At 42.9% G+C, this 60,948-nt stretch overlaps 3 protein-coding genes across 4 annotated transcripts in view; 1 reads left to right on the top strand and 2 right to left on the bottom strand.

The window, feature by feature from the left end:
• Window positions 1-2,688: 2,688 nt before the first annotated feature.
• Window positions 2,689-53,872, bottom strand: tnpo1 (transportin 1). Of its 2 annotated transcripts, XM_080756179.1 has the most exons (25): window positions 53,785-53,872; window positions 53,454-53,588; window positions 47,629-47,704; window positions 47,098-47,247; window positions 43,705-43,811; window positions 41,314-41,447; window positions 40,432-40,513; window positions 36,870-36,992; window positions 35,453-35,571; window positions 34,384-34,444; window positions 28,368-28,551; window positions 26,104-26,256; window positions 24,354-24,579; window positions 22,395-22,566; window positions 21,444-21,530; window positions 20,640-20,747; window positions 19,745-19,903; window positions 18,448-18,535; window positions 15,719-15,817; window positions 15,500-15,595; window positions 11,605-11,680; window positions 9,673-9,772; window positions 8,210-8,284; window positions 6,148-6,288; window positions 2,689-4,423 (listed from the first exon to the last, which is right to left on the bottom strand). In XM_080756179.1, the coding sequence occupies exons 2-24, from the start codon at window positions 53,556-53,558 to the stop codon at window positions 6,181-6,183; spliced, it is 2,688 nt and encodes an 895-aa protein (XP_080612305.1). In that variant the 5' UTR covers window positions 53,559-53,588; window positions 53,785-53,872; the 3' UTR covers window positions 2,689-4,423; window positions 6,148-6,180. The 2 variants fall into 2 exon arrangements, 1 of the variants encoding a protein (XP_080612305.1); XR_013963456.1 differs by lacking the exons at window positions 2,689-4,423; window positions 6,148-6,288; window positions 8,210-8,284 and having other exon boundaries at window positions 9,759-9,772; window positions 12,412-15,595.
• Window positions 37,360-39,552, top strand: LOC308310421 (uncharacterized protein; the record flags this gene model as incomplete). The annotated part of the gene is made up of 1 exon (XM_080756764.1): window positions 37,360-39,552. One exon carries the CDS (start codon window positions 37,360-37,362, stop codon window positions 39,550-39,552), a length of 2,193 nt encoding a protein of 730 aa, XP_080612890.1.
• A 3,288-nt stretch (window positions 53,873-57,160) lies between the features above and the next one.
• The window catches only part of LOC308309760 (myosin light chain kinase, smooth muscle-like), a gene marked incomplete at both ends in the record, with an annotated part of 6,430 nt that continues 2,642 nt past the window's right edge, over window positions 57,161-60,948 (bottom strand). Inside the window, 4 exons of the mRNA XM_080755676.1 lie at window positions 57,161-57,362; window positions 58,283-58,395; window positions 58,697-58,826; window positions 60,266-60,418. Coding sequence (XP_080611802.1) covers window positions 57,161-57,362; window positions 58,283-58,395; window positions 58,697-58,826; window positions 60,266-60,418 — 598 coding nt within the window. The remainder of the gene's footprint in view (window positions 57,363-58,282; window positions 58,396-58,696; window positions 58,827-60,265; window positions 60,419-60,948) is intronic.

The following is a 60,948-nucleotide window of genomic DNA, read 5'->3' as shown; positions in this document are numbered from 1 at the left end:
CTTCTAACCAAATCAAGATTGACGGCACACAGTCCATGAAGCGTTGCTTCGTAATTTCTTTCTTCCTTTTTTTCTTTTTAGCATGCCAAACCATTTGGAATGTGACACAGACAGACAATCGTTTTCAAACTTCAGGACACAAAAAAAGGTTTTCGCAACACACGAGCACAAATAAAGCATGTTCATAATTATGCTTATGTATTCCATGATGCATTCTGTAGTGGTTTATTTTTACCCTTGTATATCGTTTCTAAAGTTTTATAACCTTAAAGGTGGTTTGCACACCGGCCGCGTTTTTCGGGAAAACCGATGGAGAAACGCCGCCAAAAATCCGAATTCGCATCCGATTGGTGCCCGGTGTGTGGAGACCTTTACTCCACGTTTAGTAGAACAGTACGTTGTTCTCAACCTTCTCATACTGTGACAGTGTTGGGATTATAGGAGCCGAGGCATTACATTTCATTTTAACTCAGTTCCACAGATAAACATTGTGAAAATTCAAGCTCACAACAATGCCTCGCAACGTACAGTAGATCAGTGATTTTCACAATGTTTGCCTTTACTTATATTATTTGACAATTTGGCCGTTTCTTTATATAGTACAGTTTGTTGATTTATTTTGATGCCGTAATGGGTCTTCTTTCATTTCATTTATTTTCCTTTTTTGTATCTTAAAGTCCTTATAAATTGTCACTTGACTGTCATCTGGGCAGGTGCAGGTTTCTCTTAACCTGACGCTGCCAGATCCAAAAAGCTTGCTACACAAATTTGTTTCACAGCTTATTTGGATCTGGGATCTCTGAGGGGGTTGAGCTAACACAGATCCGACCCGTACCGAACCAATCAGCGTGAGCTAAGGGCGGGATATGCGAAACCGGATGTGAAGCTATACAGACACGTCAATATGATTGGTTGTGTTTGCACGCCCACACGGTGATAGACAGACGCTCCCATCCGAATTTGCTTCCGCGATCCCAGATCCCAATAAGCTGTTAAACAAATTTGTGTAGCAAGCTTTTTGGATCTGGCAGCGTCAGGTTAGGTTTCTCTACCCACAAGTTGAGAACCACCGCAGTGGCAGACCATTAACAATTAATCATCTGCCAACACTAGTCCACCCATTTTCAACCTCACATGCACATTTTGGGACATGTCATTATTAGGCAAATTAATTATTCAATTTGACTTTTCTTTTCATGTTAAAAAAAAATGTTCCAAAAAATAATTCCGTGCTAAAATAGCAGATCTATAATCTCACAAGGACTTGTACTACTGTAGGGTTGGCTATTTCTTTTTGCATATAACACGGTGACATCCTACGATGTCATATAAAAATTAATTAACGCGGCATTAAGATTTTCTTTTAGATTGTTCCATTATTGCGTTAAGTCATTAAGAAATTCATAGTAATATAGAGATGGTTAATAAATTCTTATGGCCAGACACAGGTTTTTTTTTTTTTTTTTAAATACTGCAATTATCACTCTGACCTGCAGAGAACAAAAAGTGATTGACCCTCCCCCCCCGTTAACTGCAGCGCCATCATGGAATACATTCAGATTTGCCTTAATTAAAAAAAAAAAAAAAAAATACAAAACAAAGACAAATACGAATAATTTCAAGAACTGTTTCACAGTATCTGAAAAGAATATGTAAAGCTGTGGGGTGAAAACGTTTTAGGGAGAACACTCATGCAGGAGGTATATGAAATTGAAACCCATTCAGGACGGGAACCCCTTTTGATGTTATTACAGTATGTTTACAGTATGTTTTTATGTTATACTTTAGCTATTGAAAAATAGCAGATCTACAACTCATAGCTACGAGTTACAAGCTTGTAGATCTGCTAATGTTTTTAAATCTTGAAAATGTGGGCGCAAATCGCAACGTTTTTTAACTCAAATCTTTGCTTCTGGCGTGGGTCCAACATATTTTCAGATGAGGCGTCCGCGACCAAATACAGATAATTCTGGGGGTCCTTGACATGAAATAGTTTGAGAACCACTGACTGACATAGAAACATAGGGGTTTTTCAGAAAACCTTTAGGATTTAGAAGACATAATTATGTTTAGAATCGGCCTCAGTCCTAAATGGGTTAATTGCCAGCTGTTGTTAAAGTGGCACTATGTAGCGTTTCTTTTTAAACGAATACAATTAAAATTAAAGTATGTAAATACAATATAACGTATGTAATTGGGGGTGGTTGTATTTTGTCTCTTCTATTGAAGACATTTACATGGTGTCAAAGGTCATACATGTCTCACCTAGACACAGGATCGGACACCAATTCCGACCCGATCCGGTCAAGATTACATTTATCCCCTGAGCAAGCGGGCAGGTTCTATTAACTCAATGGATAGATAGAAGAAGAAATAGTTAAATAGTGCAGCTTTAACTAAATGATTAACCATATGAACCCCCGTATTCTTCTGGGGGGGGGGGGGCGAACATTCTGCGCCAAAATAGCGGAACCGGCTATTTAGTGTATAGCGCATAAACAGGATGGGGAGGGGCTCTTAGTACAGAGCCTGGCTCTAGAGGACGACTCTGGTCAACTAACTTAAACAGGGTTTAAGGGGATATTAAGATAACCATCATTTATCATTTAATTTCATTTTATTGCAGCTCCCCCTCCCTTCCCCTCCCACCCACCCAACACCCGCCCACCTTTCCCAATCTATGTCGGGACGTACGTAGTACAGTACTACAGTACTACAGTACAGGCCAGGGCGACCATCATGCAAGGGATCAGGCATCAATGTACTGTTACTGTATACCCCCATAAGAAGAACAGCCATTCAGCACTAACACAATCATCCTACAAATCATGCGTTTTAGGACCCAGAAAAAGGAGAACCACTAATAACAAAAACTTCCAGTACGCAGAAACAGAACAAAAATAAACTTATGTTTTAAACATTATTTAGATTGTTTTTTTTTTCGTTAGGGAATCGACAGCCAATATCACAAACACGTCAGTAGGAGTCACGGGACTTCATCGTCCCGTTTGTTGCAACAGTCGAGGAGAGAATTATGACCATTGTTTCTACCTTTTTATGCTATTTCCTCCGGTCCTTATAACCGTCCTTCCGTAAGCTCTGACCACAGAAAGCCTTGTAAGCATCTTACACTTTGATATGCTTGCCGAGTGATAAATGTATTTGCACACACACACACACACACACACACACACACACACACACCGCGCGCAAATTTCACAGCACAAAACCGGGTGGAGGGGATTTGCTCGGTTACAAACTGAATTGTGCACACACGTTGTCTGGCTAGCATTATGGCTAAAGTCTGTTTGTGGATCCGGTCTGGCTACACTATACAGTCGAACACTGTATTTCTCTGCGTGATGACAAGGACACATTTTCTTATTTGTTTCATACTTATCGGCTGAAGTGGCTAGCTAGAGCCTTATCACAGAGGCAATGGTGACAATCACAACACAACGGAACAAACGTCACTCTACCGCTGTATAGCTTAGCTTCTCATTTTAGATTAAAGCATGCTACCTTAATTGTCCAATTTTAAGTCCCCACAAAGGGGACAAAGAAAACGTTATGGACTCTAGTAACAATAAAATCAACAGCCTTTGCCCTGATTAAGAATATTGAGTCTTCGTTGAGACACATTACACACGTGTGACACAATTTGGCTGATAGCTACAGAGAGTGTTGCCCGATGGTCACACTCTGAACCAGTGTGACCGTTATCAGCTTTAGATACAGTCTACTTTCAGTTCAGTTTAACACATGTATTTATTTATGTTGGACCTTAAGCCTAGTTCTATCCCATCAGCGATTTCCTGATTGTTAACCATCTCTTAACTTCTATTATATAATTCAGTGTAATTCAACGCTATATCATTTATCATCAGCATAATTAAGTGCCGGCTAACAGGATTTTATATATAAAAAGTTAATCCTTCTTCAATGAAGAATGATTCCAGCAACAACCCCCATGTAACTGTATGTGTTTACCTGTCTTCCCCCCCACCCACAAAAAAGGCAAATGCTTTGCAGAGGCTTGCAAAACCATTGCCAGTTTACGGTTTGTTTGTTTTGTTGTTGTTTTGTCTAGTTTTTTTTTTCTCCATACGGTGTTAATGTTTTAGCCCAAGGCCAATGTTTCTGAACTAAAGTGAAAAGAGAAACGAGTGGCCTCGGTCGCTGAATACAATATGGCTCCTGATTGAGATGTGAATTACTTGTTCTGCCAGTTCCATGCCCCGCCCCCTTCCCTGTGCATTGGAGGAGGAGGCGTTGTCCCCGGGAGCTCCGCCCCCCATCCAGCAGGCGGTCCCCCTTTACCCAGCAGTCCCCTCCCCCATCCCCAGGCCAGTATAGGGTTAACTGGTGACATGTCCCCTGGTGAAAAGAGGTTCACTACTGTCGTCCCATAGTGAGTCTGACCCTGTGGAGAGGAAGAGAAGAAAGCATCCGTTAGACCAGTGACACCCAGGGGTGACAATGTAAGGACTTCTAAATACTTAAAGATGGAGTGCCACCATTTTTTCCCACCCTAAAACATGATCATCAGGTATTATTACAATATAAGGGGGAAGAACTTTTTCCAAAAAGTGTACAGTATTTGTTAAAATCATGCTTTTATGTGGACACGCCCACCAGTTCATTAAGTATGCCTGGATTGCCTGGTGGGTGGTGATGGGTGGTGATCCACCTGAACTGAAGCCGCACCCACAGCTGTAGTTGTATGATAAAGGGGGAGGGGTTAGGGGAGGGGCTGATAGTGTGGTGTCACTATATTACTGTTTACATCATTGGCCCGTTTGACTGTCAAGGGTTCAGCCTCCAGGAAGAAACCCTAAATACAAAGTCAATACACAATTGCACATAAAACAACTCCAGTCTGTCTAATTAAGTACTGTCACCTCATAGACACATGAAAAACTGGAAAAATACAAAAATTGTGGCACTCAACAAAAAGTAATAAGAAATTATCAACAAACTATACTATAAAAACTCTCTCCCCCTCAAATTGAAAAATAAGAAACACACACTTTTTTTTTTAGAAAATAAAAATCTACAAGCTCACAACAACTCCTTGCGCTGTGAGGTGTTATTTTGGGGGGTCCCCAGATGATTATTTTGGGGGGGTCACAGCCTGAAATAGTGATAAGCAGCCAGTCAATGTTTTCTCTCCTGTTTTCCTTAGAGAACTAATTGACAATCAACCTGCGTGATTAATGTACTTGCAAAGTGTCTCTGACTTGTTGCCCCCACGGGCCAGGTTTTATAGTGATTTTATAACAGGGCTTAAAACTCCATTAACTGTAATAAAATCACTGTAAACCATAAACCATGGCCTCGTCGTGGAGCTTGTACAGTAGCTCTTATAGAACGGTTACCAAATATATTGCCAACCGGCAACGCCGTTGCTGCAGTCATACTGACGCATGCGCTCGCCTTTTAGCTGTGTGCACTAAAGCAGTAGTTCCCAAAGTGGGGTCCGGGGACCCCTAGGGGTCCTTGTTCCAGGGTGTCCCCAGCTAAATGATAATTAGGAACCAAATAGACCTTTATGGGTCTGTAACTGTAAGAGTGTACAAATGGACTAGGGAACATTGATTTTTCCAATATAAATGGGGGTCCCACTCCCAGAGATGGAAATGCCATTAAATGGGGGTCCGTTCCGTAGCCTAATGCATGTCAAACTGGGGGAAATGAAAATCACTGTTAGAGCCGTAAAAATCTTCTCTTTTGGGCGTCCTTGGCGTATATTTTCTAATGGGGGTTCGCGGGCTAATGTTGATTTGGGGGTCCTTGACATGAAATAGTTTGGGAACCACTGCACTAAAGCAATAAGCCACAAGAGGTCTCAGGTTACCGGGAATTGTATAACGGGTGAGAGGCGTGGTGAGACATGAGCACAGCGAGTGTCTCAGCGAGTGTCTCCAATTCCTTGATGTCTTTATACGAGGCCGCCCGGAGCTACATATTCACAGTCATATTATTATTTATAATGAGTGTTGCCTTATAAGTGCATTATAATAATGCATCGACCCGAACCGCAATATACAGTCTTACCCAAATTCTGTTTGAAAACACAATAACATACTAATAATAATAATAATCTTTTCCCTAGATTGGGCAAACACAAGATTAGTAATAACTGACCCCAAAGAACAGGGCCATTGACCATGGAACCAGTTAGACCCCGTAGAAGGTTGCCAGGCGTTCCTTCAGGGGCTGGGGGAACTGGTCGGAGAAGCGGCCCCAGTTCTCCTCACCCACCTGGTTCTTAAAGCCATGAAGGATCTGAAAAGGAGCAAAAACAAAACAAAGGCACCACCAAGCAGCACTTCAGACCGATTTCAATTCAATTATTCACTCTCTAAATAGCATCTATTCTACGTTGTATCTTGGAAGGTCATAGTAAACCAAAACATTTAAAAAGGTTGAAATGGAAGAAAGGCTAAGCCCTGATTTATGCATCATCGTACGATGATATGTCACACGTTTCCATTATAACCAGAATCACTCCTGAAGGGAGAGCTATCTATGTAATAAAAAATAAACGTCGAAAAGCCACAATCTACACAATGCTCACAATGCATTGTGACGCGTTGTGAGCTTGTAGATTTGCTATTTTCACAATTCTTGAAAAAAGTATATAGTCTAGGTTCAACCCAGCGTCAAATTAGGTTCAAACCTGAGCTGGGTCCAAATTAAGTTCTGATAAACCAGCCGTAGCGTATGGAAACAACTCCAAAACCTCAAACACAGCCGCACAACACAGTTCAGTTAAGAGTATAGTTAATGTAAAAAAGAGTCATTAGTTATTGTTAACCATAATGCTTTGGGTGTGAGACCTCGCAGTGAGGAAACGTGTTTAGGAGTAGTTAATGTAAAAGAGTAGTTACGGTAACCATAATGCTTTGGGTGTGTGGCCTCGCAGTGAGGAAACGTGTTTACGAGTAGTTAATGTAAAAGAGTAGTTACGGTAACCATAATGCCTTGGGTGTGTGGCCTCGCAGTGAGGAAACGTGTTTACGAGTAGTTAATGTAAAAGAGTAGTTACGGTAACCATAATGCCTTGGGTGTGTGGCCTCGCAGTGAGGAAACGTGTTTACGAGTAGTTAATGTAAAAGAGTAGTTACGGTAACCATAATGCTTTGGGTGTGTGGCCTCGCAGTGAGGAAACGTGTTTACGAGTAGTTAATGTAAAAGAGTAGTTACGGTAACCATAATGCCTTGGGTGTGTGGCCTCGCAGTGAGGAAACGTGTTTAGGAGTAGTTAATGTAAAAGAGTAGTTACGGTAACCATAATGCCTTGGGTGTGTGGCCTCGCAGTGAGGAAACGTGTTTAGGAGTAGTTAATATAAAAGAGTAGTTACGGTAACCATAATGCCTTGGGTGTGTGGCCTCGCAGTGAGGAGACGTGTGTACGAGTAGTTAATGTAAAAGAGTAGTTACGGTAACCATAATGCTTTGGGTGTGTGGACTCGCAGTGAGGAAACGTGTTTACGAGTAGTTAATGTAAAAGAGTAGTTACGGTAACCATAATGCTTTGGGTGTGTGGCCTCGCAGTGAGGAAACGTGTTTAGGAGTAGTTAATGTAAAAGAGTAGTTACGGTAACCATAATGCCATGGGTGTGTGGCCTCGCAGTGAGGAAACGTGTTTAGGAGTAGTTAATGTAAAAGAGTAGTTACGGTAACCATAATGCCTTGGGTGTGTGGCCTCGCAATGAGGAGACGTGTTTACGAGTAGTTAATGTAAAAGAGTAGTTACGGTAACCATAATGCCTTGGGTGTGTGGCCTCGCAGTGAGGAGACGTGTTTACGAGTAGTTAATGTAAAAGAGTAGTTACGGTAACCATAATGCCTTGGGTGTGTGGCCTCGCAGTGAGGAGACGTGTTTAGGAGTAGTTAATGTAAAAGAGTAGTTACGGTAACCATAATGCCTTGGGTGTGTGGCCTCGCAGTGAGGAGACGTGTTTAGGAGTAGTTAATGTAAAAGAGTAGTTACGGTAACCATAATGCCTTGGGTGTGTGGCCTCGCAGTGAGGAGACGTGTTTACGAGTAGTTAATGTAAAAGAGTAGTTACGGTAACCATAATGCCTTGGGTGTGTGGCCTCACAGTGAGGAGACGTGTTTACGAGTAGTTAATGTAAAAGAGTAGTTACGGTAACCATAATGCTTTGGGTGTGTGGCCTCGCAGTGAGGAGACGTGTTTACCTTGCCGAACATGTCCCTTAGATCATCCTTGGGACTGACCCAGGAGGCCACGGCGTCACAGAAGAATATGAAATCCTAAAAGAGTGAAGCAGGAAGCTGAGGCAACACAGGCTTTACTGTACATCAAGGGATTAATAAGGTGCAATAAGTGATGTTTGTTTTATTTATTTATTATAAGTGCTAGCTCTACATTCTGATAGTAATCGTTGCTATAGTCAGACTCAGACTAGAGTGTTTGTTCAGTGTCTCAAGCTCTAGCAAACGGATAATGTATTTTCCTGTCGGGATACCAATTCTATCCAATCGGGAGACAGAAGTCGTACAGGATAATCAAATTAAATTGGAAGTGATGACACAAAGAAATGAGCAGACACAGAAACTGGAACACTCAAATTGAAGCTGATGAATGCCAATTTGATCCTCTCCTGATTGGATGAAACTGGCAAGTGGCAACCCATGTGAAAATCTATTTTCTGTTTATCAAACTTGGATAAAGACTGGAGAGACGGTTGCTTTAAAAAGTTTTAACCATAAACAATATCACTCACCCTACCTTTAAACACATTTGTTTTCTTTCGTTCTACCAAGGGGAGTCTCTGGGATACAAGAACGGTCGGTACAACAATCTATTTGGACCCGGTCAAATCCGGTGACATTCGTTGGAACGGTCACCACCAGATATTCCTAAACGTAACCTCAGTAAAACCATATCTAAAACCTAACCTTATTACTAAACGTAACCTCAGTAAAACTATGTCTAAACCTAACCTTATTCCTAAACGTAACCTCAGTAAAACTATGTCTAAACCTAACCTTATTCCTAAACGTAACCTCAGTAAAACTGTGTCTAAACCTAACCTTATTCCTAAACGTAACCTCAGTAAAACTATGTCTAAACCTAACCTTATTCCTAAAGTTAACCTCAGTAAAACTATGTCTAAAACCTAACCTTATTCCTAACGTTAACCTCAGTAAAACTATGTCTAAACCTAACCTTATTCCTAAACGTAACCTCAGTAAAACTATGTCTAAACCTAACCTTATTCCTAAACGTAACCTCAGTAAAACTATGTCTAAACCTAACCTTATTCCTAAACGTAACCTCAGTAAAACTATGTCTAAACCTAACCTTATTCCTAAAGTTAACCTCAGTAAAACTATGTCTAAAACCTAACCTTATTCCTAACGTTAACCTCAGTAAAACTATGTCTAAACCCAACCTTATTCCTAAACGTAACCTCAGTAAAACTATATCTAAAACCTAACCTTATTCCTAACGTTAACCTCAGTAAAACTATGTCTAAACCCAACCTTATTCCTAAACGTAACCTCAGTAAAACGATGTCTAAACCTAATCTTATTACCTCAGTTAAAAACAATACAAGAACCTAAAGTAAAAAAGGTCTGACTAGGTTGTTGTAGCAAGCGTTCCAGGTACCACCAGTCTCTGTGGCGTGGCTCACCTGCACTACACCTCCAGGGTTCACACTGATCATGGTACAGATGCCGCGGAACGCCGAGTCTTTCTCCTCATTGTCTCTTATGTTTCGTAGAGAAGTGCACCTGGTAAAGCACGACCACATTAAGCACCAACGACAATCCACAGGCCATTAGTGCAAAATTAGTGCAAACAAAATCAGGGATTGTCAGGTTGGAAAACTGGACATATCTTATCATTCTTATTGCAGGAAAAAGGCTGAAGGAAAGGTATAAATGAAATCTAATGCTAACATAAGTAGGTTGTATTAATTTACCGGTAAGTAGTGTATAATTGAGCAACGTCCCTTTTCTACTCCAGCATGTAAACACACTGCAAATATCAAACTTTCTTGTGAGGAGAAAAAATACTTCTTTCAAATAGCCTAAGAAAGTAGCAAATTTAAGCATGCACATCAAACAGATTTAAAAACAATAGAAACCTTCCTATTATTATTATTAGTATTATCATTATTAATATTAATATTATTTATTTTTCATTCATCAAACGATTAGCGCACTTCCTGCGCTTTGACAATAACTACGCTATAGCGGTGACGAGGAGCAAGGCATTCAGCAAAAAATCTACTGTATTGGCACCTCGGGAGTTAACCACTTAAACCCTATTATACTTAGTTGACCGGAGTCCCCCAGGGCCCTATACTAGGCCCCCCTCCTGTCTTCATCCACTAGGGTTGATGTGGTTAAATTAAGCTTAGCCTTCGACTAGAGAAGGTTGGGGGTATTCTAGGATAGGCACATGCAGCTGGACAACCACTAAATAAGAAGGGGATGCTCTCGTTGAACCAGCATGCATGTGACAGTCTGATCCCATGCATCGTGTTGGTTGTTAGCGACAGTTAACAACGACAGAAAAGTGGAACTTAAAACACAAATCAAAACGCAATAATACATGACATTGCTACAGAGGCAAAACAAATCACAAATAGGACCTTGGAAGTAGGACAGGATTAGTAACATGGTTTGGCAATGATTACAAAATCGATTCATTAAAGTAAAACAATATGTGGTAAAGCAAACCAACGGGAAAACAAGAGAAGATTTTCTCTAATAAAGAAAGCGAGAAGGAGGTAGAAGAGGTAGAAGAGGAAGACAGCGACAGGAAAGAGATTATAGGTCCATGTCCACGGAAAGAGATTTTGAGAGGAGGAATGTTCTGGATATCATTTCATTTCCAGAGCACTTCTTACTAAGCGCATGGAACCATGTATTGATCCCCATTGGAACCATGTATTGATCCCTGCAGCGTTCAAAGTCAGTTCAAATCAGTTGTTGCTGTGCTCAAACGATCATAACGTCTGCATTATTAGCACAAACAGCCTCGCTGAAATAACAGTAAACATTGGACTTCTCATGGCTGCGGTCTTAATGAATTGAATACACAGGACCAAAATGGAAACATTATATGTTATCCGTTTATCAATCATTGTAAACCGTACCTCTGTACAAATTGCAAACTGTTAATAATGTATTCAGTGGTGGATAGTAACTAAGTGCAAAAAAATAGTTCAAATAGCCAATCTACATCGACCCTGTAGAGCTTGTAGATCGGCTATTTGAACTATTTTTCAAATGTTTCTCAACAACTGCCCCGAAAAGTGAAGGCATAAGGGTCAAGGTGGCGTGCAAGATCAGATTAGAGTGTCAGCTAAAAAAATAATAAAAGACAGACTGAACGGCAAGAGCTCTGAAATGTGGACGCTCGGTGCTGGGAAGATGAGTGCTCCTCCAGAGCATCTTTATGGCGGAAAAGGCACTGGCATCAAATAAAAAATATATAAAGCTTTCTGTGGACATGGCCCCCTGAGAGACAGACAGATCGGAAGAGAGAGAGAGAGAGAGAGAGAGAGAGAGAGAGGAGAGGAGATGAATTAAATAAAATATTGAATAATACACACCAGGGTCTTATAAACTGCTGTAGCATGGGTGCCACCTCTTGAGGACAAACGTAACCAAGACGACCAATTGTTATTGCTAAATGGTAACGCAATCAACGGTTATACACCACCAAACGCCAACCAAGACATGAGCAATGAAGAGGAGGGGGGGTGGGGTGGTGGAGGGGGGGGGGAGAAAAATAAAGAACAAAACAAACAACTCAGAAACAACATAAATCAACAGAATCTGTGTGTGATAGAACAAACAGAAGACTTCACTAGTGTTGATTATTAATACTAGCCCACATAGCTAATGGGATAATTAACATAAATAATGGGCTAATTAACATAAATAATATGACACTCTAGTGACTCATTTGTATGCCGTCGTATGGCGGTGTCCCACGGCTGCAAAATAAAAAGAGACAATCTACAAGCTCAGAAAAGCACTGAGATGCGACGCTTTGCGTGCTTGTAGATCGGCTGTCATTTTGGCCCCGGGGACATTGTCGTGCGACAAAGTACAAATCAGACTAATAAAAACAAACACGTTTAAGGGAGAACACTGATGACGATATCATATGAGGCAAATAATGGGCGTGCCAATTAAATCATCTCAATCAAAACAATAACTCTTATGTTTATATTATAAGCCCGTGAAATGTTCAATTAACGTAGCTTCAGAGATTTCTCCCTTAAAACTCACAAAATGTTAATTTTTCCCTATTAAACAAACATAAATATGTGGTTGTTGTTTGTCTGCGGGTTTTGAAAGAAATGAAAGATTCCTCCAAGCCAACTACATGGAAGGAGAATAGTGTCCCGTACTGTACAGCCGGTTCTTATGAGGCACAGAGGAAGGAGGAGGAACCTACGTTTAAAAGACACAGAACTATGCAACATTCTCATTAACAAACAGGCATTTATGAACAATCCAATGACACATGCAGAAAGCAGATGATAGGCTAAATTAGAAACAGTTCAGTGCAGGATCAACAGATTGTCGGAGACAGATGTAATTAACCTGTGACCTTATACTTGTCTTACGCGGGTCTCAACATGTCTTTTTGACGCCACTTCCACCGTTTGCTGTGGTATCAAAGTGACTCACTCCATAGACTTATGGCCAATACATGTTCCTTCCGATGTTTCAAAACTGTCTAAACTACTTTTTCCAAAGTGCGCGACACCCACAGCCACGACATCAGAGGGATGATCTGGTGGTAGCACCCAAATTTAGAACAACCTTTTGTACATTATGGTGTTTGTATTGTAATAATAGATCATTTTGTATGTATGCTATGTTGATGATTTGAATACATGTTTTTTTCTTCGTGTTATACTTTTAGCTTCAATGTCTTACGGTGCCATGCACCGTTTACATTTCGGATCAAACAATTCGTTCAAGTTCTAGTTACAATATGTTGCCTGATATGCACATCCCCACAGTTTGTACGATGCTGGACCCAAAAATGATCAAATGAAGAAAAAAGGGAATGTCCCACACACATATGTTTTCTCCCCGTCCTGTCTATATTTGAACCAAACACTTCTCCCATCCGGGCTTGAGAAAGCCCTTTTTTCAACAACATATTGCCTCCCTCTCCGGACAAAGGTTTGGACATGGAAAGCAGCATGTATTGGCCATCAGCATACATTTTAGACCCAGTGGTGGACTAGTCTTGCATAGCCAGACAATCGGAGATCTCTAGCTGTCAGGATCATAACATCTAGTTTGACGATTCATTCTCATACAATGAATTCAGTTTTTGACATGGAAAGGTATAAATAAAAAATACTTTTCTGTTTGCATTTTAGGCTTTCTAATCAATACAATTGCACATGGCAGGACAAATAACTACCGGTAAGTATCCAAAGCCTATTACTCAAATATACAAAAATGACTGACAATGACCGGTACCAATAATCAAAATAAATAATGTACTGTGGCCAAAACAGGCCATACTGTATACTTAATAATTAAATGTTATGCTTTCATACATTTTCAAAGATAATAGCTGACCTAAAGCTCATGTCACACCATCGCAATGTACGACGGTATATGCTTTTCTCCCAAAATGTTGGCACAGCATACTAAGCTTGTAGATCTGCGATTTTTGAAGAATCGTGAAAATGCTGGCACAAATCTTTGATTATATATTATTTCAGAGCGATACATTTTAACATATTTTCAGATGGGCGTCAGCTAATTACTAATTATCATTTTTTGTGTCCTTGACATGAAATTGTTTGAAAAAACACTGACAGAAACATAGGTTTTTCAGAAAACTGTCATGATTTATACGGACGAATGTAAACTATTCTAACGTTTAGGCAAAAATAATTGCTATTGGCTCAGATAATCACGATCAGGAGATTATGTAATAATTGTGACAACTGGTGACATTCAAGTTCAATGTAGGGGATAAAACTAGGTGGAAACAATTAGGAGATTCAAAAACTAATTGTATTGGTTTCCAAAGCAGTAGGCATACAGTATACTGTATATGCTTGATAGTATAATACTGCTGGTTTTCTCTGTCGTTCTAACCCATACATTGAATGCAGATTTCCCTAAACTCAGTGGTTCTCAAAGTTAATAATAATAATAATAAAAGGTTTGCGAACCACTTCCCTAAACATATCTATAGGTGCTTATCTCTGATCGTCTGGCTATGCAAGGCTAGCGGAGGAACTTAGTTCTCTCGTCTAGAGCTATAGATTTACACAGTCAATCGTTCCTGTTCATGAGCTAATCTACTTCTATAATCTAGACATTCTATGAATGATTTGCTAAATTGGTGGCTGTGTATGTATCCTGCATTAAACATTTGCCATTCTTGACAACATTCAACATCTATTGGCAGATATGCATTCACATTTAAAGAACAGTAACTCAAAACAACAAATAAATAAACTGACAACAAACAAACAGGAACACAATCTACTACAGACTAGTCCCTAATGTTCTCGTAATCGAGCAGGTTACACTTCGCCCTTCAGTTAGCTTATTTGTTAATTTAAATTGTAATTTAGCACAACTTTCAATTGAATGTGCAGGGCAGAAGTGTAACGGTGATTTATAAAGTCATAGGCGACGTGCCTATATGTCTTTTTTCTCAACACCACAAGAATCAGTTTAGGTATTTCCTTTTTGTATTACTTAAGTTAAGAGCAACTATAATTTGCAAATTTACAAACATTATTTTAAGTGTTTACGGTATAATAATGACTGTAAATGGGGTCGTGGAACACACTCCTCTGTCCTTCTACCTATCTGTGCTCTCTTTCATTCATACAAGCTATACTTAACCTGATGCTGACTCCAGATCAGTTCATTCCAAGCCTAGGGCACTTAACATGGCTCGCTTGATTCAAGAACCCAAAAAGTATTGAACCCAAGCCCACCTTCAATCTAGCCCTCAGAACCTGTGAGGGCCAGGGCTTGGGGCAGGTTTTCAGATCAAGACTAAAGGGTCCAGAGTAGGGTTGCAACAATCAATTATCGCCTTAGCTATTATTCTATCGATTGCATTTTTGAAAGAAATCTTTTATGTATAATATCAACGAACCGATTAACCACTCCAGAAAGGTTTTTTATGCTTCGCCTAGGCTAGTAACCAAATGCACCCTTATTAAATCTTTAACTCTTGAGAGCGTAAAATGAAACCATTTTACGCTCTTAAGAGTTCAATTTTTGTTAAACATCAGCATTACTTAAGTTAATTTAATTAAATGTCTTATTTAATTAAATGACAATTTATCAATTATTTTCTATGTTGCACCCCTACTCCGGTACAGGGATTGTACTGTTGTGCGTGCGTGTATGCGTGCGCTCGCGTGCGTGCGTGGTCACCTCCCTCCTTGTGTGTGTGTGTGGCGGCCTGGCTAGCTCAACAGCGCCACCGTGTGGTACCTGTATTCTCCAGCAGAGTCTTTGGGGTGTTTGGCCTGTTAATGATCTCCACCAGCTGTTGCAGCACTACGGCCACATAGGGCTGCATTTCAGCTCCTGCGAAGGTGCCGAGATATAGATTATGAAAAAGAGTAATTTTTTTTTTTAAAGGCAGGTGACTGATCATTCACGAGACAACTCCTAACGGCATGGATACGGTCTGGAAGCGAGGCGACTCACCCATTTGTATAGAGATCTCTCCGATGGCCCATGTGGCGTTGTTGCACACGGATATCAACTCCGGGTTTAAGTTAGTGCCGAGTATGGGCATGAAATCAGCTGGAGGAGGAAGACGTGAATATGATTTAGGAACCGACGTACTGTACAGGGCCATAAGCCATATTAACCCATTCTGACCTGAGATCAGATTCATACGAGGTTTCCACTGGACACACACTGGTCTGATTAACCCATTCTGACCTGAGATCAGATTCTAAAAATGTCAGTCGTTCTTCGATTTTTCAAAAAAATAGCAGATCTACAAGCTCATAGCGCGCCACTCGGTGGCGCGCTATGAGCTTGTAGAATTTTTTGAGCTTGAATTTTTTGAGCTTGTAGATCTGCTATTTTTCAATAGCTAAAGCATAACATAATGCTAACACCAAAACGGGTTCCCGGTCAGAATGGGTTAAGCAGTGTTGGTTTTGTCGATTAAAAAACGATGGTGAAAAACTTTCACTGATGAAAACCAAATGAAAAGTCAAAACGAAATAAAAAACAAGCTACGATGACCAAATATATTGTCAATTTAGTCAACAAATAATAACTAGACTAAATGTTAGGGAGAGACTATAGTGGAAATGAGATGCAGTAGAACTAAAAGACAAGTCATTTAATGCTTTTAGATCGGCTAGTCTAAAATCAGGCATTATGAATATGATGCCATCAAGGCCTGCCAAAATACAGTTTAGTCAATCTTATGATAACATTTCAGTAGACTAAAATGTGACTAAAACCAAATTAAAATCTATTCAAAAGACTTTGACTAAAACTAAAAGTTGCTATAAAAATCGACACTATAGCTATAAGGGGAAAGCTATTACTAGGGACAATACACACACGTTACACAGCCAATACCATCTTTTACCATCGGGGCGACGGTACATGGTACCTTCTCTGCAGGCTAGAGGGCCTCAAGATCGTTTGTTCCCATAAGTATAGGACTTATGAACAAGCAGGCCCCGTCTCAGTTCCGTGCATAAAGTGTGATGTGATGCCTCTTGGAACTATGCCTGGTGGCCTTCTGTTGGCACTGTTTCCTTATTGTCTATGTGCTGTGTGATCTGTGTGTTTGCATGTTTTATGTATATCCTGATGTGCACAAAACAAATTTCCGAAAGGACAAATAAAGTATCTACCGGTATCTATCTAAGTCAGTGACGGTCTGTCACACAGCGCAGAGCAGATCAGCTTGGCTGTATGGTACAGTACCATACAGCCAAGCTGATCTGCTCTGCGCTGTGTGACAGACATTAGCGTTTTCTGAACTTTTTTCTCAGTCAGTTGATTATTTATATCCATATGAGTGAAACCGCCAGGATCATTTATTTGATTTATTTATTTAGTGCCTGTTTGACACGATATGAAAATACTCCATTCAGAATGGAGGGGGGAACGTGTGTGTGTGTGTGTGTCTGTAGCTTGCAAAAAAAACAACAACAAAAGCCTGCATGCAAGCCGCCTTTGTTTCAATGGTTGTTAGCACGTCCCCCCCCCCCATTAGCGATGCTAATTTGCACAGACAATCGTGTGTGTGTGTGTGTGTGTGTGTGTGTGTGTGTGTGTGTGTGTGTGTGTGTGTGTGTGTCGTTTGATACTAGACGTTTACAGTAGCCTACTGTTATGTAATGTTGATCAATCTCTGTTTTCAGGGAGATGACCATGGTCCTCAATGCCAACTACACACAGAGCAGAGTGAGGAAGAGGAGAATCGGCCACCTCCCTGCAAGAGGGCTGCAATGTCTCCACTGGAGGAGCTTTTTGCACATGAAGACGACTTGAACATGAAAGTCCTATCGATCAGAACCACATCCATCAAGCACCAAATTGAGACTGAGCTTAAGATGTATCAAGAGACCCCACCAATGCTGATGTCTGATGACCCTGCTGCCTGGTGGTGGAACAACAGAACCACGTACCATTCACTGTCAGAGGTGGCCTTTTGGTATTTGAGCGTCCAGGCCTCCTCAACCCCTAGTGAGAGGGTGTTTTCTACAGCTGGAGACACTATTTGTGCAGAGAGATCGCGTATATTACCTGAAAAGGCTGATATGCTTATTTTTCTCAACAAGAATTGTTGAATTTAATACTTTAGTATACAGTATACACTCTGCTCTGACATGCCATGCAGACTGTGCACCACATGAGACTATCTTTTTATTTTTTTTCTAGATTTCTGACTTTGTGTTGCAGTGATGTGTTGCAGTGATGTTTATGTTGTGTAGTCTCTCAGGCATATTTGTTGTCATTGTCAGTAGTAGTAAGAGGTAACTGTAGTATCCACAAATGGCTCAACTGTTAAAGGAAAGGATGTTGGTCTATACTCTATTCATCTGTCTTAAATCAAAGTCTTAAAAATAAAAGCTTTGTGAAAAACAATTGACCTTAAGTTTATACCATTTATTTTTTTACTATATTATCCACAAATGGCTCAACTGAATGAGGAGGAAGAGGATGTTACACTATTTATTCATTACATGTCTTAAATTGACATTGAGCTTTTTTGTTAAACATTTGACCTCTTTTATATCATTTTGGAACCGAAATAGGGAACCGTTAAGAACCGGAATCGATAAGCGGAACCGGAATTGGTACCGGACTCGAAAAAATCCTAACGATACCCACCCCTAATGGTACTGTACATATGGAGATATGGTACTGTACATATGGAGATATGGTACTGTACATACCGATGCATGGTTTGACGTGCTGGAAACAAGCTTTGGTCAGATCCCCCAGCAACGCAAACGAACTCTGACGGACCTCTGGCATCTTGTCCTGAATATTGTGAACAGAGAAGAGAACAATAAACCGCTATGTTTTGGATTCCCCGCCGAGTGAATGACGTAAAGTAAAGCAGAGAAACGTTAAGAGTCCTGGGTTACGTTACGTAGTTTACTGATGTTAACTCCAAATACTGGCCAGATATATTCTCACCTGCATGCATGCCCGACACTGAAACATATCCTAAATACGTCACCATCAACATCAGTATATATACCTCCAAGCATACGCACATAAAAAGCCAGCCGACCACAGTATAGTACTTTCAACTTACATACATGTATGTACATACAGTACATACGTTACCTGTTACCCAACCAATATTGAAACATATCGTAGTTACGTCACCATTGACAGCCAGTTATAATAACCCGACTTTAGTATTCAATTTCAATGTTTTACAGAGAGGCTGAGATTTGAAAGTTCGTAGCGGTCGACAGTACTTGCACGCTCTGCATGCACACTAGTAGGCCATTTATGGGCCTACTAGTGTTTGTAGTGTTGTAGTGTTTGTAGTGTTTGTAGTTCTTACCTGCATGCATTGGTACATTAGGGTGTGTTTGTAGTTCTTAATTACCTGCATGCATTGGTACATTAGGGTGTGTTTGTAGTTCTTAAATACCTGCATGCATTGGTACATTAGGGTGTGTTTGTAGTTCTTAATTACCTGCATGCATTGGTACATTAGGGTGTGTTTGTAGTTCTTAATTACCTGCATGCATTGGTACATTAGGGTGTGTTTGTAGTTCTTAATTACCTGCATGCATTGGTACATTAGGGTGTGTTTGTAGTTCTTAATTACCTGCATGCATTGGTACATTAGGGTGTGTTTGTAGTTCTTAATTACCTGCATGCATTGGTACATTAGGGTGTGTTTGTAGTTCTTAATTACCTGCATGCATTGGTACATTAGGGTGTGTTTGTAGTTCTTAATTACCTGCATGCATTGGTACATTAGGGTGTGTTTGTAGTTCTTAATTACCTGCATGCATTGGTACATTAGGGTGTGTTTGTAGTTCTTAATTACCTGCATGCATTGGTACATTAGGGTGTGTTTGTAGTTCTTAATTACCTGCATGCATTGGTACATTAGGGTGTGTTTGTAGTTCTTAATTACCTGCATGCATTGGTACATTAGGGTGTGTTTGTAGTTCTTACCTGCATGCATTGGTGCATTAGGGTGTGTTTGTAGTTCTTAATTACCTGCATGCATTGGTACATGAGCGTGAGGATGTTACTCCGGGCGACCAGCTGTTCGATGTTGCCTCCCAGTCCCTCAGCCAGGCCACTGAGCAGGTCCAGAGCTACGATCATGAAGTCCTTGTCAGGCGCCTCGTACTGGTCTGGCTGAGACTGGTGGAGCTGGAACCAGGGAGAGGACATGAGGGAGGAACATGCTCATGGAAATATATGTTGGAATCATGTTGTAGAAAGAGGAGAAATATGATTTTTTTCATATGGCATGGCATAATAGTTGCTCTATACTAGGGCTGACCTGACGGAGGCTCTCCGTTCTAACCGAATGCTAAAAGGTAAATTGACGGTCGCTGTTTTCATATATGGAGTATACGGTTGTCTAGGAACATATGCGTAGATAGCACCAGTAGGTACCGTTAGCCTAGCTACGTTTATAAACGTAGATAGCAGCGGAAAAGTTAAAATGTGTGCCTTTGGTGAGATCTTTGAGTCACAATGTTAGAGAGTTGAGTGTTTTAAAGGTAAACTGCCACGATATATGCCCATATACAGGCATGTCATAACGGCTTATGTGACCGCTGACACACGCACACACGCACGCACACGCACGCACGCGCGCACACGCACGCACGCACGCACGCACGCACGCACGCACGCACGCACGCACACACACACACACACACACACACACACACACACACACACACACACACACACACACACACACACACACACACACACACACACACACACACACACACACACACACACACACACACACACACACACACACACACACACACACACACACACACACACACACACACACACACACACACACACACACACACACACACACACACACACACACACACACACACACACACACACACAGACTCACCACAGCCTGGGCCAGGGTCTTCTGCACCAGGTTGACACAGCGCTGGTACACGGGCTCACAGTAGGGCAGGAAGCCGCTCTGCAGGGCAGTGGCCACGGAGGACAGGCACTGTAGTGAGGAACCACAAGCTGACAGTCAGTGTATGTGTGTGTGTGTGTGTGTGTGTAACTTTTTGTCCTAATTGAGCATACTACCGCGTCACCAGGGCCAAATTAGGCCATTGGGGCCGTGGCCCAGGGGCCCTTGGCTCTCAGGGGCCTTTTGGGGGAATTGGACCATGCATGCGGTGCTGGGTTTGAGGCCCTGAAGAGTGCTCCTGGGGCCCTTTCATTGGCCGCTGATTTTGGTAAAGTGGGGTTAAAAAAGATGACAAAAACGCGGAAAACATGAACATTTCGCACGCAAACTTAGCGGCCCATGGGGGGCCCTCGTTGGGGTTAATCCGTCCCTAAGCATCACACAAATGCATCACAAGTAGCAGATCTGTAAGCTGGAAATGTGGTGCGAATCGAAGTGTTTTGAGCTTGTAGATCTGCTACTTTTGCTGTTTTTGAACATCATGACATCATGGCTCTGATGAAGACGAAATGTTAGTCGTTTTTTGTATACTAGCACCTAATAAGTCTAAGTATTTGTATACTCTGTACAGTGACAATAAATTGAATCTAATCTAATCTAATAAAAGGCTTAAAATGTCCGTGCTCTCCTCCTTCTGCATTAAGTGTCCTTGTTCCTGTGAAGCAGCGGACCAGCCGCTCCAGGCGTTGGTTGGTAGACTGCCTTTTGTCTGTTTCAGACACTCACCTCTAGCAACGGGAAGAGATCTTTGTCTTCATCCTTCAGCTGGTTCCACTTGGCGATGAGTGGAGGCATCAGCATCTCAATGTATTCCTGCCCACGCAACAAGGAGGGATCAGATTATAGTCACACTAACCTACATGCTGTAGTGTACACAATGACACAATGACAAGTGTAATATTGCCTGACTGTATATATACAATATATACAAATGTACAACACGTGAGTGGAAGATCACATGTATCCTGCAACAATCAACGTCTGTGTTGTACATCGGCTATTTTGGGCAACGGAGGCGTTTCATGAAGCTTAAAACGGCTTGTTGAGGTTAGGAACCAAATAGCCCCTTATGGGTCTGTACCTCAGAGAGTTTACAAATAGAACCTGATTTATTTGTCTATTTGTTTATTTCACAGCATATTTTCACATTTCCACTGGGATTTATAGAGCGAATGAATGAGTGTGGCAACAGAGTATTTGGCTTGGAACAGACCCATCTTGTCTCTTTCTGTAATAGTGACATTGTCCTGCATCAGATCATGTGTCCCTATCCAAATCAGGTTCTCCAATAGCCTCTTCTGTTGTTGTTTTTTAAACTAAATTAACATTGATATAATATAAATGGGGGTTCCAGAGTTAGAAATGCCATTAAATGGGGGGTCCGTAGCCTAATAATGCATGTCAAACTGGGGGGGGGGGGCGGTTCTTGAAATTAAATTGGTTGAGAATCACTGCTAGAGCCGTGAAAATCTTCTCTTACGGGGGGTCCCTGGCATATCTTTTCAAATGGGGGTCAAACGCGGTCTAATAAGTGTCAATTCGGGGGTCTTTGACGTGAAAAGGTTTGAGTCTGAAGTTGGCCTCTGAACCAGCGTTCTTACGGGCTTGTTGAGGTGGTGTCCCACGCTGTCTGTGTGGTGTGTGTGTGTGTGTGTGTGTGTGTGTGTGTGTTCTTACGGGCTTGTTGAGGTGGTGTCCCACGCTGTCCGCCAGCGTCCCGATGGCGTCGTAGAGGATCAGCAGGTTCTTGTGCTGGTACTTGTTGAAGGCGAACACCAGCGTGTCCAGGATGTAGGCCAGGTAGGGCACCAGCTCTGTGCACGCCTCCTCCTCCAGAGTGGCAAAGGCACTGTGTGCGTGTGCGTGTGCGTGCGTGTGTGTGTGTGTGTGTGTGTGTGTGTGTGTGTGTGGCAAAGAGAGGACAAGACCCTGGCATTAGGAGCTCATCTGAACCTGAATGGTGCAGCAGGTGTGTGTGTGTGTGTGTGTGTGTGTGTGTGTGTGTGTGTGTGTGTGTGTGTGTGTGTGTGTGTGTGTATGTTAGGGGTGCAACGGTTTTCAACCGAAAACCGAACCGTTCGGTTCCACATACACGGTTCAATGCGCTCTAATGAACCGCGCTATTTCGGTTTGCATTAATTAATTTATTACAGCTGCGAAGAATGTATTTCTCGGTCACACACTGGCCTACTTAGAAGTCTAGCACTCTATCGGTCACACACCGTCCTACTAAGAAGTCTAGCACTCTTTCGGTCACAGAAGTGTAGCACTCTGTCGGCCCACCCCCTACACACACACACACACACACACACACACACAGAGAGAGAGACGGCATGATGAGGAGAATCCAGCACTCGTCTTTAAACGTCGTTCTTGGAATAATTATTGATCGTCATACACAGAGACACACACAGCGGAGTAACCTCGCGCCAACAGGCTTCTAAGCACGGTCGTTGTAAGTTTGTTCAGATCTGATTCTGCATCTGCACTCGCTGTTTGAGTGCTAATTAAGAGGGAGAGTGAGAGCAAAAACAACCCGCAGCAGGACATTCATTCCGTCAGAAAAGTACCAACAAAATACTCCCATGTCCAATCCATGACTGTAGATAGAAGCCCTTCTTCTAATAATATAAGCATAATATCCTTAAATCCTCATGTAGACTTATTGTAAACTTTTGTAGGCTATTTTTCTGAGACACGACGCATTCACTGTGAATGACTCCCCTCCCAGGAGACACTCTCCTCTCCTCTTTCCTGCATGTGCTTAATGCCCCGTGTGAGCGCATAGGTGCATTTATTTCCCCTTAAAAATAATGATGAGGCACATTAAAATAGCAATATAAGGTTTTTTTCCCCCTTTAAAATAATGAAAAGGCAGAAATGCCTAATAAAATAATATATGCTAAAAAAAGAGAAGAAAATAAAATGCTATAAATAAACTTTTTTGAGTGGTGCAAGCCACTGCCTGGCTGGCTGGCTGGGTATGAGCATGAAAACAGCGTGGTTGTTTTTCACCACCTGTGCACAACCTAACACACACGCACATTATTAACTGTATATATGATGATTTCGTGTGTGCCAGTACAGTGACACTAGTACAGTACAGTACAGTAGAGGGTAGAGTAGGGCGCGTTCCTGGGGATCACTTCACAAGGGGGTATTTTTTTTTACTGTACCGAAACCGAACCGAAACCGTGGCCCCCATACCGAGGTTCGAACCGAACCGTGGTCTAACTGAACCGTTGCACCCCTAGTGTATGTGTGTGTGTGTGTGTGTGTGTGTGTGTGTGTGTGTGTGTGTGTGTGTGTGTGTGTGTGTGTGTGTGTGTGCGTGTGTGTGTGTGTGTGTGTGTGTGTGTTGCAGTGGTCAATGGGTGAATTGTGTGAATAAACAGTGTGTGACCCGACGAGTCCAATAATCTGCAGGGGGTCAATAGGTCGTATACTCTAAGTCTAAACAGACAGACAGCGGTGCCGCGGGTCATGGCGACAAGAGTGTTAAGTGTGTGACAGCACACATACTGACCTGCAGTCAGCCTCATGGACCTGTTTGTTAAGTGTGTGACAGCACACATACTGACCTGCAGTCAGCCTCATGGACCTGTTTGTTAGGTGTGTGACAGCACACATACTGACCTGCAGGCAGCCTCCTGGACACGTTTGTTGCCGTCCAGGATGCGTTTGAGCAGCTCGGTCATGAGGGGCTTCAGGTAGGTGTCTGGAGGCTGGCTGACCACCCAATGGGCGTAGCGGCTCAGGGTCCAGCAGGTGATGGAGCGCACCAGGGCCTTCCTGTCCGACAGACACTGCACCAGATGGGGGATGAGCTCGGGCAGGTACTGGGTCATTCCCTGCATGCACCCTGGAACACAGAGATGTGAACGACACTTATAGGCAGGCACGTTGAACAATGAACAATGAACACACCAAAAATCAAGAGTAAACAGTTGAAGCAACAGATACAATGTTGGAGAGGTTGTGGGGATGCAAATGTAGATCACTCACATGTTTTTTGGAAATGTCCCAAAATGGATGAGTTTTGGAAAATGATACATGAGCAGATACAAAAGATATTGGGATATGAGGTGTCTATGAAGTGTGATTTTTTGTATTTAGGTAACTTGATGGGGGGTAAGATACGAGGAGAGGATAGATATTTGGTAAACATTTTATTGGCGGCAGCAAAGAAAGCTATCACAAGAAAATGGGGACAGATGGAACCTCCAACGGACTTGATTCAGGAGATTCATTTTATGGAGAAACTAACACACAGTCTGAGGCTACAAGAAGAAAAAATGGAGGACAAATGGTATAAATGGACAATATTTAAGGGTATAGGGGAGTGAGAGACAATTGTGAATGCCTAGAAAGATGTATGTAACTTTTTTAAACGCAATGTCGATGCCTGTTGTATTTTTTATTTTTTCAGTTTTTTTTATTTTTTGTACGTCTGTGATGTAATATGTATTGTAAGTTTTTTTTTTCTGTCTTGTCTTGTAAAACAATAAAATTTTAAGTTATAAAAAAAAAAAGGGGAGTTTTTCCTTGCCACAAACGCAAATAAATGCTTGCTCTCAGATCTGGCCCTAGAATATCACTTAATTTCAACCAACATAAATTCTACCCACTAAGACCTGGATGAATCAGAGAGAGTCCGGTCGAGGCCAGATCAACTTTATCATCATAACTAGTCAGATCTGGCCCAGAATAAGCTATATTATTTCAACTGGTGAAGACGTCCTGGAAATGACGTAAAGATCATCCCCCTTATGGGCTGTGAACTGGCCTAGTCCTGAACGTCACCGGAGGACGTCATCATAACGTCATCATGATGTCATTTGGCTTGCTGGGAATGCAAGGTTCTAAAAACGAACAATGTCAGTGAGTGGCGCCGTGGATGATACAGTTATTTATTACAGAGGTGACGTGAGCCAAAAACGTTTGAGAACCACCACTGCTCTACTGTCAGCGCAGGCACAACTGAGCCACTGCCAAAAGCCGCTGTCTGCCTGTCTCTTCCTGGTTTTTAGACAGCTGGTGGATGGAAATGAAGCTCCACCCACGCGGCAAAATGCCGCGTCGGCCAGATTCCCGGAAAAGCAGCTTGCCCCAGCGGCATTCTGCCTAAAAACCCGGAAGAGACGCCGGTAGACAGCGGCTTTTGGAATCCTAGGTGTGCTTACAACCTGTTTGTCTCTCTCACCCTCTGCGATGGCTCCCAGCACCAGGATGCCAGACTCCTTCACCAATCACCAGCCACTCACCCTCTGCGATGGCTCCCAGCACCAGGATGCCAGACTCCTTCACCAATCACCAGCCACTCACCCTCTGCGATGGCTCCCAGCACCAGGATGCCAGACTCCTTCACCAATCACCAGCCACTCACCCTCTGCGATGGCTCCCAGCACCAGGATGCCAGACTCCTTCACCAGCCACTCAGGATGGAACAGCAGCTCTTTGAGCAGAGGCAGGATGTGCAACAGGAGGTCGTCTCTGAACACGTTGGCCAGCACGTCCAGCGCCGCGGCCGAACACTTCCCTATAGTGACCACACACACACAGATAACAGAATAAAGGACCTTTCAAACGCGAAGCGATATAACGTGCCTATAGTACATTTTCAATGAGACCTGCATTTTTGCGCAGAGCAGTCGGAGCAGTCGGTGCGACAACGCAAGCGTATTTACGTGAGCGCGGTCCGTTTCGTCACCAGACCTGGATTCAGTTTAGCTTTTTTTTTGTTCTACTGGTCCTGGATCTCTTCTCCCCTCGTCCCTCCCTAACATTTTAGTTTTTTATTTGTTGGCAAAATTGCAAATACATTTAGTCTTAGTTTTAGTCATCTTAGCTTATTCTTTGTTTAGTTTTTATTTAGTTTTCGTCTGTGAAAACAGGTATTCTATTCTAGCACTGTTTTCTGAAAAACCTATGTTTCTATTAGGGCTGTCAGTTCACCTCTATAATTCAATTCGAATTTCATTGCTTAATTATTTGTAACTTTCGAAAATATTCGAATATTTACATTGTTTATTTTAGCTCATATTTAGCCTATAATAATACACGTGGCTGGCATGTCTTGTGAGTTTTGGGAAGTGCATAGTTTGACAGGTCTGCCTGCTGTGGACAGTGAAATTAATCCTGAATTTAACACGGGCAGACGCAACGATAAAGTCTATCATTCATTGTGAAGCCAGTAACATGTTGATGCAAACAGACGTGTACAGTAGCTGCTCGGCCTGCTCCAAATTATATTAGCATTCGTCTGTGTCTGCCCGTGTAAACGCAGCATCGAGTGTGTTATTAAGGAGGACTCCTTGGCTTCTAACGATATATGGACCAGAGTTAAACTAATGTTAGCTCCCATGCTAACTGTTGCTACCCTCGTCAGAAACAACACCACAGATCGGGTGGAAGATGCTGATATCACTTTGCTTGTGCCCGTGGATGGGAAATGAGATTTAAAAGGCTATAGAAGCGTGGATGAAAGGCAAGCACAGATGTGCAATAAAGTTGCGTCGTGAGACTGTATTATGATTTTCGTTCTACCGGCGATTTCTGTCTGTATGTGTTACAAGGGTTTGTGTGTCTGTGAATAAATGTGCTACTGCCAGTAAGCCCGCCCACCCTGTAGACTGTCTCTGATTGGCTTACCCTGAAATCTGGCCCTACGTTAGCCAATCAATGACCTCTTCTGCGACGTGACCGGACGTGCACCTTTTCACATGCAGTGGAAGCGGCCGGGGAGATTTCACAGCGGTAGAGTCGTTACTCAATACATTTAGTGAGCGGATAAAATAACATAAAACAAAATAAAAATATTAAATAGAATGAATAAATGATAAAAGCTCCATTCGAATGGCAATTTTAGCTTTCGAATATATATATATTTTTTAATATTCGAATTTCTTTCATATTATGAAATTCGTTCTGACAGCCCTAGTTTCTATATGAGCGGTTCTCAAACTATTTAATGTCGAGGACCCCAGGAATTATATGTAATTAATTGCCCGCCGACCCCAGAGTTCAAAACATTTGCAATTCTTTGCTCCAAGAATTGCACACATTTTCCACGACAGATGTATGTATGTACATTGTATATATACAAGCGCAGAGTGCGGCATTTGGTTGCCACACTATGAGCTTGTAAATCTGCCATTTTTCCAACAGCGTTTAAAATAATGGTTAAAGTGGTTAAAGCTAAGGCAACAGACTAAATAAAACGCTCTACTCCAGTCAGAGATGGTGTCAATACAACCCTCTACTCACGGAGGTTCCAGTCAGAGATGGTGTCATTGGTTAAGGACCTGTCCTATAGAGAGCCTCTACTCACGGAGGTTCCAGTCAGAGATGGTGTCATGGGTTAAGGACCTGTCCTATAGAGAGCCTCTACTCACGGAGGTTCCAGTCAGAGATGGTGTCATGGGTTAAGGACCTGTCCTATAGAGAGCCTCTACTCACGGAGGTTCCAGTCAGAGATGGTGTCATGGGTTAAGGACCTGTCCTATAGAGAGCCTCTACTCACGGAGGTTCCAGTCAGAGATGGTGTCATGGGTTAAGGACCTGTCCTATAGAGAGCCTCTACTCACGGAGGTTCCAGTCAGAGATGGTGTCATGGGTTAAGGACCTGTCCTATAGAGAGCCTCTACTCACGGAGGTTCCAGTCAGAGATGGTGTCATCGTCGTCCAGGTCGTCGTCGTCCTCGTCGTCGTCCTCGTCCTCGATGCCGTCTCCCTCGTGCTGCTGCATGGCCACGGTGCGCGAGCGGTGGAAGCGCGGCCGGATGTCCTGCTCGTTGTCGGGGACGGCGTCGTCGTCGTCGTCCTCAATGTCACCCTGTTAAGATAAGATGAGATCTTTATTGTCACGGTATGAGACATACAACGACATTCTGTTTAGGACGCAAAGACAACGAAAAGAACACTGAAGGGGCTAAACTTCATGGCATAAAACTGTTAGTCCGTCATAGTCCAGTCCAGTCAAGTCATCTCAATCCATTAATAAATATGAAATATTCTAATGCACTGTTAAAATGATAAGGGGACCACACAATCATAAAATTAAAATCCATGTATAAATTCATCAACAGTAGGAGGGGACCATGGGGGAATATATTATATACTATATGCTATTGCACTTGCCCATACAGTATGCTATTGCATATATACTATATGACTGTTGTCACACAGTCACACAGTTATACATCCTCAATGTCACCCTGTTGTCACACAGTCACACAGTTATACATCCTCAATGTCACCCTGTTGTCACACAGTCACACAGTTATACATCCTCAATGTCACCCTGTTGTCACACAGTCACACAGTTATACATCCTCAATGTCACCCTGTTGTCACACAGTCACACAGTTATACATCCTCAATGTCACCCTGTTGTCACACAGTCACACAGTTATATACGTCCTCAATGTCACCCTGTTGTCACACAGTCACACAGTTATATACGTCCTCAATGTCACCCTGTTGTCACACAGTCACACAGTTATATACGTCCTCAATGTCACCCTGTTGTCACACAGTCACACAGTTATACATCCTCAATGTCACCCTGTTGTCACACAGTCACACAGTTATATACGTCCTCAATGTCACCCTGTTGTCACACAGTCACACAGTCATATACGTCCTCAATGTCACCCTGTTGTCACACAGTCACACAGTTATACATCCTCAATGTCACCCTGTTGTCACACAGTCACACAGTTATACATCCTCAATGTCACCCTGTTGTCACACAGTCACACAGTTATACATCCTCAATGTCACCCTGTTGTCACACAGTCACACAGTTATACATCCTCAATGTCACCCTGTTGTCACACAGTCACACAGTTATACATCCTCAATGTCACCCTGTTGTCACACAGTCACACAGTTATATACGTCCTCAATGTCACCCTGTTGTCACACAGTCACACAGTTATATACGTCCTCAATGTCACCCTGTTGTCACACAGTCACACAGTTATACATCCTCAATGTCACCCTGTTGTCACACAGTCACACAGTTATACATCCTCAATGTCACCCTGTTGTCACACAGTCACACAGTTATACATCCTCAATGTCACCCTGTTGTCACACAGTCACACAGTTATACATCCTCAATGTCACCCTGTTGTCACACAGTCACACAGTTATATACGTCCTCAATGTCACCCTGTTGTCACACAGTCACACAGTTATATACGTCCTCAATGTCACCCTGTTGTCACACAGTCACACCGTTATATACGTCCTCAATGTCACCCTGTTGTCACACAGTCACACCGTTATATACGTCCTCAATGTCACCCTGTTGTCACACAGTCACACCGTTATATACGTCCTCAATGTCACCCTGTTGTCACACAGTCACACCGTTATATACGTCCTCAATGTCACCCTGTTGTCACACAGTCACACAGTTATATACGTCCTCAATGTCACCCTGTTGTCACACAGTCACACAGTTATACATCCTCAATGTCACCCTGTTGTCACACAGTCACACCGTTATATACGTCCTCAATGTCACCCTGTTGTCACACAGTCACACCGTTATATACGTCCTCAATGTCACCCTGTTGTCACACAGTCACACAGTTATATACGTCCTCAATGTCACCCTGTTGTCACACAGTCACACAGTTATATACGTCCTCAATGTCACCCTGTTGTCACACAGTCACACAGTTATATACGTCCTCAATGTCACCCTGTTGTCACACAGTCACACAGTTATACATCCTCAATGTCACCCTGTTGTCACACAGTCACACCGTTATATACGTCCTCAATGTCACCCTGTTGTCACACAGTCACACCGTTATATACGTCCTCAATGTCACCCTGTTGTCACACAGTCACACAGTTATACATCCTCAATGTCACCCTGTTGTCACACAGTCACACCGTTATATACGTCCTCAATGTCACCCTGTTGTCACAGTCACACCGTTATATACGTCCTCAATGTCACCCTGTTGTCACAGTCACACAGTTATATACGTCCTCAATGTCACCCTGTTGTCACACAGTCACACCGTTATATACGTCCTCAATGTCACCCTGTTGTCACACAGTCACACCGTTATATACGTCCTCAATGTCACCCTGTTGTCACACAGTCACACAGTTATATACGTCCTCAATGTCACCCTGTTGTCACACAGTCACACCGTTATATACGTCCTCAATGTCACCCTGTTGTCACACAGTCACACCGTTATATACGTCCTCAATGTCACCCTGTTGTCACACAGTCACACAGTTATATACGACCTCAATGTCACCCTGTTGTCACACAGTCAAACAGTTATACATCCTCAATGTCACCCTGTTGTCACACAGTCACACAGTTATATACGTCCTCAATGTCACCCTGTTGTCACACAGTCACACAGTTATACATCCTCAATGTCACCCTGTTGTCACACAGTCACACAGTTATACATCCTCAATGTCACCCTGTTGTCACACAGTCACACAGTTATATACGTCCTCAATGTCACCCTGTTGTCACACAGTCACACAGTTATACATCCTCAATGTCACCCTGTTGTCACACAGTCACACAGTTATACATCCTCAATGTCACCCTGTTGTCACACAGTCACACAGTTATATACGTCCTCAATGTCACCCTGTTGTCACACAGTCACACAGTTATATACGTCCTCAATGTCACCCTGTTGTCACACAGTCACACCGTTATATACGTCCTCAATGTCACCCTGTTGTCACACAGTCACACAGTTATATACGTCCTCAATGTCACCCTGTTGTCACACAGTCACACCGTTATATACGTCCTCAATGTCACCCTGTTGTCACACAGTCACACCGTTATATACGTCCTCAATGTCACCCTGTTGTCACACAGTCACACAGTTATATACGTCCTCAATGTCACCCTGTTGTCACACAGTCACAGTTATATACGTCCTCAATGTCACCCTGTTGTCACACAGTCACACAGTTATATACGTCCTCAATGTCACCCTGTTGTCACACAGTCACACAGTTATACATCCTCAATGTCACCCTGTTGTCACACACAGTTATACATCCTCAATGTCACCCTGTTGTCACACAGTCACACAGTTGTACATCCTCAATGTCACCCTGTTGTCACACAGTCACACAGTTATACATCCTCAATGTCACCCTGTTGTCACACAGTCACACAGTTATACATCCTCAATGTCACCCTGTTGTCACTAGGGTTGGGATTCGTTAGGATTTTAACGGTTCCGGTTCCTAACGGTTCCCTTAACGGATCCTAATATTATTTATTTCCCCTTTTTTCTGACATAGATTATGCTTATATTATAACTAACCTAACCAAGTACATAATAAACACAAATTCATTCATTCAAATTATTGAAAATGCACTTTTATGAGGTGGCAATTATGAGGTGGCACTGTTATTTAAACTTCACCAGCAGCAGCAGCTAGCCACCACAACAATATCATTGTTGCAATTTGTACTGTATATTGCAATTTGTACTGTATATTAAATAAACAGTACACATTAATGATATTGTTGTAGTGAAAAATGTTGTCTTTAATGTTCAAATTAATTTAATATGAAGGACCCCTTACCCTAATGGAAACAAGCCATAGTGCTTTATTGGATTATAAAATCCTCAAGCAGACCTTGTATTGAACTGTATGCTACGTTCCTGTGCTTTTTTCTGCAAATTGTTTATAAAGTAATCAATCTATGGAGGTATATGCACCTCCTAAACGCTGGGCTCTCAACAGCCACGCGATTAATTTAGAGCCAAATCAAAAGCAATTGATCGAGTCGCATATAAGTTGTAAAAGTAAGTGCAGACAAATTGATTTGGCTCTATAGTTAACGTGATTCATAAAATACAGTTGTACAATACGCCTAATGAAAAGCTCTGTAGACGTTAGTAGTTTTTATTTTCCATTACGTTACTAGCATGGGGAAAGTAAACCAGCCTTGCATCAGATCGTCCCCCGCCGGATGTTTCCTCAATGTGGACGTGGTACAAGTTGCAACAACCTTTGCTGGCAACTATCGCATTTATTGCACTTTGCGTGCTCAGCCTCAGTCGTTTCCCTCTCTGTTAACCACACTTTGGAGATCTCTTCGACATACTGTCCCACTCGCTCCGCGGCGGTCGCTGAATGCACAGAACAGTGGGCGTATCCTCCCCGACCCCACTCTCTCATGTAGGTGGGGTGACGTCACCACAGGCTCTGCTTGCATGCATGCACAGACACAGCGGAGCTAAATGACAACTGATGAGATCCGTTTGGGGAACCGTTAATAAAAAAACGATGGAACCGGCTCCGGATCCGCAATGTCGGAACCGGGTCTGAAATGGACCCGGTTACGAATCCCAACCCTAGTTGTCACACACAGTTATACACGACGCAGACAGGACCTCGTTTATCATCAGGCAACAACGGTGGTGTTTTTGGCAGCAAAACTTGATTTTAGTTTTAGTCGTAGTCTCTTAAATCTCTTGAAACTCTATATTATTCTTATTATCTTTCTTAATATTATCAGAATTTAGTTTTAGTTACATTTTAGTCCACCTTGAATGTTTTGATGTTAGTCTAGTTTTTATAGGCGACTAAATGTCATGAGATTTTAGTCGACTAAATATATGGTTGACAAAATCAACACTGCTGCCCTGCATCATGTGAAGATGCATCAAGCTGTCAAAATGCTCGCTAGGTCCTTAAAACAATGGGATTGAGCTGGGGGAAGGGGAGCTGTTTTCACGTAATTAATGCATCCATAAATGTATGTAAATCAACTGTAGATTCAGTCGACTAAAACTAGACTAACACTAAAGCATTCCCAGGTGACTGAAATGTGACTAAAACTGAATGAGAACCATTCAAAAGACTATGACTAAAACTAAAAACCTAAAACACCACTGGAGGGCTTCTCGGCCATGACTCAGTGTTTGCTGCCTGTCTGTATCCTGATCTGTTAAGACGGCGACTAATTCAATTCAGGCCACGTCCAGGACGGCTCTCTCTCTCTCACTGCAGACATCAAAGACCCAAAGCCTTTGTTGAGGATAATGCTACTGTAGCCGCTAACGGTTCTCTGGTAGCCTAATGTTCTGGGTTCCTGCTCGCTCGGAACCCAGAACTATATCGCATATCAACTCAGTACTACATAATTGTTTATAGGCCTGTCACAAGTATTACTTTGTTGTATTTAATTATTGTTTGAGATAATCGTAATTATTTTTTGTATAATCATCAATCGTTTCCATGTTGAAAAATGTCCATGGATTCATTTCACAATTTCCGCAAGAAATAGCAGATCTACAAGCTTCATGACACGTCACTTTGTGACATGTTGTAAGCTTGTAGATCCACTATTTCCACTATTTTGTACATTAAAAAAATTACAATAAATAAATAAATGTATATCAAATTATTAAATGTCTCAGTGATTTATTTGTATATGTAAGTTATTTGTCATATTATCTGTCCTGTGCAATTTGTGATTACGAAGCCACAAATACAAATTACAATACAAATACAAATTTTAACATTCCAGTGTTCAATTATTTCTGGGTTCAGGGGGGGTTCAGAATCACTGCTTGTGAGCCACTTGGTCCTGGCCTGAATCGTGGAGCATATCCGACCTTGGAGAGGAGAGACTGACCTTGAGCAAGATGATGTCTATCTCCGAGTACTTCATTCCGTTGACGAGCACTGGAGTGAGCCTGGAGCACGAGACAGACATTGGGGTGTAAGAAGAACCACACTTAATAAGCGTCAAGAAACACCTATAGACCATGCCTAGACCACGCATCTCTCCCGGGTTTTTATTAAACAGCTGGTGGATGGAAATGACGCGTTGCAGCGGGCAGCTGCAACTTGACGTGTCGGCAAAAAAGTGCTTTGCTGACGCGTCAAGTTGCAGCCGCTCGCTGCAACGCGTCAATTCCATCTCACCTGCTGTTTGAGAACCAGGAAGAGACGCGTGGTGGTCTATAGGCTATATGTGCCCAGACTTCCCACCATACGTAGACAGATGACTACACACATGAGGTTCAGGGGCCCGGGGTCAGGGTCCACGCACGGTGCAGCCAGACAGACAGCCACTCACTCCTTGTGTCATGTGCTAGTGTGGCGGTGTGACAGCTGATCTGGCCCAGGTTCAAGGCCATGTGCTAATGTGGCGATGTGACAGCTGATCTGGCTCAAGTTCAAGGCCAAGAGGCCGTCTCAGCCACTTGAACCCTATAGCGTCTCTATTCTAGGCATGACATAATGGGAAAAGCTTCGGCCAAAAGTGTGTAGATCGGCAATTATCGGCAGAGAGTGTTTCCCAATTAAATGGGTGAATAATGAATTGCACAGCATTGTAAAGCACTTTAGATGAAGGCGCTATATAAATACAAGGTTTCTGACCGTCATCATCAGCAACGATATTATATGAGCAATCTCAGCCGAGCCTGGAGGGCTGTCATTCATTTGATGTGCACTGCAAGGTCTCTCTGTGTGTGTTGTGTGTGTGTGCGTGCGTGCGTGACTGCGTGCGTAGAGCTGAAGTGGTTTATTGTAATGTATGTAAACTGTTGAAACTACGTGCGTGCGTGCGTGGTGTCTTACTGGGAGAGGTGTCCACACAGTGCTGTGTGTGTGTGTGTGTGTGTGTGTGTGTGTGTGTGTGTGTGTGTGTGTGTGTGTGTGTGTGTGTGTGTGCATGTGCGTGCGTGGTGTCTTACTGGGAGAGGTGTCCACACAGAGCGTCCTTGCAGACCGGCTGCTCGGCCAGCGTCAGCCAGAACTCACAGGCCTCCAGAGCTACGTTCTCATCCTGGTCCTGAGTTCTGAGTAGCATGTACTGACACAAGCACACGCACACACACACACACACACACACACACACACACACACACACAGGTTCTCAGCAGCATGTACTTACTGACGCACAAACAACAAACACACGTACAGTACACTTTGATTTGCCTGAAATAATCAGTCGTAATGTAGTCACACCCTGGCATGTGAAATGTTGCATACTCAAAAGGACCACTTTTCCAACATATGTCTTCATATATTATTTGCTTCCCCAGCCAGGCCAGATGTCGAGAAGTACAGTGACGTGTATTATAGTGCATGTGTTTACCTCTATGATGTACAGTACTTAATTCTTTCTCTGCTAAGCACGAGATATCTCGTGCTTTCCCTCTATACACCCCGTTTTCTGCTAAGTACGGGATATCTCGTACATGAAGCTTTACACCAAATCTACTTTTATCTTTGGCCCAGGTTGCTAGGCAACGCCTTCGTCACCCCCAGCACCAGGATTTTTGCGCATCGCTCCCCCCCCCCCATAGATCTCCAGTCAAAGTAGGATCTTCTGTATATCTATTATCTCTGAAACTTAGTACGAATGCTGTCCGTGGTTTTGATCATCCATCAGAGGTTCGGATGTGATTTGTGATTTTGTGATCCCGGCATGTTAACGTTTCTGGCGAAAGATAAACAGTGTGAGCTACTGCTAACATTAGCCGATCCTTACAATGGCGGTCTCCATGCCGCGGGAAATTGGAAATTAAACCGCCCCAGATATGGGGAAACTGCCGTGGCAAGGCTTAACTACCTTCTGGGGCCACCAGGTGGCAGACAGAGCTAAGTAGTGCATGTGTCAGTGGTTACCTCTATGATGTTGTGCATGTGTCAGTGGTTACCTCTATGATGTTGTGCATGTGTCAGCGGTTACCTCTATGATGTTGTGCATGTGTCAGTGGTTACCTCTATGATGTTGTGCATGTGTCAGTGGTTACCTCTATGATGTTGTGCATGTGTCAGCGGTTACCTCTATGATGTTGTGCATGTGTCAGTGGTTACCTCTATGATGTTGTGCATGTGTCAGCGGTTACCTCTATGATGTTGTGCATGTGTCAGTGGTTACCTCTATGATGTTGTGCATGTGTCAGCGGTTACCTCTATGATGTTGTGCATGTGTCAGCGGTTACCTCTATGATGTTGTGCATGTGTCAGTGGTTACCTCTATGATGTTGTGCATGTGTCAGTGGTTACCTCTATGATGTTGTGCATGTGTCAGCGGTTACCTCTATGATGTTGTGCATGTGTCAGTGGTTACCTCTATGATGTTGTGCATGTGTCAGCGGTTACCTCTATGATGTTGTGCATGTGCGGCAGCAGTCGGTCCATTCGGACCTCCAGCAGCATCACCAGGGCTCGACACACGTTCTTCCTCACCTCGGCCTCCTCGTCCCCGGCCAGAGCAAACAGGTTCTGGGAAGAGGAGAGAGGAGAGAGACACTATGGCGTTAAATGCGAAAACAAATGAACGCGTGGTGCAAAGACAGAGCAAGTTGTCGGAGAATTCGGTGCTACTGGCGCGCCCATTGGTGCTAGCGTGGCACAGTGGAGAGGATTTCTAGAGCATGCCTGGACTGCGGTTGCTGTGGCAATGGATATTTCATGCTAGGGAGATTGACTGGCAATCGGCTCTCCTGATTGGTCAGTCCAACCCGTTGGCTTTGCGGATTGGCCAAGCCTCACATGACGTCACTGCCGCTGTGTGATATAGGTGGCAGCACACGTTAACACGACAGCATTTGTTGACAGAGCAAGACCCCAAAAGACTTTGGTGCCTGGAATGTTGAGCTGGACAGTTTATGTGAAAGGAGTGGGACCAAAAGGGGTCCATGCTGCTGTGACTGTCGGGCACAAGGTCTACGCCTTCGGTGAGTATTGTGACGGGGCGAACTACCATTATGACCAGATCGATGTGCACGTCTTCAACACAGTGTCTCAGCGCTGGACCAAGTTGGCCCCGGCGACAAACGGAAGAGGAGAACGAGCGCCCGAGGTTCCCTCCATGCGTGACGGCCACACAGCTGTGCTGATAGACGACATCGTCTACATCTGGGGCGGGAGCACGTACACGGATGAGAAGTGCAACGTGCTTTACGGATTCGCAGTCGACACCCACAGATGGTTCAAGCCCAATGTCTCTGGGACTCTTCCCGAGGAGACAAGCGGCCACTCGGCCTGTGTGTCGGGGGAGGTCATGTATATCTACAGCGGATACAACCGGCTGACCAAATACTACACTAACGACATCTACAAGCTGGACACCACCACGATGGTCTGGTCCTTGATTACACCCAGAGGCACTCTGGCACCTGCTTCAACATATCACTCCGCCACCATGATCGGGGCAAGGATGTTTGTATTTGGGGGCCTAGGGGACCATCAGATCCACTACAACATTGTCAGGGTGTTCGACACAGAGACCAACTGCTGGTCGAGAACTCCTTCTAAACAGTTGCTTCCAGAACGACGCACGTTTCACTCTGCCTTCGCCTACAACGGAGAGCTGTACATATTTGGTGGGCACAACTACCAGCTGGTCCGGATCTTCAGCGATCTGTGGAAGTTCAACCCAGACACCTTCTCCTGGAGGAAGGTCGAGCCCAAGGGGCAAGGCCCGTGTTGGGTGACTAAGATGTGCTGTTGCATGGTGGGAGATCATATCATCCTCTTGGGAGGACACAGATACAGGTCCGTTGCATTGGACAGAGGCTACAATAGGTACACGCCTGCCAACGACCTGTACATCTTAGAGTTAACTCCTAGTCTGGAGGCGATATGCGAGCGGGCGGTTATTAGGTATCGCCTGAAGCAGGTGGGACTCCCACACGACTGGACGGTTTCACTGCAAGGAGGACCAAAAGGAGTCCATGCTGCTGTGGCAGTCGGGCACAAGGTGTATTCCTTTGGAGAGCACTGTGACGGAGAGGACTACAATTACAGTCAGATTCATGTGCACGTCTTCAACACAGTGTCTTTGCGCTGGACGAAGCTGCCCCCGGTGATAGCTATAAGTGGAGAAAGTGTCCTCGAGGTCCCTTCCATGCGCGACGGCCACACGGCCGTGCTGATAGAAGACTGTATCTACATCTGGGGAGGGTGTACATACACAGAGGAGTCGTACACAGAGGAGTACTGTAACGTGCTTTATGCGTTTGCCGTCGACACCCACAGATGGTCCAAGCCCAGGGTTTCCGGGCCTGTCCCAGAGGCGACAGGCGGCCACTCGGCCTGTGCGTTGGGAAAGGTCATGTATATATACGGCGGATACAACCGGCTGACCAAATACTACACCAATGACATCTACAAGCTGGACACCACCACAATGGTCTGGTCTTTAATAACTCCCAGAGGCACTCTGGCGCCTGCCTCAATATATCACTCGACCACCATCATCGGGACAAAGATGTTTGTATTTGGGGGCCGAGGGGACAATCAGATCGACTACAACAACATCAGTGTGTTCGACACAGAGGCCGACTGCTGGCTGAGAACTCCTTCTACACAGCTGCTTCCAGAACGACGCACGTGCCATTCAGCGTTCGCCTACGACGGAGAGCTGTACATATTCGGCGGGCACAACTATCAGCTGGTGCGGACTTTCAACGACCTGTGGAAATTCAACCCAGAGACCTTTTCCTGGAAGAAGGTCGAGCCCAAGGGGCAAGGCCCGTGTTGGATAACTAAGATGTGCTGTTGCATGGTGGGAGATCGCATCATCCTGTTTGGGGGATACAGATACAGGTCCGTCACGGTGAATAGAGGCTACAACAGAAACAAGCCTGCTGACAACCTGTACATTTTAGACTTATGTCCTAGTCTGAAGACATTATGCAAGATAGCGGTTATTCAACACGTTCTGGAGCACTCGGAACTCCCGCTCGACATCAGGTGGGAGCTGGAGGCCATGACCGCCAGCCACAATAGACACAAGATAGGGGCTAATAATGGCATGGCTTCCTTTCTGAATCACTGACATTACGTCGATGACATCAGTCTTGGCCAAATAGGGAGGGACGGTGGATACTTCCGTTCGACCCACATAATAAACAGCAAGCCCTAACGTACCAAAGGAGAAACAAAAAGATGGCAACGGCTGTGAACGAGTTCCAGGTAACGGAACAGAAGAACGGGAAAGACAAGGAGATTGCCTCCTTTTGAAAAGGATCCCTTCATTCAGATGGGAAGGAGCAGAGCACAACGATACCCTCCAGGAACTAAGCAGCACCGTAAAGGAGAACAGAGAACTAACTGAACTGCTGACATGACTAGAATCTTGTAGTTGGTCTCTTATCAGGAAGGAATGTAACAAGGGTTGCTTTGGCCAAATGAACAGACAGTGATGGAAGAGGAAAGAGATATTTTTCTCTTTTTTTCAATTTTCTGTTATTTTTTTCTCCTCTGTTGATCAGCTCTGTCTGACTAAAGTACAATTCATATTGTGTCCGACGCCAGCGTTCGGACAGTCTTGCGGAACCGTAGTTCGGGAGGTGCACAGGCTCCAAGGAAAGGTTCCAAGGTTTGGAAGGATGTGGATTTGTAGTTATATCGCCTGCCTTTTCCAAAGACGTCTAGACCGTGCTTTAAGTGTCCGTCTGACACTTTCACCAAAGATAATAATAATAATAATATGTTTCTATAAACGTCTTTCTCGGGTGGAAACCTCATGTCTAAAAGTGTTACTTTTCAGGATTACTGTAAAACACAAAAGTAGCAGATCTACAAGCTCAAGCTCTTGCGGATCTATTACTTTTGATACTTACTGTGTGATAGCTGTAGTATGATCAAGTAGCATGTTAATTTACAGTAGGTAAAAAACAATACAAGTTCAAATAATATTCCAACAACAACGTACCTCAATGAAGGCATCGATGTGCAACATCAGAGCCTGAGTCCTGCTGATGATGAACTGGTTAACACAGGCGATGGCATGAGACCTGTGACGCACACGCACACACACACACACACACACACACACACACACACACACACACACACACACACACACACACACACACACACACACGCACACAGTACGGGTGTAACGTTAATAAAACAAAAGCCCTGTTTTAAAGGGCTTAATATGTTGCATGATGTACTGTACGATGAGCGGCTTTGGCTATTCAAAAATAGACAATCTACAAGTAAAGCTCACAAAGTGTTTCATCGCGACTCGTGATCTGCTATAATATTTGAAAAGGTTTGACTATTAGCAGAGAACAGAAAAGACAATAACTAGTCCCTGAGTGTCAACCATTGTGAGGTTCGTTTGAGTGGTTAAATAGGCTTATGCAAAGGTTTAAAATAAATGTAATGTGGATAGCATCATAGCATGTTATGTAGAAAGATGGCAGCTTCATTTGTTGACCTGACATCGTATAGTTTGTATAGTTTCAATGTACACGTTATTAATGTTTGGATGTTATACTGTCGCCCTAGTGTAGTGGTTAGAGCATATGTCTTTCATGCAGAATAGGTTGTGGGTTCGAACCCTGCCTGGGGTCGACGTCAGCAACATGGGCATGTGGTCAGTGGAAAGCATGAGTGTCTATTTCAAACAAAGTGTTTTTTGACTAGGGGGGGTCATATTTTGACAGCAGGAATTGCCTGTCATAATTTTTATTAGGATGCATTAGGATGTTGATATTCATTCATCAGCCAACACTCCCCAAATTGCTCTGCTAAAAGCCTAAATTGTAATTACTAAGCTGTAGAGTAGAAATCCAAGCCCATGCACCTGATTTTGGGGCTGCTGTGCTTGAAGAACTGCAGGAACTTTGGGATCATGATGTTGAGAGGACGGTCAAGGATGTCACTGTCCAGGATCTCTGCAGAGTCCTCACATATCTTCTGGAGGGCCCCGAACGCTCCCTGGAGGACAACGCAAGGAACATCGAACAGGTCTATTAGACTATTCATAGTCCAGATTTCGGGTGAAGAGGTGACTACCCTTTGGTTAGACATAGCATTGGTTAGACATAGCATGGTGAGGTAATGACGTCACGCTGCGGTGGCCTCCGCTCGCACAACACATCTCTCTGTTTTTACTAGCCACCTCTTCACCGAAAACAAAACTATGATTAGGCAGGTTAGCAAACATTTTTACACGTTCTTCCAGATACAGTATCATCACTTTAAAACAGTTAAAATAGCTCTTGTTTGCGCCGCCCTCGTTGAAAACAATGTATTTCCAACTCCAGCTGGTCTCAGTTCAGGCTGCATGAACCGCGCTCGAGCGCTCGGTTTCTGCCCCCCCTCGACATCGTTTCGTAACTCTTCTAATAGATGGCTCTGGCCCTATACCTGAATGATCAAATAAGACCGGCGACCTGAGAGACACGACAACAAGGCGACGATGGAGAGCACATGTTGCCTTCTCTGTCTTCCTCAGTGACAACAAACCTGGCCCTGACTGGCGCCACTACTAGCGCACCTGCCGTCCAGCTGTCATTAATCACAACAGCGGAGCTGCTCTTGGGTATCGTCCATCGGTCAGCGCTCTGAGCACTTGGCATTCCACACATTTGCTTCCAGTCTTTTAATAGAACTACGATACAGCGTACCGTACAGTACAGTGTGGCACCTACAACTCGTTGCAGCGAGCCCATTAAGCCATTTAGACCTGGGAACAAATCCTGACAGTTTTCTGAAAAACCCCATGTTTCCATGTCAGTCGTTCTCAAACATTTGCATGTCAAGGACCCCCAAGATTATCTGTATTTGGCCGCGGACCCCCATCTGAAAATATGTTGTTCCAGGGACCCCCCCAGAAGCAAAGATCATCACACTGTACGCCTGTCATGAAGAAAAAGCGTAAACTAGAGCACTGCCTTACGATCTGACCCGAGGCCCTTCGCTGCATGACCTTCTCCCCCTCTCTCTCTCCTCTCCTCTGCTTTCTCTGACCGTCCACTCTCCACTGACCATGACCTTCTCCCCCTCTCTCTCTCCCCCCTCTCTCCTCTCCTCTGCTTTCTCTGATCCAATTATGCTGCTGCTCTGACAAAACCCTGTCTAATCAGCACAGCTGCTGATATTTCTAATGTGATTCATCCGTTCTTCAAACATTCTATTCATGGCTAGGTGTGCTGTCATGGTCATTTCAGCACGGCTGAATAGCCAGTACCACCAGTGGTACTATAGTACCAGTGGTTGGGAACCTCTGGAATAAAGGCTCGAAATTGCCGTCAGTTTGTCCTCGCTTTGGAGATCATTCTTTGAAACTTCTTTCACATGTGTGATAATAAAGCAGCCCTGACACCAAGTGAGGTGGAGAAAATGAGTGTGTGTGTGTGTGTGTGGGGGGGGGGGGAATGATTGCAAACACATGACAGCACGGGCAGCAGCAGCAATAACTGCCCCACACAGGAGGGTCATATCACAGTTTATAAATTAACAAAAGCAATCAGTGTTCGCATGAGCCGCAACACTGTTAGTCAGCTCCTGTTAACACAACGAGTGTACATTATGGATTCATATCACAGCCTGAAGCCACCGCCAGCCAGCATTATGGTATAACCATTTTAGAATGCTATTTTAGGAGCTGTTGCATCTGAGCATGTACTAGTCTACAACACCATGGAGCAGTGTGATATGAACTTGACATTGTCAGCGCTTCAGATATTAAAATAGGGTGCATGTTGCATCCCAAAACGCAGTTTATAGTTAAGGGATGCAATAAAACAACGACCTCTGCATCCACGGGATGCACTACTGTACTACTGGACTGTTTTTTATTCTAGTTTATTTTGCTATAGCTTTAGTTATAATAATCATTTCTTCTTCTGTTTTCTACATGAATATAACCACATTGTAACCATATAAAATCAAATGGGAGGTAAATGCTGCAATTTGTAAAAAAAATATGACTCCTTGTGGGACACATCAAATGTCCCTGGGACTCATTTCTAAAAGACCATCCCTGCATCCCGGGACTCATTACATTGAAAACCTATTTACATCACTGGTGCTTGCACGGAGGCGCACACATACACACCGCACGCACCCACGCACGCACGCACGCACGCACGCACGCACGCACGCACACACACACAGAACGACAAGGATTAAGATTCCTAGGTCATATAACTTTGGAAAAGCGTCCAATGAAGCGTGAACCAGGCTTCACCTCGCATGTGTTGTAGTCCTCAGAGTCCAGCAGCTGGCAGAGTTTGGGCAGAAGGTCTGGCCAGTTCTGGAGCTCTCCCTTGGAGGCCACAGTGGTGATGAGGATACCTATAATATGAATGAGAGGATAGAATGCACTGCGGTCAACTACGGTACACTAGTTAGCAGGGACGTATCCCATTCCCATAGCCTGGAGGGACCTTCATCCCATGGTCTGGTGGAGGGCCATGGGATGAAGGATGAAGGTATAAAAAGTGAACTACTGTCTCTGGGATGCAAATGGGAACGCCGTGGCTCCAATGTGGATCTGGGACTACAGTAGCTTCCTGATGCCAGTATGCGGTCATGTAAAGGTATAGCTCTCCACCAAACAGAATACTAACGCTGCAACGATTAATCCATGAATCATAATAGAATGGTTAATCGAGTTACTGTTACCTTTTACACAAATGTGTAGGTATTCTTTAATCAAATCTATCCGAATATTAGGAAAGGTAGTACCTTTACTGCCTTTAATCTATTTTGATTTAATTTGTCTTCATATTTGAATAGCAGCCTAATCAGCAGCTGAGCAAAATGTAATAAATGTATTTTTTAATGAATTACTCACCTTTAATGTCTTTTCTGTTAGTTAGAACCCAAAATCTAATATATAAGGTGACAGCTAAATAACAAATAAGTGGCATAAAGAAATCGTACTACAGGTTACTACACACTCACACACACACACACACACACACACACACACACACACGTACACACACACACACACACACACACACACACACACACACACACACACACACACACACACACACACACACTGGCAGTGGAATGAAGTGGGGAGATGGGTGGCTTGGAAGGTGTGAAGAGAGGTTGCTGAATGAGCACCTGAGAACCGACGCTGACAGACGGCTGCCCGGGAGCTAAAATTAGCATACTGTATGACCTGATGTCTTTCTCAACATTAGTTGCGACAGTGTACCCCACCACCCATTCAACAGGCATTTCTATCTATCTCTGGGACCCCAATTTATATTGTAACATCAATGTTGATTTAACTTATTTTTTTTTAATTCTTTATTTACCCAGGGAAGTAGCTGAGCAGTGAGCACAGGTGCTCATTTTCAGCAACGCCCTGCAAAAGTTACAGGCCCATAATGGTCCATTATGTCAGGCTCTGACATGGAACCCTCAGGGGAAGAGGAACAGAGGCCGGCCCAAAAACACCTGGCGGAGGGATCTCCAGGCAGACAACAAGAGGCTGGGAGGCACCTGGTCGCAGATAGAAAAGAATGCCAGTGACCGAGAACCTTGTCGACGGCCTATACCCTGGAAAGGGTGTCAGGCATAAGTCAATCTGAGAATCCCATCGTCAAATATTCGGGAAAACAGCGCCTCCGCTGTTGTTCCTCGAAATTAGACTCTGGGGGCAACGTCTGTTTAGAATTTCTATCAACCGGAAAAGGCCCTTGCTTTTCCGCCGAGTTCCACTACTACCGCTGTGTCGCACTGTTTTCATTCCTACTTTCAACCATTCCTTTGCGGAACAAAACATGGATGTAACGGAGGAGGAAATTTTTGCTAGTGTGCTAAGGAGAGTTGCTGTTCTACACAATGTTGAACATATCAAACCGCTTCAGCACATTTGTTTGAAATATTTAATCGATCGACGAGATGTTTTATTATGTTTACCTAATGGTTTTGGAAAAAGCCTCGTATATCAAGCTTGGCCAACGGTGTGTTCCCTACTTTCCGAAGCAAGTGAAAATGTTGACGGAGCGAGGCATTTCTGCAGCATATGCTGGGCAGAATGCATCTACAGACTCTGAAAACATGCCGTTTATTAACATTTAATCATAATAATGCTAGAAAATACAATTTAACCATGTGTACTACTACTTATGCATGTTGCATCATGGCATGCAGAAAAACAGCCAGCTTTAAACTCACGAGTCACAATGCATCTCAGTGCTAGTATTGTGACCTTATAGATCACCCATTTTGATCAAGTGCTGAGTATTTAAGGGATTAGTGTCTAAAATAAAATACACTGAATGTACTTTTAGTACTGTCAAACGATCATATGGACCCAACCATCCATTAAATCAAGTTTATTATAAATATGCAACACAATTTGAAATTTAGACAATAAATGTAGCTAATGTAAGAGGATTTATATTCATTGATTACACTAGATAATGGGTCCTTGTTGACCTGTAAAACGTAATGGACCCCTTCTCAAAGTTTAAAGCAAAAATATAGATAATACCACGTCTGAAAGGCTTTGTATCCTAATGTGATTTGTGAAACAGTGTGAAAAGGAGCCCCCGCGGTTTCCAAATCAATTCACTTTCAGATTGAACACTAAACCAAAGCTTTTATAACTTTAATTTGTACTGCAAAATACATTTGTTTTACGTCCGTTATATTTGTACGTCACGGACTGTTCTGAAGTTGCTTAAATAAAGGGGTCATTTGTTGGGAAACGTAAATATTAGCACACAACACAATTAACGCATTTGATTGAAGTTACACTTAATCATAACCAACGCTTTTATTCATACTTTGTACTGTACACAGTTTACATTACATTTAGTTTGACGGAGTTTACACTTATTTGTTCAACATAGGACAACATTAGATAGCACTTCCCCGTTTTTTTGAGGTGAGATGGAGATGCAGTTGCACAACGCTTATGTCTAGCATTGTTTCGGTCATACAGTTCTTTGACCGAATCGCCAACCTTTTCCAAATATTGCGCGAATATTTCATCAACAATTGTTTGCAGCTTAAGCAAATCGATTTCAGTGGATCGTCTGCAACAACAGGTTATTCGGTTATAGCTTCCAAACTAGTCTCCAATCCCTGATTTGTGAATAAATTAAATACTTGTCCTTTTACTCCATACTTTAAATAATCTCCACAAACTCTACATACATTCGTAATAGGTTTCTTTGGTGTTTGTTGACCAGAGGAAGCCATGTTCAATAATAATGGAAGCGTGTAGGTTTGCTTCTAGTGGGACGAAATTTCCTCGCTGCACACACATGTAAATCCCGCCCACTAAATGTGATTGGGTGATTGCGCGGCTGACTTCCTGAACTACAGCGTCCATACTTGTAGGCCAGTGATACGTTTCTTTCTACTGCTTGCCGACAGACTAGTTGACGCGAGGCAACAGTCTGTCTTGAGAGACTAGGCATAAGTAAGTAAGTAATGGTCCATTTGGTTCCTAACAACTATCATGACGCCCCTGGAACTCCCTCAAAGACCCCTGGGTGTTCCCCGACCCCACTTTGCGAACCACTGATACATACACATAGGAGCGGGCAGGTGACGAGGGCATGGTGCCATAATCAAAAGGAACTAGATACTGTATGTTGTGACTCACCTACAGTTGCCCGGATGAGGGGAGAGGAGTCACCAATGTTATGAAGGCATTCGCACTTGATGAACTCAGACACGCCATTGGGGAAGTTCTGATAGTGGGCTTTCACATTGTTTTTCAGGATCAATCCACTCAAGGATCTCGTCGGTTCATCTAATGGGCAAGAGGAAGGAAAGAGATCAGGGAACTGAAAAAAATAATTCAATACAATAAACTTCTTTTTTGAGGGGGACTAGCCCCTCCTATATTCACCTTTTAGTTAAACTCCCATTGACCATGAATGGAGACATTTACGTCATAGTGTCTGAGCAAATCGGCTTTAGTGTATTTTATTTTCCTGTCCCACACAAACATTAAATTCCCATTTACAATGAACGGAGAAATAATATTTCTCCATTCATTGCTCAGACACTATGACGTATATTATACGTCATAGTGTCTGAGCAAATAGGTACAGTGTCTACAACTGTACACTGTCCCAATAAGAGCGCCTGTGATTAGGGGCGAGAGATAATGTAGATATTAAAAACATACCTTCTGATTTCAACTTGGTGAGAACAAATATTAAATAGTTGTTGAAGTCTGGATATTGGTTCAGCTGCTCGAGTCTCTGTAACAATGGTTGAGGAAGACAGTGCACCTACACAGGGAGAGCATGTACGGTCGCAATACAAACGGAGCATGCACCCGTTTTTGAGGGGCGCTGCCAATAGCCCCGTCCCCCCCAGGCTCCTATGCCCAGCTTTGATTGTTTGTGTAAACACTAACATTGAAGACAGAAGTGTGTAAACACAAAGATTGAAGACAAAAGTCAAGAGTCTCAGGACGCAAATTGTGATTGGCTGGAAATGAGATGATCTATGATGATGTATGTAGCACAGAGATTAAAACGCAGTTTATAGTTAAGGGACGCAATACAACAACAACCTCTGCATCCGCGGGATGCACTACTGTACTACTGTACTACTGTACAGTAGTTTTTTATGTTTTTTATTCTAGTTTATTTTTGCTAACTTTAGTTATAATAATCATTTCTTCTTCTGTTTTCTACATGAATATAACCACATTATAACCATATAGAATTAAATGGGAGTTAAATGCCGCAATTTGTAAGAATGGCAAAATACTGTATGACTCATCTAAAAGACCATCCCGGGACTCATTACATTGAGAACCTATTTACATCACTGCAGCATCCCAGAAGGAATACAAAAACATTAGGGTGGTCCTTCATACGGATACAGTATCAGATTCAGGACAGTTTGTGTAGGTTTGTTTAGCTGAATTTATACTGTATGTCCCCAAATGTACTGTATCAGTAATTATAGGCAGAGATCTCTGATCGTCTGGCTATGCTAGACTATAATCATTGTCACGATACTTCTGTGTCGCCAGGCTAGAATCTCTCTCTGTGCGTTCATTATTGTCCTATACCGTAACTTCATATTGAGGCGAGCAAGTGGTGATACTAATGCTATGGTTGGAGTGAGGAAGAATTGGGAAAAGATGTCTGAATTCATATCATGAAATCGATATCATCAAGAGACTTGGTCTTGTGATGTGGTCTCAAATAATCTTTGGTTTAACCCATTTAGACCTGAGGACGATTCTACAAATGTCTTATAAATCCTGAAAGTTTTCTGAAAATATTTCTATGCTAGTGGTTCTCAAACTATTTCATGTCAAGGACCCCAGAATGGACCCGCCAATCTCAAAATATATTGTTCCAGGGACCCCCAGAAGCAAAGATATGAGTTAAAAATGTTCGCTCTGAAAGATATATATTCAAAGATTAGCGCCACATTTTCACGATTTTTCAAAAATAGCAGACCTACATGCTCGTATGAGCTTGTAGATCTGCTATTTTTCAATAGCTAAATTATAACGAAATGCTTAAAACACCAAAAGGGGTTATGATGCCCTTGATGATCACGGGGAATTTTGGGTGATAGTGATTCCGGTTTGGTTGTTCCGGCCTGATGATGACTACAAACTACAACATGACGCAGGTTACCATCCACTCTACAAAGTACAAACTACAACATGACGCAGGTTACCATCCACTCTACAAACTACAACATGACGCAGGTTACCATCCACTCTACAAACTACAACATGACGCAGGTTACCATCCACTCTACAAACTACAACATGACGCAGGTTACCATCCACTCTACAAACTACAACATGACGCAGGTTACCATCCACTCTACAAACTACAACATGACGCAGGTTACCATCCACTCTACAAACTACAACATGACGCAGGTTACCATCCACTCTACAAACTACAACATGACGCAGGTTACCATCCACTCTACAAACTACAACATGACGCAGGTTACCATCCACTCTACAAACTACAACATGACGCAGGTTACCATCCACTCTACAAAGTACAAACTACAACATGACGCAGGTTACCATCCACTCTACAAAGTACAAACTACAACATGACGCAGGTTACCATCCACTCTACAAACTACAACATGACGCAGGTTACCATCCACTCTACAAACTACAACATGACGCAGGTTACCATCCACTCTACAAACTACAACATGACGCAGGTTACCATCCACTCTACAAACTACAACATGACGCAGGTTACCATCCACTCTACAAACTACAACATGACGCAGGTTACCATCCACTCTACAAACTACAACATGACGCAGGTTACCATGCACTCTACAAACTACAACATGACGCAGGTTACCATCCACTCTACAAACTACAACATGACGCAGGTTACCATCCACTCTACAAACTACAACATGACGCAGGTTACCATCCACTCTACAAACTACAACATGACGCAGGTTACCATCCACTCTACAAACTACAACATGACGCAGGTTACCATCCACTCTGCAAACTACAACATGACGCAGGTTACCATCCACTCTACAAACTACAACATGACGCAGGTTACCATCCACTCTACAAACTACAACATGACGCAGGTTACCATCCACTCTACAAACTACAACATGACGCAGGTTACCATCCACTCTACAAACTACAACATGACGCAGGTTACCATCCACTCTACAAACTACAACATGACGCAGGTTACCATCCACTCCCGACCAGATCATAAACCCGAAAACGGTATGCCTCCCAGGCTGGGCGGCACAGAGACTTAATAGTGCACTGACTGACCAGCTGTGTTCAAGTCTGGCTCCTGTCAAATGTGGCATGTCTCTTCCTATTTCTCATCCCTTTCCTGTCTAACTACACGGTCCTGTCTAATACAAATGCCAAAAAGCCCTAAATTATATCTTAGCCACTTAAACCCTACATACTTTGTTGTCCGAGGACCCAGGGCTTTATACTTGGTCAACTCCTTTTTTTCCCCTGTATACACTTCACTGAACATAGCCGATCTACAAGCTCACAAAGTGCCGCGTTGCGATGTGTTGTGAGCTTTTATGACATGCCCAGAATAGGGACACTAGGGTTGGCTAAAGGGGGTGCCTGACTGGTAGCTTAGTAGCCTGGGTTCCAGCCTGAATCCATGCTTTCCGTGAATCTGTTTTGTCACTCGCTATACTCAGTCTGGAAACCGTCCTATCTCCAAGGTAGGCGGGACATGTAAATGGGTGAAATCGATCTGTGGTTTCTGTTTGGTCTGTGTGGAAGAAAAAAAAAACAGTTTGACGTCATATGACTTGTATCAATGCGCACTGCGCAGCCACTGCACTGCTGTTGCCCTGCAACTTACGTATCATTCTCTAAAACTCAACCCACACAGCCGTCAGGTATTTTGTAGGCTGCTACTACTGAATCTGACATAGTGGACTACTGAATAAATGTAGTGTTTACTTAGTTTTTACCATCGTTTTTGAGAAAAGCATGGTTTGAGAAAAGTTTGATTCTTCCGCACCCGAGTACACTTCAATGTTTTTCACATTGCAGTGATCCGTATCCGAGTACACTTCAATCGGTCCCGACCTGAGACTACCTCCATGCGGTCCCGGAGACGGTTGGGTGACCCGCTCCGGGGAACGGCACGCAGCATTCACACTACCACAATGTCTGCCAAGTGGTCCCGAGTTCACACCCGGGACCATAGTGTGAATCTGCCCTTAGTGGACTGACCAAGGGCAGGACCATAGTGTGAATCTGCCCTTAGTGGACTGACCAAGGGCAGGACCATAGTGTGAATCTGCCCTTAGTGGACTGACCAAGGGCAGGACCATAGTGTGAATCTGCCCTTAGTGGACTGACCAAGGGCAGGACCATAGTGTGAATCTGCCCTTAGTGGACTGACCAAGGGCGGGACCATAGTGTGAATCTGCCCTTAGTGGACTGACCAAGGGCAGGACCATAGTGTGAATCTGCCCTTAGTGGACTGACCAAGGGCAGGACCATAGTGTGAATCTGCCCTTAGTGGACTGACCAAGGGCAGGACCATAGTGTGAATCTGCCCTTAGTGGACTGACCAAGGGCAGGACCATAGTGTGAATCTGCCCTTAGTGGACTGACCAAGGGAAGGACCCGCATTTTAATCCACCTCCGGCCTTGTCATGTGTCTCCACTCTCTCTGCCCATAGCTTTCCTGTCTCTCAAAAATAGCTAAATTATAACATGTTTAAAACACCAAAAGGGGTTCCCTCCCAAAATGGGTTAAATTAAATGAGAAAACTAAAATATCTTACTTAAATATGACTAAATAAACAGACTACCGGTATATGTCACTGACATTACTCACATTGACAACTGACAGTCACGGTCTAATTAGGATCCATAAATGACAGCTAAGACCCAAATCTAGGTATAAAGTAGGTCTGTACTGTAGGTCTGAATTTAATTTCAACTCACTATGATTTGTGAAATTGTTTTTTGATTTAATTTAAATCCCTCACACTATGTATATGGCATTATGATACTGGTGGTGATTTGGTGGATGTGACAAAGCTCGACAAATGACACATGATGTCCTTTTAATTATTGTAATATTGAGGAAGTCTATTGTTGAAACGTTGGATTCCTGTTCCTTTAAGTATGTCTTTGCATCATGGAAAGAGTTGCGCGGTCTCATCCTTCTCAAAACTATTGTAATATTGACATACGTACATTTTTAAATACAGTATGTATTCTGGCCTTTTTAATACGTATAAATAATATGAAATATTTTAAATCACAGCGATCAAAGTTACAGTAAACTGAATGACTTCTAATCGGGCTCAATGGGAATATTATCCGAAAAACAAAATCTGCCTGCACTTTGTTTTGAACGTTTGAAATTGCTTTTGTGGTGAAGTTGTCATTTGATAGAAAACCACATTATGTTAACTCGTGATCGAGAATTTCCTGTCTCATGTTTTCATTTGTGTGATGTCGAGTCGAGACAGTCTAGTTTTTGTTGCCAGCAAGTGAGAGATGAATGATAATGATGGATAAGGGGTTCTTATTACAATGTAACGCTTTGCAGGCGATCACAACGTAAACAGTCTTGAAAGTTACACTACTTTTAGCACGTTCTCATTGCTAGGTATACGGTATATCAGCTCAATCTCTAGCTATGTTTACAATTTAGACTGTACACTTAAGTACTGTAGGCCTAGCAGAGGTGTTATCCAGAGCGACTTACAATAAGCTAAGTAAACACACACATCAAATAGGCTATAGAGAGACCGTGTATAGTCTCGGTACACTATAGGATCACATGCTCAGGGGTACACCGTACACCAAGGAACCAAGCATTCTAGCACTCTATAGCAGTCTAAACAATATAGGCTAAAATAGTATATAGGATATCAGGTAAACAATGAATATATCTAAATAACATGCTGTCTGTCTTGCCATCTACATTGTATTGTATTGTAATTTGCATATGCACAGTGGTCAAAATATTATATCTCCCCATATGTGTGACAGCTCTATAGCTAATAGACAAATGCAGTTAATAAATTCTGTGTGTACCTACTATGGTACCTACACAATAATAAGCACAGTATATATTATTTTTTTTGGGTGCACTGGGTGGGTGCAACAGCCAGGCTGACCAAGCATGTCAACAAGCACCTATATAGACGGGGCTCCGCATGCCCTTCTAGTAACCTAAAACCATTGCCGTGAGTCACTCGACCAAAAACAAATGATTTGATCATCAATTTGGGCTCAACACCATCTAGCCTCGTCCAATAACGAGCGATAGGACCTAATCATCATAGCCGTTAGCTTGTTAGTTACTACTAGGCCAGAATGATGCAGCCATCAGTGTCACACACACACACACTCTTAAGCACATAATACCCACAACACAAGATCCATGACCATGACGCCCGTGCTGTGTGTACTGTGCTGTGGGCCACTATATAACACTATAGCTATCCCGGGGAAAAGGATACTTGCTGGACCGATCTCTGCGTGGAGGTGTCCGGGGACTGGGACTCTCGGAGCAGCTGAAGGATCTGCTGGAGCCCCTGCTCGTCTGGCTTCCACTCACACTCCATCTTGGCTCGCTGCTGCTGCTGCAGCCTTCACTAAAGAAAAAAAAACAGAACCGAAAACACAGTAATATTAACAGAAATGTGTGTCAACATGTCTGTGTCAGGAGGACATCGACACTAACAGCGCGATTGAAGAGGAAAGGACCGCGTACTTATAAGCTTGACTTGATTTATTAATTAGTTCAACTGTCCGACATGTTTTTGAGTGGAGTATATATTTTGTACTTACACGACATACACGACAATAGTAGAGTTTTTCCTCTGGAATAATAACACAGTCTGTCTGCTGGGTGGACGCTATAACATGGGCCTGTGTGTATATACTGTATGTGTGTGTGCGTGCGTGCGTATACGTGCGTGTCGTCTGCTGTCAACGCACCAGAGTGGTCACCAGATCTTGCGAGAGAAATAAGCAACCGCGGATCTATGAAAACAAACAGGCCCAAAATAAGCAGTGCTATCTGTATTGTCTAGTCTCTAATAATCTGTTGTTTAATTTTAGAGCAATATGGTTCTCAAACATTTTGATGTCAAGGATCCCCCAAATCAATTTGTATTTGGCCACCCCATCTGTAAATACCCCCAAGATTTATTTGGGGAAATAGCAGATATACAAGCTCACGTAGGTGTGTGTGGTGTGGTGTGGTGTGGTATTTATTCTATTGTTTTATTTTTTATTTTTGTATTTAATTTTTGTATTTTGTATTTATGTAGTAGAGTATGTAAATAATATAAGTTATACCATTGGGCAGTTCTATATTTTGTCTCCCTTCTCTTCTATTTTGATCGTGTCAAAGGTCATGTCTCATCTATAGACACAGGATCTGACACAAATTTTGACCTGAAGACTGAATTTATCCCCTGAGCAAGCAGCTCATTGGTATGATTAGCTCTCTCTCTCTCTCTCTCAATGGTAAATATTTTAGCACTTGTGAAGGAAAGCGGTTTCAATCAAATCCGGGGTAGAAGAGGAAAGTTATAGTGCAGCTTTAAACCAAAGCAAGCCCAATTATCCTATTTAGACCTGAGGACGATTCTACAAATGCCTTCTAAATCCTGACAGTTTTCTGAAAAACCCATGTTTCTATGTCAGTCGTTAAGAATTAAAGGAGAGGATAGGATTTTCTTTCCGCTCTGTTGTCAATACATTATTGGGAGCTTTTAAAATGAGTGTCAATTTGGGGGTCCTTGACATGAAAAAGTTTGGGAACCACTGCGCTACACCACCAATATACCCATGTACCTGTCCAAATACTTCCTTAATGTCAACAAAGTCCACACAAGGAGTTCAACAAACCATGTGTAACCCATATTCGGCTGTAACAAGGGACTCAATTGATTTTGCTCCTATATGCCACCAAAATGTGGAACGCCCTACCAACAGTCATTAAGACATGTGAATGCCTTGACTCCTTCAAAACCGCTCTCAAAGGGCATCCCGAACGGCATGCAATTTGAAACTGGCCCCCGTAAATAAAGTCTGAGTCCCCACCCCTTTCTCCCCATTACATGTTTTCCCCTTTTTTCCCAGATTGTGATTGGCCGGAATGGGATGATGTATGATGATAAGAGCGCCCCTCACTTCACATGGGTGTGATTTATTTAAATGATTATTAATGTGTATTTATAAATGTGTATTTGTACGTCTATAACGTCTCTAAATGAATTGAAAATGGTGGACCCTGTTGTAAAGAAGTCTCAGTGCTTTATCATGGTTTGTCCACAAGTAACAGTTTTTGTATTGACTTGTGCTTTCATGTGAAATATACCCACTTACTTACTGTGAAATAAAAAAGATCAATCAATTAATCAATCACTTTAGAAACAATACGGCCAAAAAAAGCCAAGCCCAAAGTAGCTTATAATAAGCAGACATGGCAACACTGACGCACACGTTCAACTGCTGCACTCCTCTGGGTCCTAGTGTTAGAACCTCTGTAGATCCATATCATGCAAAAGGACTAGGCTTGCCGTACAGAATACAGAATGCCGAATTCTTAGATATTAAATTAAAAACAAGTCCTTAAATTGTCAGTTCACTGTCCTCTTGACAGTGGACCCCCCTGGGTGTCCTGGCCCACATGTTGAGAGATCCACTGGTAATGGTTTTCAAACTTCTTCATATCAAGGCCCAATATTTATTTGGCATTTAAGCCACAGACCAAACTTCGAATATTTTGTTGTCGTTGGATAAGATTTTGTCCACAATTCCATGCTGTATTGAAGTTGGTGGAGTGATACCAGCCAGGCACACGTTGATCATAATAACAATTATTATACGTGTGAGAGCGTAAAATGGACAAAAAAAAACAATTGAAACTTTCATTTTAAACTCTCATGAGTTAAATATCTAATTAGGGGCCCATTTGGTTTACCTACTCTCCATCATTTAGCTGCAGGGGACCACCTGGAACCCCCTCCTCAAGGGTGGTCCCCGGACCACTGGTTGAAAACCACTGGATACTGTAAGTGTATAGTACTTCCAGTGGGGGGCAGCAAACCTGCCCACCATGCGTGTGCAGCCAGGATTCCAGGCACGCAACGTTGTCTTACTGCCACCTGGTGGAGGAGGAGGTGTGTAACTACTGAATAAAGATTTACGGTAGATAGGAATCGGATAGGATAGAATAGGCCAATAGGGCATAGCAGTGGACAGTGGTCGTGGTTTTCTGGCACTATTGAAAAATCTGCCATTAATATTTGAGGGCCCCTCCTATAGCCTATACAGGTTTAATGTTTGTGTTTATAGTTCAATGTTTGTTTTTAAAACACCATTGACAATGAAGGGAAAATTTAGGTCATCTTGTCCCTATCAAACATTAAATGCCATTAACAATAAAGATAATTTAATGTTTGTTTTGACACCGTTTGTTTTACATCATCATTACATCACCTAATCAAATTTAATCATTGAATTCCCTCCTCAATGTTGTAAGATGATAAGAGCGCCCCTCACTTCACGCGGGCGGTGGGTGTGATTTTTCCCAGAGATTTACAAAAATAATGTAGCAATTATGTTAAGCCTATGTCCTAGAATCAAGCCATTCAGGATCCTGGAGATTCATGACCATAAAACCTTTGATTCTGTGAAAACACATTTTTGAATATTTAATTATGATATACATTTAATAAATATACAACAACAACACAATATAATAACATAGAATAGCTGTTGTCAGGTGTAACAGCGGATCCTACAACTCTAACTCATTTGGACAATAGAATAAAATAAATAAATCAATATACAAAGACAACTTAATTTCATTTCAAATAATTTTATTTGACTGACCAAGTGAAACATAAGAGTTTCCTCCTGACTCGTTTTCTCTCTTCCTTCAGGTGAACGTTAAAGGGACACTGCAACCACGATCTTATTTTAATGATGTTTGGGAGACACAATTAGGGCAATATGTGTTTTTAGATATTTTTGTATTTCAAAGTGTCCATGATGTCATGGACACTGGGCTCACTTCCGTCCTTGACTACATGTCTCAGTAAAACAGCCCTCCCCTATCTACAAGTTAGGAGGAGCAGTGCACCAAAGCATTATGGGAATTGTCGTCCAGGTCGTTGAATTGTCGTCCATACACACTCATGATACATTGTTACTCTTTCACAATGAGTTTGACAGAGTAGACTGCCTCCCCCTGGTCATTGGTGGCTTTGCAGGTGTAAATATTGGCATCACCAGGGTCCACCTGGGCCAGGACCAAGGTACAGTGGCCATCATCCTCATACTCAATCTGCACTCTAGATGATTCAACCACAGGCTGCTCACCACACAGCCAGATCACATCTGGGTATAGCCTGTCAAGACAGAGAGGGGTGGCAGAGTTAGAATTGACGAAACAATTGAAATGGAGAACAAAGGTGACCCACTCAGTGCTGAAACTATGACAATTTCATCCGAAAATATGCCTGTACTTCAAGGGTGGTCTGTGGTCAGTCAATGTGTACACCAAGTAGGCCTACGACTCGTGGCATAATTACCAACCATTTTCCAAAGCATACTGTGTAAATTAAAAAAAATATTAACCAAGGCAAAACATAATAATACAAAACGTGTAACTTATATACCTTGTAGGTGACAGGAGAGACAAGCTCTAGCGTCTAGAGCCCTGTGTCACTGTCTGGTCCTGTAGTCTCTGGGAGAACTTGCTCTGTCTGTGCTTGCTCTGTCTCTGGTGTCAAGGGGCAATCTGGGACAGAAGGAGTATTATGAGAGTTTAAACCTTTAAAGATGTTGAATAAAAGATGTTACACAGAAAGTGTGTGTGTGTGTGTGTGTGTCCTTGTTTTGAGCCACTGAGGAGATCTGTCGGTGCTTGCCCGTTTTTCCTCCCGGAATTCTCCCCAGTGAGGGGGATAACTTGTAATATACTATTGTTCTGTTTGTATTCTTTTTGGAAAAATATAAAAAGATATTCCAATGGAAAGGCTTTATCATTTTACTGACCCTACACAATTTAGTATAATGTAAGGTTTTGCCCACTCAAATGGTACCTCGTCAGATAATCTCCACATAGCATACAACAACTTTTGTGAACCAACTTCACTGTAGCCTTTTCATAAATTATATTTGTACTTAAACTGTCTGCTGCCGTGAAAGTTTATAGATAGAGATATTCAAAGTCCAGCTGTCTGCCGTCCAGCCTCTCCCAACCCTCACTGGGGAAAATACAGAGAGGAAAACCGAAAAGCGGTGAGTTGTCCTGTTAGGCTGTTACCCAGAGGAAGTATTGAGTTTCTCACCTTCCCGGGAGCTTATAGGTGATCCATGGATGTTTACTTTAGAGAGCAGAGCCAATCTCGTGATGGCCCGCATGGCATTGCCTGCTTTCTGTATGAGGCACAAAAAGAAGAGATTGTCATTTAAACTAGAATATCACAAGTCAACAGTGAAGAGTGGCAAATACCTATACCATATAGCATTTGAAGAAGTAAGCTTGTGGTGAGATGGTGAGATTATAGCTGAAAAGTTATGAGTGAAATTGAATGAGACATTATTTCCAACTACTGGTCTAGATGCTGCAGTCAACAACAGATAGTTGTGGTCATACTGGTCAGTTCCTAATATACAGTATCAGTAAATAAAAGGGTAAAATAGCAACTCAAATCAAAAAGCAAAAAAGCCAGGCTACCCTCCACTTCTGCCTAGCGAGGAACTTCTTCATGTTCTCCTTGGACAGGCTCTTGGCAGTGTCGGAGTCTACTGAGTTAAACGTTGCCATCCAGGGGTGAGCCAGGGCTTCCTTATAGCACAACCTTCGTCTGGAACAGAACACAGAGGTTTATTTATTTTTTGTTTTTGCTATATTTTGCTGATGCAATGGCTCTATTCCTGAGATAACTGTATAGACTACGACTGGACAGGATATCGTTGCTGTCAGGAGGAAACCGCCTAACTCCATTTTGGGGGGTTTTTTGTGCATAAATCAGTGCTATTGAACACCCGTCTGTGTGTTGTTTCGAAAATATTGAACCAATGGAAAGTACTAAAAAATACTTTGGACAAAACCTTAACTTAATTCCATTCGAACCTCAAACTGTCTGCTAAAGCAATTAACTCCACCACCATTCCCCCTCTCATGCAAGTTGTTAAGATATGCTCTTAATTGTAACCTATAAAAGGCAAACTTATTATTATTTTGGTGCTTGTTAATGAGGAATTGAACACTGATCAGTGCCACCTGCGAGTGGGTGTGATGTGATTATGGGTGTGTCAAGTATTCAATAAAAAGCCTCACTTGCTGTGAGGACAGCGTCCTGTAGGAGCTGTGAAACATAAGCTGTCTGTGTCCGTGTCTCATCTATTTGATTTCCCTCGTATGGTATGGTGCTATTACAGTGATGGTCTACATGCTGGGGCTGTGATTTACTTTGTTTATCACAAGTAATTGACAATATATCAACTCACACACACCAACTTTGATGAGGCAGTAGTGCTTTGTTTTGAAAATATATGGTTTTCTTAATTTCCTGAAAAATGAGTAATTTTCATTTCCTGAACAATGAACATTTTGGAGTTAAGAGGTTTCTTCCCGACAGCAGAGATATGTGAATGTTTGTGAAGTCAGTGCCAAGAATTAGGAAAATGTATCAGATATGTGAGTTTAGCAGAGGAGAAAACACTTAGAGGCTGCACAAGAAAAGTAGGCTATAGGAGAGGAGAGAAGGAGAGGAGAGAAGGAGAAAGATCCTAGAACTGTATATCTGAAAATAAACATCGTCGAACCACTGACAACTGCGAATTTCAAAAAATTTAAAGGAGTAATTTAGTGTCCCTAAATAAAAATAATTGTGGGAGTTTTAGACATAAGACAACCTTTCTCAAGCTTTACGACTGGGTGACTAGGGGCCAGATTCACTAAGCTGTTTACACCCATATTTTGGGTGTAAAGGAATTTTCCAAACTTCCGACGTTAGTTAGTAGTCTGATTCGGTAATCTTTTTTGTCTCTGAATTTTGCAGGGGCAAGTCTGCTTCGATGTAGACTTACACGGGACCAAAGCTTGCTGTATGTCATTAGAATGCCTTTTATTCTAGACTACTATAACATAGGAAGTTTGGAAAATTCCTTTACCAGCCAAAATATGGGTGTAAACAGCTTAGTTAGCTTAGTTAATCAGGCCCAAGAAGTAGGAAGTCAGAAGACCACAGTCAGGCATTATAACACACACACACACACACGCTAGGTGTCCTGATGTTACCTGGTGTCCTTCTTGAGCAGGGAGCTGATGAAGTTTTGGGCCTGCTCAGTGATGTCCTCAAAGCTCTCCCCATCAAACTCCCACTGGGCTGCTGTCACAGAGGCCAAGGTCTCCATGTCACTGTCACCCAGGAATGGAGACAAACCACTCAGTCTGAGGAGCACGCAACACACACACAACAAACACACACACACAAACACACACACACACACACACACACACACACACACACACACACACACACACACACACACACACACGCACACACACACACACACACACACACACACACACACACACACACACACAAATATAGAGGTCATATTGTTTATAATGTTTACCGTTACCAATGCCAACCATCCAGCTCTGCCTGCCAGAGTTTGAGAGAGAGAGTGTGCGTGTCCAAGTGTAACACTATATAACCACTTTCTGACATATTCTCCACTCAGATATTCACTATCACCATTCACCACCCACTCATTTGCTAAAACACCATTGAAATATTCTAGACTTATTATGGAAAGTTAAAAAGAGTAGGCTGAATGGACCCTTCTTCAAAATATAGCGATGCTTCTAATTGAAACTGGGGTAAGTTAATTACTCACAATATATAGCAGATTACACCGATGCTCCACATGTCAGTGGCCAAGCACACAGGATCCCAGCTGATTACTTCTGGGGCC

The sequence above is a fragment of the Protomyctophum bolini genome, assembly GCF_963924005.1.
Source record: "Protomyctophum bolini genome assembly, chromosome: 22".
Classification (NCBI taxonomy): Eukaryota; Metazoa; Chordata; class Actinopteri; order Myctophiformes; family Myctophidae; genus Protomyctophum; species Protomyctophum bolini.
This window is presented reverse-complemented; position numbering and strand designations above follow the sequence as displayed.

Excerpts from the sequence above, each read along its gene's own strand:
- tnpo1 (XM_080756179.1), bottom strand. The coding sequence starts at position 53,558 with ATGGAGTGTGAGTGGAAGCCAGACGAGCAGGGGCTCCAGCAGATCCTT. Across the intron at positions 41,448-43,704 it reads AGGACTACAACACATGCGAG|GGAGCGTTCGGGGCCCTCCA; the intron begins GTGAAGCCTGGT and ends GTTGTCCTCCAG. Across the intron at positions 9,773-11,604 it reads CAGCAGTTTATAAGACCCTG|GTGCACTTCTCTACGAAACA; the intron begins GTGTGTATTATT and ends GTGCTTTACCAG.